A 60,948-nucleotide genomic window follows, 5' to 3' on the forward strand; every position below is an offset into this window, starting at 1 on the left:
CATCCCAGACATGAGATCAGGCGGCTTGAGCATGTAGAAACAGATAAAATCACTTGAACACAAAAAGAGAAAATAAATGGGTACAATCAGGAGGCAGTGACAAAGAAGTTAAAAAGTTGATTGTTATGATGGCACATAAACACTGTAGTATATGTAAAATATAATATAAAATAAATATAAATAAATAAATAAATAAATGCACATATAATGGAAGCTCATGGTTGGTGTGCAGAGAGAAAGTGTATTAAATATTGAATGCTGTTTTATATGTGTTTGTTTTCTTTTAACTTGTGTTTAATTTCAGAAGAAAGAAAAAAAAAAACGAAATATTTTTACCAAGCATGTTTTATTTTTGGCAAAAGGATGAAGTTAGTATTGTGCTATGTACTTAATCTGTTTATTTTCTATTTTGATTTAGACAATTAACATTATTTGGTCGGAGGTTCCGGGATCAGAGGCCACGGGAGACGATGGAGTCCTGGAGTCCCCTGGATGAAGACCAAAAGATGCCTGCCTCCAGGTGGAGGTGAAGACAAAATAACCGGAATGCCAAAAGAGATGACTACTGTGGATTCAAGATTGCCAAGATGAAAGAGTACTCGAATTAACCGAATAACATCGCTGGTCGGGACATACCAAAAGAGACAAAACAAAAGTTCCGGCATATGAAGTTCCACGTATTTATTATTTTAATTATTTATTTAAATTTGTTTTATTACTTATTTGTTTTAGTTAGTTGTTTTATTTCATTGTTTTTAATTGACTTGGAAAATTTAAACTTAAAGTAATGCCAATTCCACTGAGAAGGCAAATGTGGAACATTTTATGAACTGATGGACCCAGATGAAATGTTGATTGCAAATTTTCATTGATGCACATGAATATTCATTTGTTGGATTGCTATATTGTATAAAAAATAGAACAAGTTGTTTTTAGGAATTGGCTTGGATTATAGCCAAGTTCTAAAAACAAAAGGAGGGTATATGTAAGGATATTTGGCGTGTTACAGTACAGAGTACAGCAATACTGCACAAGTAGCACATTTTTTTTGCAGCACCACCACAAGGGTGCGGTGCATTGGTATATGGGTTGCCAGATTAACAAGGAAAGACAGGCTATTCAGTCAAAAACGATTTTAACATATAAGATGCAAATCTATTTTTACAGTTAAAAGCACACGTGCTCATTTAAAAATGCACACTATTTTTCACCTGAAATGCCTATATTGCTAGAGAAACATTTGAAAATTAACAGCTAACCTATTAACAATTAACCTGACTAATAAAACCTTATTTAACATAACCCAATAATAAAATGTGTTCTCCACTGCAGAATTAGGCATACTCTGAAAACCATTTAAATGCGTGTGCAGATTTTTTTTCTTCTCTTCTCTGCCTGATTCTCCGTGTTTTTGTGCACAGTAACTGCAGGAAGAAGGAAGTCAGATTTGCAACAATTGCAAATGTATAAGCGAAGCTATTGTTGAAGAGTAGGAGGATGAGAGATGATGGATTTCATTGGGACACATCATACAGAGGGCTGAGAGGAAAGTTTTAGTGGGCAGTATCAGGGAAAAAGACAGGCAGACATCTTTCTGCACTACTGGGGAGAAGACCTGGCTGTGGGGTCCTGACTGAATGCAGATTCCTGTGTCCTGCTGCAGTCGAGATTGGGGAGAGCTGAAAGAAAAACCTTTCCACTGGCTGAGGCATTCCTATCTGAAAAAGCTGAGAATTCCAGGCAATGACCCCGGCTTGAGAAGGCAAGCGTTCCTTTTTGCTGGAGTTAATCCAAGAGAGCCACATTCACAAAGAGAACAACTAAAAAGATAAGGTAATGAGAAGTGTGGGAGCTGAGTGTGTACGGTAATATGCAGTCAGTGTAGGATTCCTGTGCGTGTCTTAATCAAATACCAATGTTGCAATTTGAGTTCTGTTCTCCGCCACGCTCTTTGCAGTGTGTCATAGACAATGCTTTGACTGTACCATTTTATTTATTTCTGTAAAGAATGAGATCGTGTCTAAATGCAGCTTTTATAATACAGAAAATATTTGAAAACAGACGGGTGTTTTATTTTCTATTTACCATTACAATGCCGATGATGTGGGGAGATTTTTAAACAGTGCAATGGTCATTTTAAGACAGATGTGTGCATGTCAGAATCAGTATGAATAATTGTGAGTGACTGTAGCATAGCTTGTTGGAGGTACATGAGCCAACGGGAAGAGAGACTCTCTGAACATAGCTCCCTACCGTATATAAGGTAGTGGAAATTACCACAAGACTACCACATATAGCTCTCTGTCGTAAATAAGTCAGTGAGTTCGCCCATGGTGGCACACCAACACTATCACTGGAAATGTGGTATTCCTAGAATGCAGGTCTGAGGTCTCTCTAGTGATCACACGAAAAATCTAAGCAAAGATAAGGGATTCTGGACATTGGGGCCACAAATAAAACAAGGGAATTATGCTCACCAAAATACCACCAACCACGTATACCAAATATGCAGGTCTGGGTGCTGAAATAATGCATGTCCATTGTATTATTGTTGCACATGGCCAAATCTGAATACAAAGAGTGATTATTGCTAAGTTATTTTTCGGCGGTAATAAAATACCGTCAGGCCCCAAATCTCCACAAAATACCCTACAGGTTGCAGCACACAGCCGAAGGTGCAGAGGGTGTTCATAGCTCAAACTACAATATAGAGCTTACTTTCTGGAGGAAGACTGCAGGTTACCTTATTTTTGTATGTTCATTCCGAAGGTGATAATGTTTCTGTTTTTACTACTCATAAACTCTCATTGCAAAGTCAGTGCCCACACTGATAATAGACGATGAAGCTGTTGTAGAAATAACATGTCCCTTTTTCTTAAGAGTACAAGCCAATATTTTTAACACAATAAAAAGCAATTGACAAATCTGCATGAAGCCTGCAAAATGTGTTTATTGACAGAAAAAGCATCATCAATGCACAGGAGCTTGACTGTGTGCACTGTTGCTTGATCATGTGAAATGCATTGGAAGCTGCACTGAAGCAGACTCTGGCTTCTTTTCCCTTCTCGTGGTGCAGGTCCAGGAGTCCTCTTTTACTTCCGGCTCTAAAAGAAAGAAAAAAAATAGTAAGCAAAATGTATGCATGTGAAATTATATTCAGTTCACTTAATTCATTGTACTGCGTTGCATACACTAGTAGCATTCAAATGGGATCTAATCTAATCAGAAACCACATCTATAACTTGGTGTTTGATCTCTGTTGCACTAAATGTTGGCAACGCTCCCAATGGCAAATACTAAGGGCAGGTCGAGGGACCCTTTGCAGATCATGCTTCTGATGTGTCCTCGGGCTGCCCAATTACAATTGTTTCTGTCCTACCCAGATGGACAGTCATAGCCCACATGAGAAGGTGCAGCTGGAGGGTCTCTCTGCATCAGCCATCTTAGAGCACTCACAATTGCTCAGCTGTGTATCGCCTGCATCACCTTAAGAACGTAACTTTGAGCAAGCACCTGCTAGACACACTTCAGTTACGGTACCTTATACTGCATTATTACACTGGTTTTGCCTCATGGTTACCAATGAGGAAGGGAGTACATTGTGTACAAAAAGCAATAGTTTTTGTTCAGTAGACGGAGATTTCCAAATGCTGAAAGTACAAAAGAGCCCTCTGATGCTTCCTCCATATCAACACAAGCAGATATTGAAACAAGATTTTAATCTGCTGCTGAACTGGCATCAATATGTTCCAGATATTGCGATCCAGAACTTTGCAAATGTTATATTGGCGAATACTTGAGTGACGACAGCGCTTGGTAGCCATGAGCGGCTAGAACTTACAGGTCATCCCCTTAGGAACGCTGACACGTGTCCACGTTCATTCAATCTCTACAGTCCATGCGCCATGGCCTCCCTATGGAGGCAGCTGCGCTCGAGATGTACTGGAGGATTTGAGAGTCGAGGCTACATGTGAACACATCCATATGCGTTTTCAAAGGATTCATACAGAGGAAAATGCCACAGAAGATGCGCTGGTATTGTCAGACTGAAATTGTTTGTGCCTGTGTCTGTCTGTGCGTTGTGATAGAGTCCAACTGCCGAGATCACAAACTGGAGAGGGAGAGAAGCCCAAAGGGGCATCGGGAGAGCCATGGCTGGGTGCTTAGCTGCTAACCATGCTTGCCATGCAGAAGGCTCTTGGATTGACGAAGAGACATTTTTGCTATGTCTAAATGCTCTTGGATTGATGAAAATGTGTCTTTACACACAACAGGATGGCAACACCTGTGCAACCGAATTGCTATTATAATACTGTTTCCAAAGGATGACTAACAACATTTCTAGACTTACTGTAGACTTAGAGGAGGGCTTACCCATTTTATGGTCTCTGTCTGAAGTGTTGCTCAACACATTGGCATTGTCAAATGGCGTTCCTATATCATGTGACCATGTGGTATCTGGGGAAGCCAACACATGAAAGATAGACTTGGACTGCCCTGTATCTCAATCCTATGTTCCTGTCACATCCCGTTATGGTTGGAAATTGCCATGGCGTTTACATGAGCGCTCTTCAACATGCAGAACCCACTGAAAACTACATTTCCCAAATTTCCTGCTATATTAGTCACGTGACACGCACGTACCACGTTGCCGTGTCTTCTGAAGTCCGTATATTGTACTGCCTGTTTGATTGCTCGGCGCTCCTAAACTGTGTTAGTTTCGAGCTTTGTTCCTGACTCCTGTTTCCCCTGTGCTAATTCCGAGCCTTCGCCCCTGCCCTTCCCGTCCTGTTCTTCGACTGATCTCCCGGAATCCTTGAACTTGGTTTGCATCTCGACCTCCTCTTCTATAAGTCCTTTGGCTGTGACGCTTTTGGTATTCAAGTACGTTATTTAAGGGAACCAGCGTGAAGTAACGCTAACTTCTTTTTCCCTGTTTACTATTACCATCATTTATTTCTGGATGTTATCTGGGACGCTTTGTTGAATTTACTTTGGAACACTGTGGATATTTTCTTGGACGCTTTGCTGCAATTTACTTTGGAACACTGTGGATATTTTCTTGGACGCTTTGCTGCATTTACTTTGGAACACTGTGGATATTTTCTGGGACGCTTCGCTGCACTGAGATCCTATAGCACTAGTACCCCTCCATCACCCCTGATAATTGAGTTCCTCTCGGTGTCCACTACTAGTAGGCTACTGGTATATATTTGCTACGGACCAGGTAAGAGTGGGTACTTGGGGGGTGTCATTTGCTGTTAATACGGTAATACCTGGCTGTATACTGAACGTCTGCTCTGTCTTTTCCCTCCTTTAGCTCTGCCGAGTCTGCTCCTGCCTTTTCACTCAAGCCCTCAGCCTGACAGGTGGGATAGATTCATTGTAGGCTGAGCTCTTGGGGGGGAAGTCTTTGGCATATCACGTTAAAGACGTTCGTGTTTGAAGACAGAAAGTTACTTTTCCATAACCGGAAGAGTTATATCTGCGACAACTGGGATACCAATACCTAGGCTGTGACAGATTTAGGAGCCTAACCGTCTCTCGGTTATGGAGGCTGCAGCGGATCCGTTAGCAGCCCTCATGCAGGCTTTTTCTGCTCTTCGTACCGATATGGCATCAGCACATGCGACATTACATCAACGCATGGATGTTCTACAGAGCTTTGTGCAGCCTCTACCCCATGACGAGGAGTTTGGTGACGCTGCGGCTGCCGCGCCTCCTCCAGTACCACCTCCGGCTCCAGCTCCAGTAGTCCTCCCTGGGCCATTCCCTTTGGCCCCGCCTGAACGGTTTTTGGGTGATCCCAAAATGTATCGGACCTTTGTGAACCAGTGTCGCCTTCATTTTCTTTGTCGTCCCTTAGCATTTCCAGATGCTACTACAAAGGCGGCATTTGTTCTTTCCCATTTGGGCGGTACTGCTGCAGCATGGGCTAATCCATTGCTGGAAGCAGATGACCCGGCTCTGTATGACTTTGATAGACTAATCCAAGCCATGAATAGTGTTTTTGACATGAGATATAAAGCACAATCCTCGGATCTGGAATTTTTGGCTATTAGTCAAGGCAAGTCGGATCTCCTGACATATCTTGCCCGCTTTAATCAATTAGCAGCGGAAACCACATGGCCAGAACAGAAAAAATCGGCTGTGTTTTATAAAGGGTTGTCGGACGACCTGAAAGATGCCTTATCAGTGGTACCTGCTCTTCCATCTGGCTTTCCCGAATTACTAGACCTAGTCTTACAAGTCGATGCTCGACTTCGACAAAGACGTGGCGAACGTCGCTATCCCGATATTCGCAACACCCCTCGATCAGATGGAAATACATCTGTTTCACAGGGAGAAGTCGAACCTATGCAAATCGGGGCAATTAGGGGTCCTTTGTCCAAGACCGAACGAGAAAGACGGATGGTGAATAATCTCTGTTTCTATTGTGGACAGTCAGGCCATTACATCCGTTTGTGTCCTAAAAGACCTGTTAAGTCGTCGGGAAACGCCAGGACTCGCCCTTAAACCGGGCCTTCCGGACGAGTCAAATGATCCCAGGCCCGGGAGAGTATGAGTATTTTCCGTCTTCGCATGTGTACCTTGCTATGTCCTTTACGGCCCCCGGCGTCACTACCTTTTCGAATCCGGTAATGATCGACTCAGGGGCTAGTGGGAATTATATGGACCTTAATTTGGCTAAACGTTATGGGCTAACTATAGTTCCCAAAGCAAGACCCGAGGAGATACATGCGGTAGATGGTTCACATTTAGTGTCTGGACATGTAACGGATCAAACAGGTCCACTACAAATGTCCACATTACAAGGACATTCGGAATCCATCACTTTCGACCTTATCACGGCCCCTCAATTTGGCATAATTCTGGGGCTTTCTTGGTTGCAAAGACACAATCCTGTAGTTGACTGGGTTGAACAAACCGTACGGTTTTCCTCCTCTTTTTGTATGCAGAGGTGCTTTACTTCCCGTACTGTAGCGGTATTATCCCCTTGTTTGGCGATGGTAGACTGCCTTCCTTCTATCAACGCCACGTCAACTAACCCCGTTTCGGTACTCCCGTTGGAATACCGTGAATTTTCTGACGTGTTTAATAAAGGGCTATCAGAAAAACTGCCCCCACACAGATGCTATGATTGCCCCATCGATTTGATACCTGGGGCAGTCATCCCCCATGGTCGGATTTACTCCCTTACACAGAAGGAAGAAGAGTATCTACGGAACTATATTGACAACGCCTTACGTCTTGGACACATACGTCCGTCCCGTTCACCAGCGGCCTCCCCAATATTCTTTGTGCCAAAGAAAGAAGGGGATTTGCGCCCCTGCGTGGACTACCGCGCCCTTAACAAAATCACGGTGAAAAACCAGTATCCGTTGCCACTTATTACTGAGCTCCTCGACAAAATGACCTCCTCCACTATCTTCACCAAGTTGGACTTGCGGGGAGCGTACAATTTGGTAAGGATGAGAAAGGGAGATGAGTGGAAAACAGCCTTTAAGTCGAAATATGGGCTGTATGAATATTGTGTGATGCCCTTTGGGCTTTGTAATGCCCCGGCGACATTTCAACATTTTGTAAATGACATCTTCAGGGATATGCTGGATTGCTATGTTGTCATCTATTTAGATGACATTCTGATATATTCAGACGCTCTGCCCCAACATGTACAGCACGTGCGTTCTGTTCTACTTCGTCTCAGGGAATACTCTCTCTTTGCAAAATTAGAGAAGTGTGTATTCCATGTATCATCTGTAGAATTTTTGGGGTTTCAGATCTCCCAAAAAGGAGTTCTCATGTGTACTTCCAAGGTTCGGGCAGTTTTGGATTGGCCCGTTCCGAGCTCAGTGAAAGCACTTCAATCCTTCTTGGGTTTTGCCAATTTTTATAGGCGTTTCATCGCCTCATTCTCTGAAATAGTGGCCCCGTTAACCCGATTGACTAGTCCTAATGTTCCTTTTTTGTGGGATGACGAAGCGCAATTAGCTTTCCAGAACCTGAAGGATGCTTTTACCACCGCTCCTGTGTTGCAACACCCCAATCCTGCTCTCCCATTCATCGTGGAAGCAGATGCCTCTGCTATTGCAGTAGGGGCTATCCTTTCGCAGGTTTGCCTCGCTACTCAACGCCTACATCCAGTGGCTTTCCACTCTCGAAAACTTACTCCAGCAGAACGAAACTATACTATTATGGAAAGGGAACTCCTTGCAATCAAAGTGGCGTTCAAGGAATGGAGGCATCATCTTTTGGGCGCAAGACACCCGATAACTGTGTATACAGACCATCGAAACCTTCAGGCCTTGTCACACGTGAAATGCACCAACGCCAGGCAGATACGTTGGCATTTGTTTTTTACCATGTTTGATTTCACGGTGACGTATCGCCCTGGTCCTTTACATGGAAAAGCAGATGCCTTATCTCGCATTGGTACTGACACGGAAACTGTCAAACAATCCACACCAGTATTACCATCAGGGGCTGTTATATGTGTTTGTTCAGTCTCTCCGTCAATAGTAGTCAGTTTACGGAGATGGGCCAGGGATCATGTTTCTGTCCTGAAGAAAATGGATGCTGAGCAAATTACCGGACTTCCCTACGTTAAAGGTTTATTATACCTACCTGACAACCAAACCAGACGAAAGGCTCTTGAATGGTCCCATGACCTTCCGTTAGCAGCCCATCCTGGCCAGGCAAAAACTTACGATCTTTTACACCGTTGGTGCTGGTGGCCTGGAATGAAGAAAGATACCGAACAATACATCCGTAGGTGTGCTGTATGTACACAGTGTAAAAGACAACCGGGTAAACCCGTGGGTCTTCTAATGTGTAAGCCTTTACCTCCCCACCCCTGGCACACGGTGACCTTGGATTTCGTGGTAGAACTCCCCTGTATCGGGGGTATGTCCACAATTCTTGTGGTAGTGGATGTCTTTACCAAGATGGCTCGGTTTATACCATGTTCGGGGGTACCCAACGCTCCCACGTTAGCAAATTTGTTCTTTGACCATGTGGTACGCTTTTTTGGTCTACCTACAATACTGATTTCCGACCGGGGGTCTCAGTTTACCTCGCGGTTTTGGTGCACTCTCACTTCCTCATTGGGTATTGATGCCCGCTTGTCTTCGGCCTATCACCCCCAAACGGATGGCCAGACCGAACGTACCAATGGCACTATGGAACAATTTCTTCGATGTCTGTGCCTACAACATCAATCTAATTGGTTGTCAGTCTTAGGTGCCGCGGAATTCGCCTATAACAACTCATTACACTCATCGGTAGGCTGTTCCCCGTTCTATGCATTATATGGGTTGCATCCAAGGACCCTTCCACCTGTTTTGCCTTCCCTACGGCAGGTTCCTGCAGTCAATGCAGTTGGGGATTCATTGATTGCCATCCGTAAGTCCGTATTGGCACATCTAAAAGCTGCACAACATCGCACCAAGATACAGGCGGACAAACGGCGTACTCCGGCTCCTCCTTATTCCTGTGGGGACCGCGTATGGCTCTCAACAAAGCACCTGGCCATCCGGGGTAAACGAAAGCTTTTACCATGTTTTGTGGGTCCTTACACGATACTGAGGTGTCTCAACCCTGTTGCTGTCCGTTTGGACATACCAGCACATTGGAGAGTGCACCCGGTCTTTCATGTCTCCTTGCTTCGGCCTTTTGTACCCGGCACCCGATTGCCTCCCGTCCCAGCTCCACTTACCGTTCATGGCGAGGACGAATACGAGGTACGTGCCATTTTAGACACCCGCCTAAGCCGTGGAGTTCGGTCCTATTTGATCGATTGGGTAGGGTATGGCCCAGAGGACCGGTCCTGGGAACCAGCCTCTAATCTAAATGCACCCCGTTTGTTGCGTGCTTTCTGGTTGCATCGCTTGCGCGGGCACAGGAGAAATCGCTCTTTGTGGAGGGGTACTGTCACATCCCGTTATGGTTGGAAATTGCCATGGCGTTTACATGAGCGCTCTTCAACACGCAGAACCCACTGAAAACTACATTTCCCAAATTTCCTGCTATATTAGTCACGTGACACGCACGTACCACGTTGCCGTGTCTTCTGAAGTCCGTATATTGTACTGCCTGTTTGATTGCTCGGCGCTCCTAAACTGTGTTAGTTTCGAGCTTTGTTCCTGACTCCTGTTTCCCCTGTGCTAATTCCGAGCCTTCGCCCCTGCCCTTCCCGTCCTGTTCTTCGACTGATCTCCCGGAATCCTTGAACTTGGTTTGCATCTCGACCTCCTCTTCTATAAGTCCTTTGGCTGTGACGCTTTTGGTATTCAAGTACGTTATTTAAGGGAACCAGCGTGAAGTAACGCTAACTTCTTTTTCCCTGTTTACTATTACCATCATTTATTTCTGGATGTTATCTGGGACGCTTTGCTGAATTTACTTTGGAACACTGTGGATATTTTCTTGGACGCTTTGCTGCAATTTACTTTGGAACACTGTGGATATTTTCTTGGACGCTTTGCTGCATTTACTTTGGAACACTGTGGATATTTTCTGGGACGCTTCGCTGCACTGAGATCCTATAGCACTAGTACCCCTCCATCACCCCTGATAATTGAGTTCCTCTCGGTGTCCACTACTAGTAGGCTACTGGTATATATTTGCTACGGACCAGGTAAGAGTGGGTACTTGGGGGGTGTCATTTGCTGTTAATACGGTAATACCTGGCTGTATACTGAACGTCTGCTCTGTCTTTTCCCTCCTTTAGCTCTGCCGAGTCTGCTCCTGCCTTTTCACTCAAGCCCTCAGCCTGACAGGTGGGATAGATTCATTGTAGGCTGAGCTCTTGGGGGGGAAGTCTTTGGCATATCACGTTAAAGACGTTCGTGTTTGAAGACAGAAAGTTACTTTTCCATAACCGGAAGAGTTATATCTGCGACAACTGGGATACCAATACCTAGGCTGTGACAGTTCCATCTTTTAAGGACTTTTAGACAGTCAGCTAGTCAGAGGTACTCAGTGTGGTCACTTGAAGGGACAGGATAAGAAACATTTCTCTTAAGCATTTGGCATATTACACACATGATCTGGAGTGCATCACATACCTGCTTCCATTATTAGCCTTGAGCTGTGGAAGGTGTAGTGGGAGTAGTGGTGGTTGGAGTAGTGGTGATCGGAGTATTGGTGGTTGGCGTAGTTGTAGTTGGAGTTTTGGTGGTTGGCGTAGTAGTGGTTGGAGTAGTTGAACGGAAACGATGACGACGATCTTTACGATTATACTTTCGCTTTGCGTATCCCCTGCTTTCATTTGACTGCAAGAAAAAAAAAAGTCATCAACAAATGAATTGAAACATCCTGACAATGGATTACAATAAAGCTACAAACCACACAGGTCACATGGTTTTCTATCACTCTTCTATGTGTGTATGTAGACTCAAGGTATCCAAATCATAGAAATGCAAATGGCCGCTTATTTTGTACACTGATTATCTTTACTTTCCATATCTAGCATAGATGCCCTCAGGGGCATGAAAAGGTTTTGCAAAGACAGCTAGTGAACACACCGGAAGGAGTATTAATTGTTTTTGCTCATAGACTAGAGGCAGGCAAGTAGGTTATGTAAAAACCTACTTATGTTCTATTCATGTGTGCATGTGTGGTATTGCTGTAGTGCAACTCTAGCATGAAAGCAGCAGGGTGCTGTGCAAAGGGAAGTAAGATATTTATGAGGGAGACTCCTATGTCGAGGTGTAGGAAACACCGGTGTACGCACTCTAAGATCCATGACACTTAGCAATTTCAGAATTGTTTTTGCCATTTTAAAAGTTAAAAATAAGAAAAATAAATTTTCATTAAAACTCGTAAATTGACTACCGCTTCCAAGGGATGTCCGCAAACCTTGTAATTATTTGAAAAGTTAGAAAAAAAAGTATATTCATTTAAAATATGAATCTTGAATGAAGGCAGATTGCTTTGCACCATTGCCGTTTATTGGTTGACCTGGCGGATCTTAGGGTTGCAATGTGAGGAGGAGCAGGATTGGAAGAGATTCACATGAGTGGTGTAATGGAGGAGCGACATGGGTGTTTGGGTGAATGGGAAGGAAATGCAGAGAGAAGAGAGAAGGTTGAGGAAGGAAGACCACATGCAGCATTCCCTCTTTTGCTGATGCGGCGTGGGGGGGGCGGGGTGTTGCTAGGTCTGGAAGCGATCTGGGGCTGTTCAAATGTCAGGACTATTAGGACTCAGGGCTAGCTAGCCTTTTTGGTTGTTGCTCCTGGGCTTCTATCTGGGGCTACAACCAAATGACCCGGGCTATAGCCCCCTTAGCTCCCCCTCCGCCATCTAGCAACGCCTCCGGCCTGGGGCTGTGATGTAGTGTAATGGAGTAGAGAAATGTGTGTTTGGGTGCAGGGGAGGGAAATGCAGAGACAACAGAGAAGAGGGAGGATGGAAGACAAGATGGGGCTTTCCCTCATTTGCTGACGTTGCTCGGGCGGCTGTGATGTAGTGTAGTGGAGGAGAGACATGGGTGTTTGGGTGTAGGGGAAGGAAATGCTGAGAGAATAAAGAAGGATCGAGGCTGGAAGACAGTACAGGGTCTTTTCCTCATTTGGAGACCCTTTTCATGGCATGCGAGGTAGTGAGTTATATTGGGCAGAACAGGGCTAAGGGATAGTTTCCCCTGTGTTAACCAAAGGCCTCAGTGGTTGGTTGGGAAAGGCGGTGGGCATGGTGTGGAGCACAATCTAATGGTAACAGACAAAAGATGGTTCTAGCAAGACAACCGAAAGAAGAATAAACAGGGAGGCAGGGGCTTGCTGCAGATTCATTCTGTTGTGTACATGAGAGTTTTGGGGACTCTCTATCTTTAGTAATACTTTATTTTCCCCGATTGGCTTTTTACAAATACTTCGTAGGGACAGCCTCACAATTCTCCTACTCAGCTTATTATTTTATTTTTTTCTCACAGTACCTCATTTTCCTACATAATTCTCAAATACATTTCTTTTGAATGGTTCACTTGTTCTAAGTGTGTCAATATCTATCTCCCGTAGAAGGTAAACCCGGCATTGATTGTTGTCTGAGAAAACGTTAAACAAAGATTTTATTTGTGAGCAATTGATGTCAAATGAATAATGAAAGGCCATACACATTCCTGAGAAGAACAAGAAACAAGGAACACTTTCAAAAGGTGATTTTCCACTTACGTCGGAAGCACTTCGATCCTCCCGCATCTTCGCTACGGAAGCCTGCAAGTATCACAAGGAACAGAGGAAGAACAATCAAGAATGAAAAGGTAGAAGGCAAATCAAAGATCACAACTACATGCATTTCCTGATCCTGCTTCCTCTGTAGTCCAATCAAATGGGTTGAATCCTGATCCAGGACATTTGCCTCTTCTCTTAATATTATTGAACAGAAATGCTGTTTTATGGCTGTTTCTAAAAATGCTAATGTGTTTAGAATGGTTGCCAGTGATAGGGTCGAACACAAAAGGATCGAATGCCTTTTGATCGACAGTCAAAGGATCGAAAAAAAGGGTTGTTTTTTAATTTTATTTTTTGTATGGGGGGGTTCACCCCAGCCCCCGTTTTCTTTATTAAATACATTTTTTTACCAACCCAAACTAAAATATATATATAAATAAATAAAACAAAAATTCAACCCTTATTTTTTCAATCCTTTTGCATTCGAGCAAAAGGTCATTTGATCCTTTTTTTCAGTCGTTTGACTGGACACTGTTTAGAATTGCATACTTAGTATATCTTCTTAATTTATTTGCCACACAGATTAGTCACCATTTATGAAATGATCCCATAGATCGCTTTTTTTAATTTGCATTGAAAGTTGCATTATTAGGAAAAATAAATGTGTGAAGTGATTAACTGACTTAACATTAAAATAAAATGGATAAAACTAATATTGATGAATGCAAGAAAACGGAATTCATTGAGAAGGAGAGGGTCACTTACGCTGCCAGCACTTGCATCTTCCTGTTCATTCTCTGCAGAGGTCTGCAAATAATGCCGGGGACACAAGAAGAAGCCTTCAGCATTACATGAAAAGGACACATACAAACATTCACAATTCCTATTCCCATCCTATTCTGTATACATTGATGTAACTTTGCCATTAGCAGGATGTGTCACCTCTATCAATAGTTATATATGATTCTAAAAGTTGAATTGAGAATTGCAAAATACAATCCATATCACCAGACCCATTGAATGCAAAGGTCTGGCGTATTGCAAATGTCACAGCTTTCGGCAGCCTGCATGCTCGGACCCCCATGGAAGAGAAGCCCACTCGCCAGCTGGTTCACATACTTTTATTCTGCTTAAAATAACAGCCCTGTTTGATTGAGAATACAAGTATGTTATGAACTGCCCAATACATTCCTCTTCTGTGCTTGCAGATAGGTATTAGAAAACTATCTCCAAGAAAAATAAAACTTTAAAAGTCACGTTCACTTGCCTTTATTTCAAAAAATTGATAATTCCCCCTATTCGTGAGGCATTAACTGTCCATACAACTTCCTTCTACTATCACAAGAACTGTCAGTCAATTTCACTTGGAACTGCCCCCTATAACATACCATAAACTGCCCTGTAATAATCTGCGGTATGCAAGCATGCCTTTTTATGCTATGTCTTCAGGGGCTAAACCCTGAATTCCTGCGTTTGATGAGCGTCATTATTCGGTCACTAGAGCGGATTAATATGTGCAGCTTTGGAGTTCTTGGCTATCCCAAAAGATTGCTGAAACAGTGGAACACACTCCTACTAAAAAGGCAGCAATGTAAGCCCCTTGGAGGCTCTTCTCTGGCTCATCAATTGCTCTGGGTCTCCTCTGTAGTGATGGCCAGCACTAAGGGGACTTTTGGTGGGAAGTCTTTGCCTCAGAATGGACTTCACTGACTGATTGTCACTGACAGAGACTTTTGGGCTGATCAACTGACTGACTGACTCACTCACTCAGCTGCTAAGCACTCATAGAGCCTGATTCATGGAATTCTTTGCACAGTGCAAAGTGGCTTTTCACTAGTGCAAAGTGACTTGCACTGTCAACGAACACCCTAATTCATGCAGCAGTGCAAAGTGTTGTTTTGCTGTGCAAAATGACTTTGCACAAAAATCCAAGAATCAGGCCCATAGAGTGGTACATTTTGGCATAAATAAAGGGAACAGAATATGAAGAGGGAAACAAGAACAGAGGGCTTGGGGTGAGTGAGGAAAGGTCACGAGTGTTTCAGGGTGAGCAGGCAGCGGCATACCATGGAGCATCATGGTGAGGCCGCACTGAAAGGAAGATGGATGATAGAGGTATGAGAGTGCGGTAAAGATTGCCCACTAGTCTTAGATCCAACTGAGCGATCAGAATGATGGAAGACACATGCAGACTAAGGGCCGAAGAGGAGATACTGCAGTTCTCACTTTTCAGGAGAAACCACAGCACACACATATACAATGAATCTCCTAATTTTGGAGAACCCTTAGCGATGGAGGCAGAAACAATCATCAGAATATACACAGGAGACAGAGAAGGGGATAAGTGAAGGCAGGTTGGCCAGGAGAGGGATGAGGGGGGCCTTTGCCCTGATCCGGGGGACATGCTACACGCGTCTGTCTTCATCACTAGCATTGCAATTATTGTAAACAATTAATCTCTCTTCCCTTTGATTGTGTTGGAAACATTGGACTGAAACGTTGGTCACTTGCATTAGTACCATTTTTGTAAGGTTTATACATAAGAAAATACAATGGAATAAGCCACATTATGAAATGGGGGGATTCTGATGAGATCAGGATTAATTGTGAACTACTTAAGTTGTTTGCCCACTGGCAGCAAGTCTAACGCTGTCTAATTTTACCCCACTGATTCTGCCACTTACCACTATGCAAATAGCTACCGCCATAAAGCAGGCCACCACAAGTAGAGTCCTCATTGTGTATCAGCTGCCCCTGAAAGTAGATAAATAAATAAAAAATAAACACTTATGTGGGCTTTTTTATGCACTGCACATTTCTCTGACATTTAAAAAGGAATGGATTCACTGAACGTATTTTTTTTACTGATATAGAATTAGGGAAAGGTGCTGTGAAGCAATGGATTGATGAACAGAGCTCAGGGGCCACAATTTGTAAAATTCCTCACATGACGTCCGGTGGATAGCATGACGAACTGTCCCTTCCTACCATTTGCAAATACCAAAAATAGCCTTTTCAATCAAAATGTCACAAGAGGGTCAATCTTAAGATCATATGCACCTTATTTCTAAGAACAATACACATTCAAAATGTGAAAGACTACAATCATTCAGCTTTTAGCAACAGTAAAATGACTTGTATTCACTTTTTTTTCTAAAACATTGAACATTTATATGTGTTGCCAACATCTGAATAGCATTTGTTTCATATGTCACAAAAAAAACAATATATAAAAAAAGAGAAAAAAATATATATGCTAGAGTGCTGCTGATATCCTGTGGGGGAGTCCTGGGTGGTCTGGAAATGTTTCTGCTGAGGTTGGTGTTCAGAATCCTTAGCACGACCAGGGGAATTCCCAGTGCCAGTGAGAAGTGAAGTGCCTTTAAACAACCGAAGTGAACACAGCAAGGGATGTTATGGATCACACTCCTAGCTATGCTTTGGACTCCGATAAAACACATTAGGCTTAGTTCAGATGTTTAAACATGAAATAAGATGGTGTTCAACTAAGTCTCTCTATTATCTGCCAGTATTCTGATGGTTATTCCATTTCTCTTTCCTGGTGTCCAGTTAGACAAACTTACCTTGACTAGCACAAGGTGGTCCAGTCTGGTAATGGTGCAGCTCATTTCTCACCAACCTCATGAAATAATCTTTGTTATACAACCTGGACCCCAAAAAACAACCTCCCTCATACCGTAAGTCTCTTTCCTCTCCCCACTGATTCTCAACAGCTCTAGGGCCCAAATTGGAGAGGTAAGTCACGGCTAATGCCTCTCTGGTTTTCAAAGTGTAGACTACACCCAATCCTTCGAAGAATGTTCGAGGGATGCTCCACGATAAAGAAGTAAGTGAACTGCCTCACATAGTTCAAGACTGACAGTTGATGTTGTAGCTATGCTTACATGTCTCCAAAACATTGTAGCTACTGAAAGCTCCAACTACAGGAATTTACACAGGCCATCCATCCCCAATCCCATCTGCCAAAGATCATGCTTCCTAGACATGACCTCACGGATCACATCATTTCTTGTCCTTGTGGAGCCATGACTTCCCTTCAAACCTATTATCAACAAAGCTAGTGCATATTCGGGACTCAAAAAAACAACTCACCAATGTCAACCTCTCCTCTCCAAATAAACCTGAATACTGTTAGGAAGACCTTCATCATAGCCATATGAGAGACATGTAGTCATTCCTTTGTTTGAATTAAGATTCTTTAATATGTCCAAAGCCCAGGAGCTTATTGAGGTTTTCCACTCAAATGTACATTACCACCCTTTGAGTTATATTCTGCTACAAAATGTACATTCATACAAGATATGACCCTTACATGTTATTGTTTTGTGGGCAACGTCGACAAAATACTGTTTCCGTAAATCAAAATGCAAAATAGACTTGCTAAGAATGCACAGCCTATTCACCTCACACCCAGTTCCATAGCATGCACACCATTGTTTCCAGGGCTGGATCATTGGCAATTGAAGACCAGCAATGAATGGAGGACATGACACTGACAACAAACGTGCATCTGAACATCTCCCCACTAGTTAATTCACATTTGAAAGTGTGGGATTATGGGATCCATAGATCAAATAACATAATTAGTTTATCTGATGTTTCTTTCATACAATCTTCTAGCCTAAAATATGTTGGGGTTCTTGGTAAATGAATCGGTTCATTCTAGAGAGCAGCACCACCGTAGGATATACACATTGTAGAATTTAGGCAATAATCTATTCACCAAATGGCTGCTTCCACGTGTTGCCTTGTCCCATTGACTTCCTGAATATTTAGAATCAGGATGATCTTTATAATTACTAAGAAAATACAGTTGATCTATTTTATAAAGCATTTTGCAATGGGATTTTCCCTTCGAAAAACGCTTTGCAAATCAGTCCAAATGTGTCTTTCCTGAAATCAATAAAAAATAGGTTTTCATATTATTTTGTCCCACATTAAAATCAAACCAAATTTTATCATAGGGTCGGTGGACGAAAGCGCCCCAATTCAGGACATTATATTTAAAAATGTTATAGAACACACAGATAATTTTATGTAATGTGAATACAAAGGGGTTTGTGATTAATTGGAAACAAACAGGTTTGTGATCTAGAATCGTGCACATTTCCACGGCATGCGATGCGATGCACTAACGCAGCCACTTACCTTCCTCGAGTAGTGACGTGAATGATCCTGTTGCCCGTGTTGCAGAACTGATGTTTGAAAGCAGAGCATGCATTGCATTTATAGTGTTCTTTGAAATGGTGCCTTGTTTCAGGGATTAACACAAATTAGTGCACGTTGGGTCAGTGGGCGTAAGAAACCCTCCCCACTTAACTCTCGGATGTGTTCACCTGTCAACAGTCCATAAACACAAATAACTTCACAAGCAGCTGTGGCTTTTCTTTGAAATATTGAGCAAGTTGGGAGACTTTGTTCAAAGCATCACAGCATCAGACACTTGGTGAACATTAACTCTGATTTGTTCTGTAAAGAGATACGACCCCCATTCAGTATGGAAGAGGCAGGCTGCTCTTTGTTTTGTCAGTTACTACACCCCCACCAATCCTAGTCCAAAGTGAATCTTACATATGCACTGCCTTGACCATCACATGATTTGGAGAGTATTGCAGGGGGGAGAAGATGGGGGCACAGAAAATAAATGTAGTGCTTCTGCACTGGCTATTATAATAAAAGTTGTGCTCAATGGAGCCTGCATGGTGCAAAGTGACTTTTCACTGGTGCAACATGACTTTGCACTGCAAAAAACACCCTGATTCAAGGAGCAGTACAAAGTGTATTTGTGCAGTGCAAAGTCACTTTGCACCAGTGAAAAGTCACTTTGCACTGTGCTAAACATTCCATGAATCAGGCCCCTTGTGGGCTGAGCAAGGCTTTTGTTCTGCAGTACTATCATTCATGCAGTTTGATGATGGAGTGAGTTGGCAGAGGGACTCCTACTAGTCGAGGGAGTGAGCCACAATGGACTGGGTTAGTCTGGCTGCTATCCGATGTGTCTCCCAGAGGGTAGATAGAGCTGGAACCCACAGGTGTGCTAAATCATCCAAAACCTGGTATAACCCCACTTGTACCTTCTGTAATTCCTAATACCAACTGGGAAAATACCCTTCAAATCAATTCAGGCCATACAAAAATAGCATGTGGAACAAAGCAGGAAAATGCCAAAAAAGGTTTCCACGTCCATATGTGGTGCTGTCTAGGGCACGCACAACACTGCTAACATTTCCCAAACATACCCGCAGATGAGAGACAGAAAGCAACACAACAACAAACCATGTTGTTGCACAGAGACACCTCTGCAGTCCCCTCCATGAGCCTGGGAGGATTGGGACTGTCGCGGAATGGACATCTGCTACAAGAGGAAATCCAGGATGTTGTTGATGGTCCGCTGCACCTATAAAGCCCCGGAAATGCCAGGTGAGGATAATACTACAATTAACCAATTTAGAGAAGGGGGCTTGTGCAAGGTGTGTGGTACATTTATGAAAATCAAGGGAAAAGCACAATCCTAAAACCTGACATAACTCTCTAGGGATCCCAGCCAATAACAAGGGTGGAACTATTACACACACCAGTAAAACACTGTAGAAGAGCCCAGCACAGGTGGCCAACTGCAATATGAAAGAAGTGTGCCATACTGTTCTATGCTGATACAGGAAACATTCTACTTGGTGCAAGATGGCCACTTTGTTGAAGTCCTTGCTTGCTACATAGACCCTGATAAATCTGGGTGACACCTGCCAGGGGTCTATGGGAGGCGTGAACAGTGAAAGCCAAGAAACCACACATCTAGCTGAGACCTGATACTGATTACTGAGGAACGATAAGAGGTACCTAAACTGTAAATGCTTAGAAACCCAAAAGCTATGTTAGCCCTCCTAAGACTGAATGCTGAGAAACCAGAGAGCTATGAGAGACCTGCAACTTGGAGAATGGGAAGCAAGAGGTTCAGGAGAGATATATCCTGAAGGTTCAGCATTGAGACGTCTGGAAGGGACTTTACGAGATTTAGGCGGTGCACATTTTCAGATTCCATAGGCATCATCTTTTTTACTGTGCAGTGCAGTGAGACAGGGTTGTCTTTTTGGCTTCCCAACTCCGACTCCATTTTCTGGGACTGACTACTGTCTCCCAGAACATATAAAGTTGCCATTGACTTTATTAGTCTCTTTTAAAACTCACAGACTCAGTACAAACTATCTTAAATAGAGTTCTGGAAAGTGTTAATACTTATCCCTTTTTGTCTGTTTCTCTTGGAGCATTGTTTCGCTCCCTTTTCATTAAGACTTGGCTGGTGGCAGTGGTAAATACCCTATTTTTCCTACTGCAGTTATATTTAAAAGCCTTCTATTGTTATAGGCTATCTTGGTAGCCTCGAACTTAAACCCGCTAGACCATGTACGTTTTTATACGGTTCTGGCTGGGTTTAGTCGCCATTTCTTTTTGTAAAAGTATTTCTCATGTTTTTCTCTGCACGCCAAACCAGGTTTGGTTCCTTTGTTCACTCTCCTTTTGCGGGCTTCTACACAGAAGCCCTCCTTAGACGCCTGTATGTCTTGGGGGGACAGGATGTGAGGGAGGGGTTTAGGACTCCCTGCACAGGGTCTCCTTTAATTCAAGACACAAAGTAAGAAATTAAACAGTTTAAAACACATGGGATGGATTTGAAAACTCTCAGAAAAACCTGTTATTCCAGTTGCCAGTCATGAAACTTCTCCAAGGAAGGGAGATACACCGTAAATCAAGGACATAGAGGTGCGAATTGCAAGCTTGAAAAACGTTGTATGGGACAGGACCATGAAAGTTCACACGCTCATCAGACATTCGTCTGTGCTCCAGGCTGGGACAATAGCAGTCCTGGGACACTCACCTGTCAAGTGTGAAGGGGCAATAAAACCTTCAATTAAGACTGGAAACCCCCTTGCCTGCAAGGAAATGACAGCTGCTTGCAGTTGGAGGGAAAAAAACAGGCTCCAGTAACAAATGGACTGCTTTTTGGGTTACAAGACTATGTTATAAAGAAACTTTAAGACTTTTATCAGTAGCAAGAATAAGCAAAAATTTTAAAAGTTTGCAGTTTTAAATCTAATTTTGTGGGCTATCTTTTCAAACTTGGTAGAACTCATTGCCGCATTGGGAACACAAGTTACGGAATAAGAGAGATTCCAAGGAAAGTATTAATGTGGCAAACATACCATTTTGTACATACATCCCTGGGGACAATTTGCATCTGTGTATAAAATTGTGGATTTTTAGGCCAAATTTACCAAAATGTATCAGAAAGGTGAAACAAGGTTGCACAGAACTGAAGATTGGACTGATCTGGGCTGCACATAATATGTAACCTGTTTGTATAATTTGCCAAGAGATTGCAAGTGAAGAAATGTATGTTTTTGGCAAAATCGGATTTTAAGTAAAGTAAATGTGGGAGTGTTTGGACATTGTAAACCTCACCTCATAAATCTGACATCATTCGCTTAGAAGTCCCACCAACTGAGAGCGAGGCAGAGACTGGCTCCCCTGCCCAATCCAAGTAGTTTAGGGGCCGGCGTAGTTAACCTGCCCAGCCTCTACCTGGATGATGTAATTTTGCATTATAAATAAAGGTCCCTGACAGGACCCTAGACACACACTCTTCCTGATTTCCTGCGCTACAATCCTGTTCCTGTTTCATCTTTCAGACTCCAGACTCCAACTACAAGGCCAAGCATTGCTGATCCTATTCCAGAACCCATTGCAAAAACCAAGCATTGCTGATCCGGCTCGGGCAATGCCTACCCTACAATATTAAAACCTACTAATATCCCAGCAACCAGGAGAAACTGTGGTACTTTTGGCATCCTAATCCAGTTTGGCTTGCCGCCACTCACTGCATGCAGCTGCCATCCTGCTACCCTGCTGATCTATAGTATCCAGTAACCAGAATTGCCAGTCCAAAAGAACTATACTTTGGTATCGCGTCCCTGCCCAGCTTATCCTGTCCCGCTGATTTTGTCCAGCTGTGTTGTGTTAGACTAGATCTGTTTGGTGACCAGAACCATTGACTGTCCAAAAACCAAACTAAAAAGTGGACTGTGAGTTCCAATAAGAACCATAGAAAACCATAGTATACCTTGGATCGCCTTGTCCTTAGTTCCACTCTCTAAGTCATCCTATGCTTATCCTTCAAACCCTGCCTTTGATTTCTTGCACTGGCGCCAACTTCTTTAAAAATTTTGACTTTTGAAATCCTAAGCACTTATTCCTCTTTCGAGTGATTGGAGTGGTTCCGCCACGGCGGTCGAAGGAGGTGCTAGGGTTGAATTTGTGAGTCAACCCTGGAGCTAACTGTGTCTCAATCCGGTAGTCTAGCCTGAATGCTCTAGTGTAGAATTGTCAAAATTGATTTCTTTTCCTTTTTCGCACCTTCATTTTCTCAAAACGCACCTCACTAGATCTTGCATAACTCACTCAATTTACCAGCTAGAGACCTCATTTCACTTCCATATTGTACCTATGATCCATAGCTACACCCCTACTCAATATTTCACCCATTTTTAAAAAAAAACGTTTTTGGTAAATTCAGGAGGGAATTGTAAAAGTTTACTAAATTTCCAATGTGTCATTTTGATTATAAACTGTTTTAAATCTTCCATTCAATTTTGAATTGTATGCTTTTGCTCAATACATTGCATTTGATTGCTAGTATCTTTCCAGTGTTGCTCCAGTAAAGAATTGTTTTTGTTTCAAGCGTTTTATATACATTCATTGTTTCATTCATGCATTTCTGAGTTTCAGTTTTAGCATTGCCAGGATTTAAAATCTGTTTTTCTCTCTTGCTTGGAGAGGGAAGGTTGGATTTCAATTATGTTTCCCATTTGTTTCCCATTTGTCATTCCTGATTACCTGCTGCTTCTGTTTATCCACTTAAAAATGATTATTTGTGGGTTGAGGGAACATTGCAGGGGGACATTCTAACTCAAGTGCTATCTTACCTAAAATCAAAAGTGCTCCTATTCCCTGGTGTTTGTAGTTGTGTCAATAGAAGGTTAAACTAAGGGCATTGCTTACATTCCTATTGTTCTTATCACCCCATTGGTGATTGCTGCCCCATATTAAAAATGTTATGATTTCTTTTGAATTTTAAAATAAATAAATTAATATTACATTTTATCAACCAGCCTGGTTCATGGTCCATTGTGACCCTCGCTATTTGAAAAGGGGGTGTGATATAAGTGGTGTTCCATCTCAATATTGAATCTAACATAAAACATAAGCCTTTCAATCGCGCGCTGCATACTAGGCCGAGACTAAGGTGTGTGTCGTCTGATTGAAATCCTTAACAGGACTGCAGGCATAGGTCATTATAAGTATGGCAGTCTGGAAATAAGGGTGCCGGTAGCAACGTACCGGCACCCTTTGCAGACCACAATACTACAACAATGGCGGTAGGGGCCACGGATCCACAGGCAGGCCTGACCTGCGGCCTGACCTGCTGGGTTTTCAGGCGCCTGCCGGCATGGTTGTTGCTGAAGCACCAGCTACATTAACAACAGTGCCAGTGCTTCAGTGACCCAATTTCCATGGAGTCCCATGTGACTCTATGAAAATGGGGATTTGCCAGTACTGCCGCCGCTTGTGATATCCCAGTGGCACCGGGATATCAAGTGGCAGTAAGGGTGTTACAGAGTTGCCGGTAATCCGCCGCCTACCGGGGGATTTTACCAGCTACCGCATAATGAGCCCCATAGACTCTGAAATGCTGTTTAGAAAATAGATGCAGGAATTAAAACTGCTCTTGCAATGGGATACGTGAATATTAGAGAACTTGGAATGTGCAAAATCAGGCCTCACTGCAGAAATCCCACCACCACTTCGACACAGGACTCCACAGCGTCAAGAGGCAGATTTGAAAGTGCGACCCCATCTGCATCCCTCCAGCTACCTCAGATCCCGGTGGCACCTGCAACCCAGTCGCCTCGGATCCCAGTGGTACCTGCACCCCAGCTACCTCAGATCCCAGAGGCACCTGCACCCCAGCTCCCTCAGATCCCGGTGTCACCTACACACCAGCCGCCTCAGATGCCGGTGGCACCTGCACCCCAGTCACTTCAGATCCCGGTGGCACCTGCAACCCAGCTGCCTCCGAACCCGGTGGCACTTGCACCGCAGCCGCCTCAGATCCCGGTGGCACCTGCACCCCAGCCGCAAGGACGTGCAGAAGGGTGTCCTAACAAAAACACTTCTGACAGTTCCGATTTACAAAAAGGGCGATCCAGCAAAGCCTGAAAACTATAGGCCCGTTTCATTAACGGATGCAGCTGGAAAAGTATTTTCGATTCTAATTCTATATATGGAGGAGCACATAGAACTGCTGAATGCGTAGAGCATAGGGATGACAGGAATGCATGCCTGGGGCAGAAAAGAGTGCATGCGTGGGGCAGACAAGAGTGCATGCAGACTTTAGCGCGTGGGGCCGACTGGAATGTATGAGTGCGTGGAGCTGACCGGAGTGTGTGGAGCAGACTGGGGTGCATGGGTAGATAGGAGTGCATGGAACCAATTGGAGAGCATAGAACTGCGTGACGTATATAGTATCGTTTGGAATACAGAGAACGTTTAAAAAGCATATAACCCATCATATCACACCACCACGCTTACTCTCTCCTTTACACCACCACTCAACTAGAACACAGAGTTACTATGACACCATTCGGTATAACTGTTCTCATACCAAAATCCGCCGCACACTCCACATCATTCTAAGTAAACACTGCTGGTTACACACCCCACAGCCAGGCGTTATTCTCAGGCATAACGCAGCCACATTCGGTCTGGATAAATCCTGCCAGAGCGAACACATACTCCTGATCTCTAAACCACCACACCTACTGCTAAGAAGCAGCTATTACACAAATACTGCACCAGCTGCACACATACCTGGTGCTCACACGCACTTTTGACTCTCTCTACTCTCTCTACTGATCTGAACTTCGGTTCCCAAGGGCGTTCAACCTACCAGCGCCTTCAGACCATACCAATGGTATATAAGGCACTATATAAATGCAAAATAACATAACATAACATATATGACTTGGAAAAACATATCACACTACATAATACATACTCGAAATTTCAAATGTGTTTTAGAAGGTCTATGGGCATCTTACAAGAATTATAGAATGGGTTAACAGGTGCCGCTAATGGTGGCGGCACCCGTTAACCCATTCTGCAATATTACGAGGTCCCCTTGAGAGACCCGGTAAGGACGCCTTGTAAAACCGCAAGGGGAACAGGGAGCTAGCAACGGACCGGACGTAATCGGCCCGTTGTTAGCTCCCGCTCCCATTCCCATTTGAGCCGTATGGGGGCTCAAATGGGAAAGGGGAAGGTCCGGGCCCGTTTTCCCTGAGGGAGGAATTACCGGGCCCTCCGAACTCGGAATGGCCTGGTAATTCCCCATTCAGGGAACCCGGACACGGATTTGAGGCAGCCATGCCCTTATTCAGGGCATGGCTACCACCAAACCCGTAATGAGGCCCCATGAGTACAACGTTAAATGCTACAATACTGGCCCATTTTTGTTAGCAGGCACTACAACTAAAGAACTTAGTCCAATTTACGTGGCTTCCATTGACATGTCTGCAGCGTTTTACACTGTAGTTTGAAATCTGTTATGGACGAAGATGTTTAATTTAGGCATCCTGGAAAACCTGATTTATTGGATTGCCAAAATTCACACAAATACCTCAAACAAGATTAGAATCACCCAACGGGGGCAATGACGGATTCTGTAATGTCATACTTAGGCTTGTAGCAAGGATGCAACCTGGAAGCAACGTTGTTTAATCTATATTTGTGCGATCTAGATGAACTTTGGAAGACCAGTAATACGTTTGCTGCCAGGTTGTGTTCCTCGAGGCTACATTGGTTAGCTTTTGCGGATGATATTGTTTTGTTCGATCTTCCTCCGTCAGGCCTGCAGAGGAAGCTGCAGTTATTGAGGAATTTGCATTCCAACATAATCTCACACTAAATTCTCCAAGGACTAGCATTATTGTGTTTGATGCTGGCAAAACATTTACCATTTTACATGGAAGATAAATGGCCAAGCTATATCCAAATCTACTGAAATTACATACCATGGCTACCATTTAAGTAATTCATATTCCACCAAATTCTGGATTGATCGTCTCCATTCAAAGGCAATACCTTTACTAAGTAAAATGAAGATCATTTTCCACAAATACAGCAGATTCTCTCTGATACCGATGTTGGAATTTGTGTCATTAAAAGTGGAATCAGTTCTTCTCTACGCCCTTGATATGTGTTTCTTTAATTTAAATTCATATCTTAACACCTTACAGGGGCGCCTGTTAAAATCTGCTCTTCATCTTGCTGCTTCCATCCCGAATTGCATAATTCGTCATGAGTTGGGTATAATATCTCTCTCTCTTGCTGTTGGGAATGGAGAGCACTGTTAAACTACAATAGAATCCGAGTTCCATTAAGGAACTCCCTCTATCAAGATTTGTATCAAATATCAATGGGAAGTAGCTGTCGCTCTATTAGGGCGTACCATGCAAGGATGAAATCGTTATTGGACGAAATTGGGGTGGAACAAAATTACTTATACCTGCGACCTGTTTATGTAAAAAAAAAAAAAATTATTAGAACAAGACTGGGCTTGGACAATAGAGGAACGTACTAAGAACAGTACCCATAAAGAGTATGCCAAGCACCCTCGGAAAAGGGAAGGATGCTGTTCCTATTTAGCTATCTTTCCCTGTAATGTCACCCGTGTGTACTTTATGCGCTATAAAATGAATCAATTTCATACGCTTGAAAGGACAAGGAATTGGGGAAAACAAAAAGGCAACAAAAATACAATAGGCCTCATTACTATTATGGAGGTAGTCATGCCGCTTTTAGTGGCATGGCTACCCCCATACCGGGTCCGGGTTCCATGAATGAGGAATTACCGGGCCTTTCTGACCTTGGAGGTCCCGGTAATTCCCTTTCCTGGGACCCAGACCCGGTACATTCCCATTCCCATTTGAGCCCCCATAGGGCTCAATGGAAATGGGGATTATGCTAACAAGGATGCTCCGCCTGACACAGATGGAGCAATGCCAGGATACTCTCAAATCACTGTGCAACAGCACCTTAATGAGGCACAGCTGATGCGGGAGAGTGTGCAGGCCAGTTCAAGGCAGAATGCACGGGCACTGGGGTGATGCACATGTGCCATAGTACAAATGTCACACAGGGTGAGGGAGGGCAAAAGTGTCATACCCTCAATAGCAGAAACAATGGCCATGTTGTTACAGGCCTTCCTGCACTGATGGCCCTTGTCAACACCACTGGCTCCCTCCTCCATCACCACACCAGGGAGTTCAGTACAGAGTAGCCCAAGGCGGCGCTCGGCGCGGCTGTCTCGTACTGCACAAAGCCGCACCCACGAGCATAAAAGGAGCCGCAAATAGGCCATGGACCCATGGGTGCCCTATCCGAGAATTTTTCAAATGTACATAGTTGTACAGGACAGGGGTTGGCCATAGACAGTTTGGTGAGGGGGTGTGGGAAGGTACATTTGGGGAGGGGGTGTGGGAAGGGATAGTTGTGGAGGGGGTGTGGGGATTTATATTTTGGGAAGGGTTTTCAGGAGGGATAGATGGGGAGCGGGTGGGGATGGATAGTTGGGGAGGTGGTGTGGGGAGGGACAGTTGGGGAGGGGGCGTGGGGAGGGATCATTGGGATGCACAGTATTAGTAGTATAGTAACTTTACAATTGTACATAGTTTCAAATCACAAAATATAGTTGGTGTGGCAAACAGAAATAATGACTGGACTTTGATTATTCAGTGTGATTGTATTTATTTACGTGCAGTGCCCAGTGTGCAAGGTGGCCTGTGCAACGTGTGTGACAGGTGATTAGAAGGAGTGCTGTATAAGTGCATCACGTGAAACACATCCATCTAAGCCATCATGGCGCTGGCCAATTGCCTCATCATCATCACTGTCGTACTCAGCCTCTGGTGTGTGCATGTCCATGTCAGGGGGCAGCAGGACATTGCGTCTGATGCACAAGTTGTGCGACATGGCACAGACAAGCAGTATCTTTCCAACCTTTTCTGGGCTGTACATCAGTGCCCCTCCGATCTGCTCACGCAGCGGAACCTTGCCTCAACTGACCAAATGTCTGTTCAATTGTGCCCCAAGTACGTACATGGGCACGATTGTATTCCTGCTTGTGGATGTTGTGTGGTTGCTGTTAGGCAAAGTTTGAATGCAGTACCCTCTGGGAACACTACAAGCAACTATGACTACAGGTGTAGCCAACACCACCTTTTGCATAAGCTTGTACTACAGAGTTTTGGTAGCGTGTTGAGCAGCCAGGCTTATCTCAAGACAGGAAATGTGAGCAGTAGTGGAGTTACACAAAGATTCACAATTACAGCTATTCAAATAAACTCTTACACCCAAGGGGGCTGATACATGGAATTATTTGCGCCGAAAAATGGGGATCTGTGCGCCATTCTGCCTGCAAATCCCCATTTGTTAAACAAGGATTTGCGGGCAGAATGGCGCACAAATCCCTGTTTTTTGGTGCAAATAATTCCATGAATCAGCCTCAAGGTATCTTGCATAAATAATTAATAATTTATTTATTAGTCAGCTCTATAGCCTTCTTCAGAAGGGAGCAATAGAATAGTAACACATAAACATACTTCAATACTGTACAATATGAGTTTCTGAATCAGACAAGACCCTTTGGGGTGGCCCACAGACACAACCTACACCCAGAGGTGACTTCAGTAACAAGGGTGCTGGGGACATTAATATCTTACTGTTGGCATTCAGAACACTCTTAAAAAGATGGTAAAAGGCAAACGTTATTAGAACACAAGAAATTACAAATATTCATAAGCAGGGCAAATACTTTCAGATAGCACTTAGAATTCAAATAGGCCAAGTCAAAGTCAATGGGAAAAGTCTTTGTATAGGATGCAGCACCTCAGGTAAGCAAACGGAAAGTCTTTTCACAAGTTCTTAGGAGTCTTTGATAAAAAGAAGAATCAGATGTAGGGCCACAAGCTGGTTAGACTTGTGAGTTGTAGACGTTGCAAGCACTTCCACAGTAAGAGGTAAGTTGTCTGAGCCTGGTTTTACAGTACCTTGGTAAAGCAGACAAGATGCAGCTGAAGACTTCAGTTCCTGTGCTGTTCTGCAGATCTCACTGTTCCTGGACCTCAGTTGTGGTGACAAGAGGGAGGTACTCCTGCATTACACCAGTACTGTAAAAAACTGGCAACCGGCAAACTTTACTTTCCGTGGCTGTTTCGCGTTTCAGCTCCTTGTGGTACAACAAATAGCAATAAGCAATGTTCCTGGCTGTCAAGGTGGACTTTCCTCACATCTGAGGTCCAGCACTTGACTGAGGGGGGTCAGGCTTGGTCAGTACTGCTTTGTGGGAGGCTGTAGGATCTTCCAAAAGCTTTAGGCTAGCTTACAAGCAATGCACACAATCTAGTGTCCCTCTCCCTGGCTCTACAGTTTCCTGCAGTAACTCTGAGGAAATTCAACCAGCTCCGAGATTGGTGTCTAGGTGGCTTACTTGGGAGTTGATTGGTCCCACCAACTTAAAGGGAGAAGTCGTCCTTGCAGGGCTTCTCTGTCGATGCAAACTTGGCAAGTAGTCGCTGCAGCAGGGCTTCACAGGGCAAACAAACGGTGCAGGAGTTGCAGCAGACGTCCTCTTCAACCTCTTCTTCAGTTCCTTCATCCAGTCTTCCACTCTGCCTTCCAATCCAAAAGACTGGCCTTTTATTCAGTTCTCTCCCCTTCTTTCAAGCCTAGCTGTAGCTCACCTAGCAGGGTGGCTGCCATTGCCGGACAGTCAGCCAGCCAATCACCACGGGGTGCATTCAGGTCTCCTAGGAGACTAAGCGCAGGGAGTTTCGGGTACCTCCTACACTTCCTGCCTAGCCCAGACACTCTGGAGCCAGAGGCGCGTTTCTCTCAGAAATCCTGCCAAAGGCGAAATGAACAAAGAAGGGCCTTTCCACAAAGACCTGGCGAAAATAGACTGGGCACCAGTTTAGCAAAGATGACTGGACGCCATTTTGAAAAAGATGGCTCCCGCAGTTAACATTACCGGGTCTGTGAATAGTCGCGGTAAATGTAAACCTAGGTAGTTCAAAATGAAACCACTGCCACTAGCCATTCAATTGAGGAAAGGGTAACACAAAAAATGGTACATGAGCATTTAGACACATGGGATACTAAGTAACCCCTCCAGCACTATATTGTAAGACAGGGTGTGCTGGGTCTAGTAAGTAAAATGCTAAGTAAAGCCAATTTCACTTTACTGCCCAGGGAAACAATTGTTGATCCCAGAGAAGGTATTTAAACCCTGGGAAATCTGGAAGACTTCCCTGTGGCACAGCACTGAAAGTGCTTTGTGACACAATTGTAAAATATGATGCCTATGGAGTTGGTTAGACTCCACAACCAAAAAGAAACAGAGTGTTTAAAATCACATTAAAATACACGAGAGAGTGGGAAAAAAGGGTCACACTCTCTGGAAAAAAAAAAACCAAGTCCTCAAAAACCAGCAAAGTTGCTGAGGGTCTCTAAGGTGGAGGGAATTAACATATTTTTGAGAATTCTCCCTAACAGTTTCCTCATGGGTGTCATCAACCATGGCGACAGGGGGTAACCAGCATCACCTGCATGGGGGCAACAGAAAGTGTACAATGTCATTCTTCTGTCATTGTCATGTTGGCACAGGCTCTATAGTGTTCTTTTGAGTGGACAGATATGCACATGCAATATTTAGTTCCGCTAACATATGTCCTGTATCAGGTACCTGAAATGCACTGGCCCTCATTACGACCCTGGCGGAAATCAAAAAACGATGGCGGAAATGTAATACCGCCATCGAATACCGCTCGGTGCGATTATGACCCGTCACCGTAAAGTACGATGCCATTAGCGACACCGTAGTGAACGCCAACGCTAACTGCACCAAGTACGCGCACGTGCGCCATGCAAAACCGTAATTACCACCATGGCGCAACGGTACGCGAATTCTGACCCTAGCGGACATTTACTTAACGCCATCAAGCATGGCGGAAAGTACCATTCCGCCATGGTGAGAATTACGGCATCGTGAACCAACCGTAAATGGCCCTACTGAGTGCCTGTACACCACTCCCTGCCCACATTGCACAACTCCTCGTATGTGCAATGAAGTTACACAATGCAACCAGTGAAATGTACAAGTCACCCATGCATGCCAACGAACAAATGAATGTAGGGGCTCCAAGTGCCTTGTGAGTGGCCATCCATATTTGGCATGTCACCATTGCCGTACTGATGCAGCACAGGCATGTGAAGGTTCAAGTACAGCAATATGAACTGAAATATGAGACAAAACAACAACAGGCCCCCATCGCTTGACACCAGTGTAAGGCAACATTCAAAGCAGTATCCTGAGGGAGACTGCACCAGCCCTGTACTCTTGCCAGTAAACAAACCAACCATCAGCATAAGCATGTACCACACAAGTTGGCAGAGTGACTGTGCAGCCAGGCTCATCTCAAGAGGGGCCAATGGGAGCTGCAGGGCACAGATGGCACGAATACAGAAGCTATTCCAATGGACATGACCTCAGTCTCCCTCTAAGAAACGCACGCAAACACAGGCACCTGTGACCAGCCATTTTCTGATAATCACATCATTCCACCAATCCACCTGGCTGACCGGCATCTGTTACACAAAAGCTAATCCCCCGCCCCTGAGCATGACATCATTAAAACAGTCATAATGGCAGCCCCTATCCCTGACTTTACTGGGCTTCGTAGGCAAACGCGGCCAGTACAGTACCACGCAACTATACTCAGAAGCCGGAACCCAATGCAGATCTTCTCACAATACATCGCTCCACAAATAGGAATATGCTACATTACTTGCAAAGAATAACGCTACACGGTTAACATCAGAATAAAATTTTAATGCACATCAAATTCACCAAGCCCATACAGCTATTAGGTCATAAACTCCAAAATATTTTTCATTACTGTGGGCTGCATCCGCAATAAATTACCAGCTTCTTCTAGTGTGACGCCCTGTTCCTTCATGGTACACAGGGGCTACATTCACGTTCAAAAAGGCAACATGGAAGCGCCTAGAACCGCAGGGCCGTCCCATAAGGTAGGCACTAGTCCAGCTGAAAGGTTGATATGTTGCTCCTAGCCACTAGTACTGCGTAAGGGCATGTGGCCCATTGGCGATCGTCCCATAAGATCGTAATGGTGCTCCACTGATTAACTCGAAGCAGCAGGTGTCGGGAGTAAAAGCCATCTGCAGGAGTGGCATACAGATGCCAGCGGCAAAAGGGGAGGAGATACCTGTCACCCAAATGAAATGAAAAAGAATACTATGGGCATCAGAACTTCATTTGTATTACTCACTTCAATGATCACACTAAATCTACAGCCATATGCATGCTAGCCCACTCAAAAGGATTATTTCCACCCAAAAATCACTTGCGAATCATAACTATATAAATCGAGGTGAAAACACTATTACAAACGAGTGTTTGTGTGCATGCGTCTGTTAAAACAGAATCCATTAGATGGGATTAGTAACGTGCATAGACACAAGTGTTTGAAGGCGCGTCGAGACAGGGAGGGTTCAACAAGGGCAGATAGACGATGGTCCCACTATGGCAGCTCTGCATCACATAGCGCAGGGGAAGGGGATAGATTCCAAAAAGCCATGTACATGGCAAACTCTCAATAAAATCATCTGTCCATGCATCCATACATCATTCCCTCATCCCGGTATAAAAACGCCTGATTATTTACTCACATAACATTTGAAATTTCCATTGAGTCTGTGCGTAATGCAGTCTGCAAAATCCACTGTGCTCCAGGCCGGAATTCTAGTGTTGTGAAGTAACATGTATTTTTGAACGTCCTGCCTTATCGTCCACTACGCTATTGCGCATCCCATACTATTCATATCAATCATTGCATTCTCGCCATGGCCCCTGTCCCAAGGACATTAAACAATAGAACGTTATATTTGCAGTCAGACCTGTGGGCGTCTCCTCGCCGCTAGCTGAAAACCGAAAGCGCTGTCCTTCGAATTCCTCATTTGCAACATCACGTCGAAAAGGGATCTGTGACCGCTTGAAATCACAAATTCATCCATGTAGTGCGGCAGTGTGTGAAAATGGCAACTGGCTTCACTCACAAATGGGACGCCCCGCCCGTCGGTGAACCTCGGTACAGTGCTGCATGAGGGTCCACCGTTAATTGAGTACTACATTCCACTGACCCTTCACAAATTTGTTCGCGACTGCAAAGATAGTATGTGAAACAATGGGACCATAGCAGAATGAACATATAAACCAATATTTCACTGCCATCGGGATTAAATACATGATTGTAATAGCAAGATGCCATGCGTCAAATTGCAGCGTTGTGTGCGGGACGTGCTCGCCCAAAGGGGATTGCAGCTGGCACAGGTGGAATGAATCACCACAGGTGGAGGCTATACAGCCTGAAAACACATAAATTGCACACCCAACCCCCTCCCACAACCACACCCACTCCAAAATGCTACCGGCAGGACTAGCGATGTTGGCCCTGGGGGACCTGATAGCACTGCAAGTACTCCAACTTCAAGAAAAAGACGAACACCAACTACTACAACAACCGGCCTCACAGAGGAGACACAGGAGGAGGAGGAGGGCAAGGCAGGGCCAGCAAGGCCCACCAGCACAGCCACTACCACCACGCAGGCAGCCCGCAATTCCACGCCTCCGAGCTCATCCGTTCAACCTCACTGCTGAGCAGATCCACACCCTCTACCGTTTGGACCAGGACACCATAACCGCCATTGTGAACATGACACACGCTGACCTTGTCAGCATGATAGATAGCCCAACCGCCATCCCACCCCTACTGAAGGTGGTGTCTGTACTCCACTTCCTGGCCACAGGCACCTACCAGCACACAGTCGGACAGTTGCATGGCATTTCACAGCCACTGTTGTCACGGACACTATTGCAAGTGCTCGATGCCCTCCTGAAGCACGCAGACGACTACATCTCTTTACCACGCTCGGAGCAGGAGATTACAAACACAAAAGTGGGATTCCATGCACTTGCCGGCATACCGGGTTGCATTGGTGCCATCGACTGCACCCATGAGGAATTGGTTGTCCCACATGCCATGGAGATCCAGTACCGCAACCGGAAACAATATCATTCTCTTAATGTACAAATGGTGTGTGACTCCAACAGGATCTTTACACATTGTTGTGCCCGATTTCCTGGATCAACCCATGATTCTATGGTCTTGAGGAACTCTACAATACCACGCTACATGGAGCGACACGCAGGGAACAGATCCTGGCTACTCGGTGAGTCTCATTTCATGCATGATAATGTGGGGTATGTGATGCGGCAATGACCTGGCAGGAAGGGGGGGGGATGCGTACGTAGCAATGTCATTCCACAAACATCCTTTATTGTCCACATACAGGTGATGCCGGGTATCCACTGAAGAGATGGCTCCTTACACCACTCCGGAACCCACAGAACCAGCATGAGGAGGACTACAACCATGCCCACTCACGTACCCGTGTAGTCATAGAACAGGCATTCGGCCTACTGAAGGCTCGTTTCCGCTGCCTCAGCAGGTCTGGCGGGGCACTCCTGTACCGCCATGAGAAGGTTGCAAAGATGGTCATGGCATGTGTCATGCTACACAACATGTGCGTACGTAGAAATGTGCCCATGCCCCCTGACGCAGAACTGCAAGCACCTGAAGATGGTCATGATGAGGGTGGGGATGTGGCAGCACCTCAAGGAGTCCGCGAGGCACAGGAGGCCCGTGAAATTCGACAGAATATCATAGATTCATGCTTCTAGCACTCACGCCTGGTGGCTGATACATGGACACGGGACTTGTGGCACTGTGTGTGTCTGGAACATGCACAATGTGGAATGTACGCCTATAAAGGCCTCGTACACAAAGATCAATGTCCACACATCTCATTGGATGATTATGAAATGTTTATAGCATATGTGAAATTATATTACACACCCCATCGACCCGCCACCCAAGAAAGCCCAACACCCCCCCTCCACCCTCCTACCTCCCCCCCGAACACCAGTGTCCAAAGATGCTCATTGTCAGTGGGCAGACGCTATTGCAAGCCCCCTCTCCGGGTATCAGGGGCACCCCTGCCTGTGGAGCGCAGGTTCCTCCCAGAACTACGTTGGGGGCTGCCCTGGACGGAACTTGCAACGGATGATGTCTCTGCCTGCTCACGTCCATGCATGTCCCTAAGGGTTTGTGAGAGCTCAGTGAGCACACGGCGCACAGCGGCAAGTTCAGCACATACGTCTTTGGACGTCGCATGCAGTTCCCCCCTCAGGCTCTCAGTGCTTCTCTCCATTTGTACCCTTAGTGTCTCTGTACTTCTCTCCATTTGTACCCTTAGTGTCTCTGTACTTCTCTCCATTTGTACCCTTAGTGTCTCTGTACTTCGCTCCATTTGTGCCCTAAGTGTCTCAGTAGATGTTTCTATGGCTGCCTTAGAACCCCCACATTCATCAGCATGCTCCTTGAGGAGCGTGGCCAGTTGCTGCTGTTGCACGATCACCTGGTCGAGGGACTGTTGCCTCTGCTGGGCCATGCCCATTTGCGGTGGTGTCACAGAGGGGCTGATCACCTCATGTTGCCTTGCCACAGGGCTTGTGGGGGATGGCCAGTCGTCGTCTTGTGGGTGCCCCTGCGTGGTATCCTCATGGTGTACGGGATGAAACAAACAGGGGGATTGAGACAGGTCATGGATGGGTCCTACATCGACAGCACCGTTTTCTGTGTCGGAGCATGCTGGCATTAATGCAGTGTCACCTATGGTGCTGCTGCCACCAGAAGCAGTGCCTTCTGTGGCATCCATTGGGGGGACCTGTGGTGCTGCTGTTGTGGGCATGCTGGCTGCTGGGGTGCCTGTTGAAGTCCCCTCCTGTGTGCTGCCACTTGATTTGTGCTGCTGCCATGTCTTGATCCGTGCAGCTGAGGTGGAGGGTCTTTGGCCGTTGGTCTTGGCCCTCTTTGCAGGTGTGCTGGTAGGGGTGTCCTGAAGCTCGTCGTTTGAATCGGACCCTGTGGTGGAGTAAAGGAGGGCGAGCGTTATTTATGGGTCTGTGGAAATTGGAATGGCAATGTATCACATGCATTGGGGTGGTACCTGAGGGTGATTTGGGTCAGGGCCTTGGAGGTGGTTTCATTTTTGTGTGGATTGAGGATGCAGTTGTTTTGCAGCCTGCAGTTAGGGTGTGCATGCTGCACGTGTAGAGGGTGTTTTTAGGATTTTTGATTATTTATGTATTTAATGTGACTTTTAAAGTGCGCTATCAGGCCAATGTATGTGGACGTTCTCCTGGACATGTGTTTCTGTTGCACTATGTGGACACATGGTACTTCACATGATTGGACATTGTGGATTTAGCATTGTTTTATTTGGCCCACCTACCTGATTCTTCGGATGTCTGCACTCCTTTCTCCATCCCTCCGACTCCCTCTATACTCTCCATTCCAATGGTGGAGGCACAGATTTCTTCCCAGGGGGTCAACTTGATGGGTGATTCCGATCCTCCCCCGGTAGCTGTGGCAATGTTACGGTTGGCTGATAGTATGCTCCGTACGCGTATCCGCAAGTCGTCCCATCGCTTTCTGCATTGCTGTGGGTTGCGGGGTGCGGTCCCCACAGCACTTACCCGCTGTGCCACCAGGGCCCATATGGCCTTCTTCTTCGCAAGTGCCGTCCTGGTCATTTGCGTCGAGAAGACGACGGCAGCATTCTCCTGGAGGGTCTCTGTGAGCACGGTGAGTTCCTCATGGGAGAAGTGGACCTGCCGCTTGCGGTCTCACGCTTTTTTAGCAACTTTTCCCATTTTGATTGTTTTAACTAGGGTGGCTAACGGGTTGGGATGTGTCTCAGGGTCGGATTTTTAATGGTTGTGTTGGGATTCTGATTTTATAGGTGTAAGGCGTGCTGTTTCCCGTTCCGGGCCCATGTTTTTACTTCCGTTTCCGTATATTTACAGTCACCGTATTTTGCGATTACCGCTCATTACGGTGACCGCTATGATGGGTGGCGGAATTGCACCTAGGGCGCCGTACGACGGCGGTGAGGGGCGTTTTGGGGACATTTCCGCCATCGCGGACTTTGCACTTCCGCCATGGCGTAATGCTCGTGCCCGATGGGTCAGAATTAGCCGCACTTTACTCCATCGTGCAATGGCGGAAACGCTATTTACGCTATGGCGGTCAGGTCAGTTACTTTCCGCCAGGGTCGTAATGAGGGCCACTATGTCAAAATGAGTGTGGGGGTGTGGTCTGAAGTCGCTTTCACTCGGGCCATTCACTGGCAACATGACCTCCTACCCTTGTAGTACCAAATACAGAAATTGAAATGCTGGATCTATCATTCTTGTGTTATGTGGGAAAATGTAAGACAATGCCCATGTACTATGTTACTTTTAGATTAGGAATGAGAGACATGTGATTGTGTGGTTCAAACAGGCAGGGGAGATGGACAATGTGTGTGTTGACAAACACTATTATGCGGGTGGATGCAGTATTGCTCTCTGTCTGTCCTTCAATTGTTTTGTGTTTCCTTGACTGTGTTATTGCTTCTTGGTCTCCTTCTGTTGTGGTGCTGTGTACATGTTGTTTTCTTGTTTATAGTTGTACAAAATTGTTATTCTTATGCATGCACTGGATCGATTTCCTAAGTTGTGGAACGCTTGTCAAGACCTTGCTCTCGGGCATGCTATTACTATGTAGCACCTTCAGTCACATCTGTACACTTTCAGGTTTAATGCACACACTACACAAAGTAAATACTTCTCCCCTTTCATTTAGTACCTGTATGTGTAGTACTATTGCCTTGATTCATGAGAACTAGTCTTATTCATAGCAACCATTCCCCTTTACACCCGCTATCTTGCACATGTTCGATTTCATGGCTTTTTGGTAATTTAAGGAGCACAGATAAGTGGGATGTAAAATGGAATGAAGCATTAAATGTGCACAGCCACTGGTGATGTGTGTTAGACATGGCCCAAATTCAACTGTGCTCATGGCCTTGTAGTTAGACTCACCCAGCAGCCAGGTACACTGTCCAACGTAACATGCCATGTACCCAGGCAGCATGGAGTTGCGCAGCAGCATGGAGTCATGGGTGGAACCTGGAAATATGGCACAGAAATGGGTGATGATGAGGTGGGCATCACACACCATCTGCACGTTCAGTGAATGATAATGTTTTATGTTACACAGCCTCCACAGCCTGCCTGGCCACCAGCTCCATGTGTGCAGTCCGAGGCACCAATGGCCTTCGGCATGCATGCAAGGGCATGAAAGCCTTTTTTCTTGACATTGACCTGGTCTGCTGTTCTGGGTAGACTGATGTGGTCTCGAACATGACGTAAGAGCGCATCAATGACCTGGAACAGGACACTTGAAAAACAGGGTTGCGTTATCCCATGCAGCTCTGCAACTGTGTGCCGGTATGTGCCTGTAGCAAGAAAGTGTCATCGTGGATCAAGTCCACTACATTAATGATGGTCTCCCTGTCTAGCCGGTACAGGGTGTGGAGCTACCTTTCGCTCGGTTTAATTGTGTGGCCATTTACCGAGATTTGGTGGCTGTCTGCGTAGTGCAACAAGCTGGACAATGGGGTTTTGTTGGACCATGATGGCCCTCTTTCTCCTCAAGCGCATACGCTGCATCCTCTACCCCCCTGTCTCTTCAAGTAATAGTCCTGCAGGCATGGCCTCCAACTCCACTACTGCTTCTGCTACTGCTAGAATTCGGTCTTGTAAGGTTTGCAGAGTGTGGGTGTGGTTCTTTTGTGCTGTAGCACTGCTGATTTGTGGTACCTGTGCTGATTTTTTGCACATGTGGGATATTTTTACACACGTGATTCTACTTAACTCCAGGTCCGTGATCCCGGTGTTTCCGGCATCAATTTCATGTTGATACCGGCATGTCCATGCCAGTAATTGCGTGTCTGTGATGCTCATAATGTGCACTTAGTAACGCCATGACGGTATGGCAGGCACGGCTGCCATGGCACTCCGCAGATAACGGCCACAGTGTTTCAGGATGCAGTGGGTCACTTGCAGTGCCAGTGTTACCGGATTCGCTACTCAGACTATACCGGTCTGGAAAAAGGTGCTGGTACGGAACTACCAGCACCATTGTTTCCAGACCAGCATCCTTGTAATAAGGCCGATAGTGTGTTAATGGGAAGGAATAACCAATCTCCTAAAGGAATGCTACTCTGAAGAGGTGAGATTTTGAGATTTGTCTGCAATTGAGGCGGCTCGCCCAACATCTAATGAAATGAGGGAGGATGTTCCAGAGGCTGGGAGGATCCAGAGTCTTACGGAGAACCGTTATTGATCCAGATGACCTCAGGATCCTGTGGGGAATGTTCTACTTCATCTTGCATCTTGTTTTGGATTGGGTCAGTGTTACGATGGTTCTGTAGATGAGGCAGAGAGCCTTGAATTTGAAGTGCATATCTAGAGGCATCCAATAGAAAGCTATCAAGGGAGGTGTTATGTGATAACTGTTTTGGTCCAAGAACCGGTCTAGCTGCTTTATTTTCGTCATTTTAAAGATTTTAAACTAGGCCCAAGAGGGGTTTCCAGAACAGTTAAGGTGGGAGAAGGATATAGAAGTGTTAGCTTTAATTATTTGGGTCATATTGAATAAGGCTATGCTGCATCTGACATGTCCTCTGGCTTAATGCACTGAAGTATTTGTTGTTTACCTTTGCCTTCCTCATTAAGCACTCCCCCATCTGTCCCTACCTGACATGAACAACCTTGGAGTGAACTTTGACAGCCACCTCAATCTTTATTCTCCTATTGAAGACATCTCACTTCCAAGCCCATGTCCTCAGATGCAGCCTACCCCTCTTGAGTATTACCTACACAAATCCATGTCACCATTGCCATGGCCTTCTCCCACTTTGACTGTTTCAATATTTCCAATAACCTGCCAAACTTCACTTGTCATGGTGCAATAGTTTTCTAATATGACCCGTGGTTTTTAAAAATAGGGCAATCTTTGCCCTTGTGCTAATACCATGCACATTCGCTCTTCAACTCTGGTCCCCCACCTCCCATCAATCCGCCACCCAAACAGGAGGCAAAAGTCGGGAGAGATGGGGCCAAGTAAAGTTTGTGACTCCCCAAGAGACAGATGTCACCATGGCAATAGATCTATGGTGGACCCAACCACACAGGCTGATGTCACGGACTCATCACCCATGCCACTGCAGGCCCAGGTAAGGTGACTAAACCTTAACGGCTCTGTCTTGTTGTTCATACACATGTTTGCAGAGGGTGAGGATGATTTGGGACAATGCCTTCCCCACTGTGACATCCACCTGCGCTTCTTCAGAAGAGCCTCTCTTAGAATTGCTCATACAAGCTGTTTTTTTTTTGCTTCTTTTAATTTTTCTGTTCCTTTCATTCTGTAATAAAGTGAAGTTGCGTAGCGCACTGGAAGACTGAAAAAAGAAACAGTGCTATGACTGGAAATATGAGGGAGTGTTAATTTGGCAAGCGAAGGATCGGGAATGACCATTAAAAGAAGGGATTTCAGTGAAATTGAACTCGGTCCCGAGCTCCAGTGGTGTGAACAGTTGTTTTGCTTGTATGCACACTATAGACAATTCAATAAGCAGAATTGTCACTCAGATGACTCACCATTAATGGATGCTTTAAATCTGAGTATTTCTGAAGATATAGGTGTGCTCAACTAATTAAATTGTGCATTATATCAATAAGGCGGAACATGCAGCCAATGGCCCTTTCAAGATGCCATGATTGTAGTTTACAAAATACCAGGAGTATTGAATGGGATAGTAAAGAAATCAGGGTTTGAATCAATCTTCCCATTGGACCATGTTGAACAATAACAGGCAAATTAAAGTACTTTACCCGCCGGTGCCACGATTCCATTACATTTAAAAATAAAGCAGGAGAGGTTCTCAATGGTTTAAACACCAGCATATTGCCTACATTGCATGTTAAAAGTAGACATTAACATTAGGCTTTGGGTGTCCAGCTATAGTTATTTACTAATTCCCAGGAAATCCTGGGAGGCAGGTGGGATGTAAAGTGCAGGTTGCCCTAATCCCCTGTAAACCTGGAATGACCAGGGTGGACATGGTAGTGTGGTTCATTGAGTGCACACATGCATCAGAGGAGGCATCTGGGCAGTAGAAGTGACATGAACAGGTCTTTCCAAAAGGTTTGAAGTCGACCAGTTTCCAAACAGCACCCTTCATCACTCCGCGTTTGCATGAAAGAATTGCCCATATTGGAACCCTTTCAACTCTCTAACAACTTATCCCAATGGGAGTGTCTGGTCCCCCTTGCCCTTCTTGGAGTAATTACTTTGAGGCTTCATCATCAAAGAGAGCAAAACACAAAGTGTTCTACCATGTTCAATTCCGATGCAGTCATTCTCGCTTTGCTCAGTTATGGTTGAGATAGTTGAGAAATGGTCCTGTCCAGATGGATTTTGGTGCTGTCCTGTGCCCATGAGGTTGTTCTTCCTGTTTTCCTTCATCTTTGCACCTTCCTCCTTGGCAATTGTGCACTCTCCCGACCTTCATGCTATAATGGCCCCCGAGCCCCTTCTCTCTTGCAATTTTCCCTTTTTTGGCACCTCGTTAGGATCATAACAGTGAAGTCTTAAGTATATGTCTAATTCGGTCTGACGTTTACATTTATGAATAGTGTATATGAGTTTGTTGGCTGCTATTATGAGTGCTATTTATCCCAAAATATTCTGCGTGCGTAGCACATGTGAACAGCAATATCTCTGTTTTGTTCTATCTATATCTGAGGTGTGTGTTACCCACATCTCACTATCATTAAATCTATGCTCTAATTGCGCTCATTGCGGCACCAGAAATCCTACTGCTCCAGAGGATGATAAGGCATGCCGCGCGGCATGCACCACCATGCATGAGGATCCAGCATGGCAACAGGCCTTGTGGTTGCAGCACACAGCGAAAGGTGCAGAGGGTGTTCATAGCTCAAACAACAATATAGAGCTTACTTTCTGGAGGAAGACTGCAGGTTATCCTATTTTTGTATGTTCATTCCGAAGGTCATAATGTTTCTGTTTTTACTAATCATAAGCTCTCATTGCAAAGTCAGTGCCCACATTGATAATAGACGATGAAGCTGTTGTAGAAATAACATGTCCCTTTTTCTTAAGAGTACAAGCCAATATTTTTAACATAATAAAAGCAATTGACAAATCTGCATTAAGCCTGCAAAATGTGTTTATTGACAGAAAAAGCATCATTAATGCACAGGAGCTTGATTGTGTGCACTGTTGCTTCGTCATGTGCAATGCATTGGAAGCTGCACTGGAGCAGTCTCTGGCTTCTTTTCCCTTCTCGTGGTGCAGGTCCAGGGGTCCTCTTTTACTTCCGGCTCTAAAAGAAAGAAAGAAAATAGTAAGCAAAATGTATGCATGTGAAATTATATTCAGTTCACTTAATTCATTGTACTGCGTTGCATACACTAGTACCATTCAAATGGGCTCTAATCTAATCAGATACCTCATCTATAACTTGGTGTTTGATCTCTGTTGCAGTAAATGTTGGCAACGCTCCCAATGGCAAATACTAAGGGCAGGTCGAGGGACCCATTGCAGATCATGCTTCTGAGGTGTCCTCGAGCTGCCTAATTACAATTGTCTCAGTCCTACCGAGATGGACAGTCATAGTCCAAATGAGAAGGTGCAGCTGGAGGGTCTCTCTGCATCAGCCATCTTAGAGCACTCGCAATTGCTCAGCTGTGTATCGCCTGCATCACCCTAAGAACATAACTTTGAGCAAGCACCTGCTAGACAAACTTCAATTACGGAACCTTATGCTGCATTATTACACTGGTTTTGCCTCATGGTTACCAATGAAGAAGGGAGTACATTGTCTACAAAAAGCAATAGTTTTTGTTCAGTAGACGTAGATTTCCAAATGCTGAAAGTACAGAAGAGCCCTCTGATGCTTCCTCCATATCAACACAAGCAGACATTGAAACAAGATTTTAATCTGCTGCTGAACCGGCATCAATATGTTCCAGATATTGCGATCCAGAACTTTGCAAATGTTATATTGGCGAATACTTGAGTGACGACAGCGCTTGGTAGCCATGAGCAGCTAGAACTTACAGGTCATCCCCTTAGGAACGCTGACACGTGTCCACGTTCATTCAATCTCTACAGTCAATGCGCCATGGCCTCCATTGGGGGCAGCTGCGCTCGTGATGTACTCGAGGCTCTATGTGAACACATCCATATGCGTTTTCAAAGGATTCATATGGAAGAAAATGCCACAGAAGAGGTGCTGGTATTGTCAGACTGAAAGTGTGTGTGTCTGTGTCTGTCTGTGCATTGTGATAGAGTCCCACTGCCGAGATCACAAACTGGAGAGGCAGAGAAGCCCAAAGGGGCATCGGGAGAGCCGTGGCTGGGTGCTTAGCTGCAAACCATGCTTGCCATGCAGGAGGCTCTTGGATTGACGAAGAGACATTTTTGCTATGTCTAAATGCTCTTGGATTGATGAAAATGTGTTTTTACACACAACAGGATGGCAACACCTGTGCAACCGAATTGCTATTGTAATACTGTTTCCAAAGGATGACTAACAACATTTCTAGACTTAGAGGAGGGCTTACCCATTTTATGGTCTCTCTCTGAAGTGTTGCTCAACTCATTGGCATCGTCAAATGGCGTTCCTATATCATGTGACCATGTGGTATCTGGGGAAGCCAACACATGAAAGATAGACTTGGACTGCCCTGTATCTCAATCCTATGTTCCATCTTTTAAGGACTTCTAGTCAGTCAGCTAGTCAGAGGTACTCAGTGTGGTCACTTGAAGGGACAGGAGAAGAAACTTTTCTCGTAAGCATTTGGCATATTACACACATGATCTGGAGAGCATCACATACCTGATTCCATTATTAGCCTTGAGCTGTGGAAGGTGTAGTGGGAGTGGTGGTGGTTGGAGTAGTGGTGGTTGGAGTAGTGGTGGTTGGCGTAGTTGGAGTTGGAGTTTTGGTGGTTGGCGTAGTAGTAGTTGGAGTAGTTGAACGGAAACGATGATGACGATCTTTACGATTATACTTTCGCTTTGCGTATCCCCTGCTTTCATTTGACTGCAAGAAAAAAAAAAGTCATCAACCAATGAATTGAAACATCCTGACAATGGATTACAATAAAGCTACAAACCACACAGTTCACATGGTTTTCTATCACTCTTCTATGTTTGCATGTAGACTCAAGGTATCCAAATCATAGAAATGCAAATGGCCGCTTATTTTGTACACTGATTATCTTTAATTTCCATATCTAGCATAGATGCCTTCAGGGGCATGAAAAGGTTTTGCAAAGACAGCTAGTGAACACACCGGAAGGAGTTCATTGTTTTTGCTCATAGGCTAGAGGCAAGCAAGTAGGTTATGTAAAAACCTACTTATGTTCTATTCATGTGTGCATGTGTGGTATTGCTGTAATGCAACTCTAGCAAGAAAGCAGCAGGGTGCTGTGCAAAGGGAAATAAGATATTTATGAGGGGGACTCCTATGTCGAGGGGCAGGAAACACAGGTGTACGCGCTCTAAAATCCGTGACACTTAGCAATTTCAGAATTGTTTTTTCCATTTTAAAAGTTAAAAAAAAGAAAAATAAATTTTCATTAAAACTCGTAAATTGACTACCGCTTCCAAGGGATGTCCGCAAACCTTATAATTATTTGAAAATTTAGAAAAAAAAGTATATTCATTTAAAATATGAATCTTGAACGAAGGCAGATTGCTTTGCACCATTGCCGTTTATTGGTTGGCCTGGCAGATCTTAGTGTTGCAATGTGAGGAGGAGCAGGATTGGAAGAGATTCACATGAGTGGTGTAATGGAGGAGCGACATGGGTGTTTGGGTGAATGGGAAGGAAATGCAGAGAGAAGAGAGAAGGTTGAGGAAGGAAGACCACATGCAGCATTCCCTCTTTTGTTGATGCGGCTTGGGGGGGGGATGTGGCTAGGTCTGGAAAAGATCTGGGGCTGTTCAAATGTCAGGACTATTAGGACTCAGGGCTAGCTAGCCTTTTTGGTTGTTGCTCCTGGGCTACAACCAAAAGACCCGGGCTATAGCCCCCTTAGCTCCCCCTCCGCCATCTAGCAACGCCTCCGGCCTGGGGCTGTGATGTATTGTAATGGAGTAGAGAAATGTGTGTTTGGGTTCAGGGGAGGGAAATGCAGAGACAACAGAGAAGAGGGAGGATGGAAGACAAGATGGGGCTTTCCCTCATTTGCTGACGTTGCTCGAGCAGCTGTGATGTAATGTAGTGGAGGAGAGACATGGGTGTTTGGGTGCAGGGGAAGGAAATGCTGAGAGAATAAAGAAGGATCGAGGCTGGAAGACAGTACAGGGTATTTTCCTCGTTTGTAGACCCTTTTCATGGCACGCAAGGTAGTGAGTGGTATTGGGCAGAACAGGGCTAAGGGATAGTTTCCCCTGTGTTAACCAAAGGCCTCAGTGGTTGGTTGGGAAATGCGGTGGGCATGGTGTGGAGCACAATCTAATGGTAACAGACAAAAGATGGTTCTAGCAAGACAACCGAAAGAAGAATAAACAGGGAGGCAGGGGTTTGCTGCATATTCGTTCTGTTGTGTACATGAGAGTTTTGGGGACTCTCTATCTTTAGTAATACTTTATTTTCCCCGATTGGCTTTTTACAAATACTTTGTAGGGACAGCCTCACAATTCTCCTACTCAGTTTTTTTTTTTTCTCACAGTACCTTATTTTCCTACATAATTCTCAAATTCATTTCTTTTGAATGGTTCACTTGTTCTAAATGTGTCAATATCTATCTCCTGTAGAGGGTAAACCTGGCATTGATTGTTGTATGAGAAAAAATTAAACAAAGATTTTAATTTGTGAGCAATTGATGTCAAATGAATAATGAAAGGCCATACACATTCCTGAGAAGAACAAGAAACAAGGAACACTTTCAAAAGGTGATTTTTCACTTGCGTCGGAAGCACTTCGATCCTCCCGCATCTTTGCTACGGAAGCCTGTAAGTATCACAAGGAACAGAGGAAGAACAATCAAGAATGAAAAGGTAGAATGCAAATCAAAGATCACAACTACATACATTTCCTGATCCTGCTTCCTCTGTAGTCCAATCAAATGTGCTGAATCCTGATCCAGGACATTTGCCTCTTCTCTTAATATTATTGAACAGAAATGCTGTTTTATGGCTGTTTCTAAAAATGCTGATGTGTTTAGAATGGTTGCCAGTGATAGGGTCGAACACAAAAGGATCGAATGCCTTTTGATCGACAGTCAAAGGATCGAAAAAAAGGGTCGTTTTTTTAAAAAAAAAGACATGTATGGGAGGGTTCCGCCCCAGCCCCGCGTTTTCTTTATTAAATACATTTTTTTACCAACCCAAACTAAAAAATATATACAAATAAATAAAACAAAAATTCAAACCTTTTTTTTCGATCCTTTTGCATTCGAGCAAAAGGTCATTCGATCCTTTTTTTTCGATCGTTTGACTGGACACCGTTTAGAATTGCATAATTAGTATGTCTTCTTAATTAATTTGCCACACAGATTAGTCACCATTTATGAAATGATCCTATAGATCGCTTTTTTTAATTTGCATTGAAAGTTGCATTATTAGGAAAAATAAATGTGTGAAATGATTAACTGACTTAACTTTAAAATAAAATGGATAAAACTAATATTGATGAATGCAAGAAAAAGAAATTCATTGAGAAGGAGAGGGTCACTTACGCTGCCAGCACTTGCATCTTCCTGTTCATTCTCTGCAGAGGTCTGCAAATAATGCCGGGGACACAAGAAGAAGCCTTCAGAATTACATGCAAAGGACACATACAAACATTCACAATTCCAATTCCCATCCTATTCTGTATACATTGATGTAACTTTGCCATTAGCAGGATCTGTCATCTCTATCAATAGTTATATATGATCCTAAAAGTTGAATTGAGAATTGCAAAATACAATCCATATCGCCAGACCCATTGTATGCAAAGGTCTGGTGTATTGCAAATGTCACAGCTTTCTGCAGCCTGCACGCTGGGACCCCCATGGAAGAGAAGCCCACTCGCCAGCTGGTTTATATACTTTTATTCTGCATAAAATAACAGCCCTGTTTGAATACAAGTATTTTATGAACTGCCCAATACGTCCCTCTTCTGTGCTTGCAGATAGGTATTAGAAAACTATCTCCAATAAAAATAAAACTTTAAAAGTCACGTTCACTTGCCTTTATTTTAAAAAAATGATAATTCCCCCTATTCGTGAGGCATTAACTGTCTCCATACAACTTCCTTCTACTATCAAAAGAACTGTCAGTCAATTTCACTTGGAACTGCCCCCTATAACATACCATAAACTGCCCTGGAATAATATGCGGTATGCAAGCATGCCTTTTTATGCTCTGTCTTCAGGGGCTAAACCCTGAATTCCTGCGTTTGATGAGCGTCATTATTCGGTCACTAGAGCGGCTTAATATCTGCTGCTTTGGAGTTCTTGGCTATCCCAAAAGATTGCTGAAACAGTGGAACACACTCCTACTAAAAAGGCAGCAATGCAAGCCCCTTGGAGGCTCTTCTCTGGCTCGTCATTTGCTCTGGGTCTCCCCTGTAGTGATGGCCAGCACTAAGGGGACTTTTGGTGGGCAGACTTTGCCTCAGAATGGACTTCACTGACTGATTGTCACTGACAGAGACTTTTGGGCTGATCAACTTACTGACTGACTCACTCACTCACGCAGCTGCTAAGCACTCATAGAGCCTGATTCATGGAATTCTTTGCACAGTGCAAAGTGGCTTTTCACTAGTGCAAAGTGACTTGCACTGTCAACGAATACCCTTATTCATGCAGCAGTGCAAAGTGTCGTTTTGCTGTGCAAAGTGACTTTGCTCAAAAATCCAAGAATCAGGCCCATAGAGTGGTACTTTTTGGCATAAATAAAGGGAACAGAATATGAAGAGGGAAACAAGAACAGAGGGCTTGGGGTGAGTGAGGAAAGGTCGTGAGTGTTTCAGGGTGAGCAGGCAGTGGCGTACCATGGAGCACCATGGTATGACCGCGCTGAAAGGAAGATGGATGATAGAGGTATGAGAGCGTGGTAAAGATGTCCACTAGTCTGAGATCCAAATGAGCGATCAGAATGATGGAAGACACATGCAGAGTAAGGGCCGAAGAGGAGATACTGCAGTTCTCACTTTTCAGGAGAAACCAAAGCATATAAATATACTTAGAATCTCCTAACTTTGGAGAACCCTTAGCGATGGAGGCAGAAACGATCATCAGAATATACACAGGAGATAGAGAAGGGGATAAGTGAAGGCAGGGTGGCCAGGAGAGGGATGAGGGAGGCCTTTGCCCTGATCCGGGGGACATGCTACACACGTCCGCCTTCATCACTAGCATTGCAATTATTGTAAACAATGAATCTCTATTCACTTTTATTATGTTGGAACATTGGACTGAAACGTTGGTCCCTTGCATTAGTACCATTTTGTAAGGTTTATAGATAAGAAAACACAATGGAATAAGGCACATTATGAAATGGGGGGATTCTGATGAGATCAGGATTAAATGTGAACTTCTTAAGTTGTTTGCCCACTGGCAGCAAGTCTAACGCTGTCTAACTTTACCCCACTGATCCTGCCACTTACCACTATGCAAATAGCTACCGCCATAAAGCAGGCCACCACAAGTAGAGTCCTCATTGTGTATCAGCTGCCCCTGAAAGTAGATAAATAAATAAAAAAGAAACACTTATATGGGCTTTTTAATGCACTGCACATTTCTCTGACATTTTAAAACGTATGGGCTCACTGAACATGTTTTTTTTTACTGATGTAGAATTAGGGAAAGGTGCTGTGAAGCAATGGATTTATGAACAGGGCTCAGGGCCCACAGTTTGTAAAATTCTTCACATGACGTCCACATGGATAGCATGACAAACTGTCCCTTCTTACCATTTGCAAATAACAAAAATAGCCCTTTCAACCACAATGTCACAAGAGGGTCAATCTTAACATCATGTGCACCTTATTTCTAAGACCAATACACATTCAAAATGTGAAAGACTACAATCATTCAGCTTTTAGCAACAGTAAAATGACTTGTATTCACTTTTTTGATAAATGGTAAAGAATCAATATTCGAAAACCCACTGATATGCTTCAAGTGACCCATGTTATCACGATGAGTTCCTTGTTTCTAAAACATTGAACATTTATATGTGTTGCCAACATCTGAATGGCATTTGTTTCATATGTCACAAAAAAAAACAATATATAAAAAAAGAGAAAAAAAAAATATATGCTAGAGTGCTGCTGATATCCTGTGGGGGAGTCCTGGGTGGTCTGGAAATGCTTCTGCTGAGGTTGGTGTTCAGAATCCTTAGCACGCCCAGGAGAATTCCCAGTGCCAGTGAGAAGTGCAGTGCCTTTAAACAACAGAAATGAACACAGCAAGGGATGTTATGGATCACACTCCTAGCTATGCTTTGGACTCCGATAAGACACATTAGGCTTAGTTCAGATGTTTAAACATGAAATAAGATGGTGTTCAACTAAGTCTCTCTATTATCTGCCAGTATTCTGATGGTTATTCCATTTCTCTTTCCTGGTGTCCAGTTATGCAAACTTAGTTTGACTAGCACAAGGTAGTCCAGTCTGGTAATGGTGCAGCTCATTTCTCACCAACCTCATGAAATAATCATTGTTATACAACCAGGACCTCAAAAAACAACCTCCCTCATACCCTAAGTCTCTTTCTCCTCCCCACTGCTTCTCAACAGCTCTAGGGCACCAATTGGAGAGGTAAGTCATGGCTAATGCCTCTCTGGTTTTCAAAGTGTAGACTACACCCAATCCTTCAAAATGTTTGAGGGATGATCCTTGATAAAGAAGTAAGTGAACTGCCTCACATAGTTCAAGACTGACAGTTGATGTTGTAGCTATGCTTACATGTCTCCAAACCATTGTAGCTACTGAAAGCTTCAACTACAGGAATGAACACAGGCCAGCCATCCCCAATCCCATCTGCCAAAGATCATGCTTCCTAGACATGAGCTCACGGATCACATCATTTCTTGTCCTTGTGGAGCCATGACTTTCCTTCAAACCCATTATCTACAAAGCCAGTCCATATTCAGGACTCAAAAAAACAACTCACCAATGTCAACCTCTCCTCTCCGAATAAACCTGAATGCTGTGAGGAAGACCTTCATCATAGCCATATGAGAGACATGTAGTCATTCCTTTGTTTGAATTAAGATTCTTTAATATGTGCAAAGCCTAGGAGCTTATCGAGGTTTTCCACTCAATTGTACATTAACACCCATTGAGTTATATTCTGCTACAAAATGTACATTCATACAACCTGTGACCCTTACATGTTATTGTTTTGTGGGCAACGTTGCCAAAATAATGTTTCTGTAACTCAAAATGCTGAATAGATTTGTTAAGAAAGCACAGCCTATTCACCTCAGACCCAGGTCCATAGCATTCACATCATTGTGTCCAGTGCTGGATCATTGGCAATTGAAGACCAGCAATGACTGGAGGACATGACACTGACAACAAACGTGCATCCGAACATCTCCCCACTAGTTAAATTGCTATGTTCACATTTGAAAGTGTGGGATTGTGGGATCCATAGATCAAATAACGTAATTAGTTCATCTGATGTTTCTTTCATACAATCTTCTAGCCTAAGATATGTTGGGGTTCTTAGTAAATGAATCCGTTCATTCTAGAGAGCAGCACAGGCATAGGATGTACACATTGTAGAATTTAGGCAATAATCTATTCACCAACAGGCTGCTTCCACGTGTCGCCTTGCCCCATTGACTGCCTGAATATTTAGAATCAGGATGATCTTTATAATTACTAAGAAAATACAGTTGATCTATTTTATAAAGCATTTTGCAATGGGATTTTCCCTTCGAAAAACGCTTTGCAAATCAGTCCAAATGTGTCTTTCCTGAAATCAATAAAAAATAGGTTTTCATATTATTTTGTCCCACATTAATATCAAACCAAATTTTATCATACGGTCGGTGGACGAAAGCACCCCAATTCATGCCATTATATTTAAAAATGTTATAGAACACACAAATAATTTTATGTAATGTCAATACAAAGTGGGTTGTGATTAATTGGAAACAAAAAATCGTGCACATTTCCACAGCATGAGATGCGTTGCACTAACGCAGCCACTTACCTTCCTCGAGTAGTGACGTGAATGATCCTGTTGCCTGTGTTGCAGAACTGATGTTTGAAAGCGGAGCATGCATTGCATTTATAGTGTTCTTTGAAATGGTGCCTTGTTTCAGGGATTAACACAAATTAGTGCACGATGGGACCGTGGGCGTAAAAAACCCTCCCCACTTAACTCTCGGATGTGTTCCCCTGTCAACAGTCCCCAAACACAAATAACTTCACAAGAAGGTGTGGCTTTTCTTTGAAATATTGAGCAAGTTGGGAGAGCTTGTTCAAAGCATCACAGCATCAGACACTTGGTGTACATTAACTCTGATTTGTTCTGTAATTGTATAATTGTTCCAGAGATAGGTACCACCCCCGTTTAGCATGGAAGAGGCAGGCTGCTCTTTGTTTTGTCAGTTGCTACAGCCCCACCTTTCCTGATCCACAGTGAATCTTACAAATGCACTGCCTTGACCATCACATGATTTGGAGACTATTGCAGGGGTGAAATGAAGGAGGCAGAGAAAATAAATGTAGTCTTTCTGCGCTGGCTATTATAATAAAAGTCGTGCTCAATGGAGCCTGCATCGTGGAAAGTGACTTTTCACTGGTGCAACGTGACTTTGCACTGCCAACAAACACCCTGATTCAAGGAGCAGTACAAAATGTATTTTTGCAGTGCAAAGTCACTTTACACTAGTGAAAAGTCACTTTGCACTGTTCTAAACATTCCATGAATCAGGCCCCTTGTGGGCTGAGCAAAGCTTTTGTTCTACAGTACTATTATTCATGCAGTTTGATGAGGGAGTGAGTTGGCAGAGGGACTCCTACTAGTCGCGGGAGTGAGCCACAATGTACGGGGTTAGTCTGGCTGCTACGCGATGTGTCTCCCAGAGGGTAGATAGAGCGGGAACCCACAGGTGTGCTAAATCCTCCAAAACCTGGTATAACCCCACTTGTACCTTCTGTAATTCCTAATACCAACTGGGAAAATACCCTTCAAACCACTTCAGGCCATACAAAAATGGCCTGTGGGACAAAGCAGGAAAATGCCAAAAAAGGTTTCCACGTCCATTTGTGGTGATGTCTAGGGCACAGACAACACTGCTAACATTTCCCAAATGTACCCGCAGATGAGAGACAGAAAGCAACAGAACAAGAAACCATGTTGTTGCACAGAGACACCTCTGCAGTCCCCTCCCTGAGGGATTGGGGCTGTCGCGGAATGGACATCTGCTACAAGAGGAAATCCAGGATGTTGTTGATGGTCCACTGCACCTATAAAGCCCCGGAACTGCCAGGTGAGGATAATACTACAATTAACCAATGCAGAGAAGGGGGTTTGTGCCAGGTGTGTGGTACATTTATGAGAATCAAGGGAAAAGCACAATCCTAAAACCTGACATAAATCTCTAGGGATCCCAGCCAATAACAAGGGTGGAACTGTTACACACACCAGTAAGACACTGTAGAAGAGCCCAGCACAGGTGGCCAACTGCGATATGAAAGAAGTGTGCCTTACCATTCCATCCTGCTACAGGAAACCTTCTACTTGGTACAAGATGGCCAATTTGTTGAAGGCCATACTAGCTACACAGACCCTGATAAATGTGGGTGACACCTGCCAGTGGTCTATGGGAGGCATGAACAGTGAAAGACAAGAAACCAAACATCTAGGTGAGACCTGAAACTAAATACTGAGGAACCATAAGACATTCCTAAACTGTAAATGCTTAGAAACCCAAAGATATGTTAGCCCTCCTAAAACGGAATGCTGAGAAACCAGATGTCTATGGGGGAACTCAACAAGTGAATGATGATAAACCAGAGGGATATGAGAGACCTGAATCTTGGAGAATGGGAAGCAACAGGTTCAGGAGAGATCTATCCTGAAGGTTAAGCATTGAGAGGTCTGGAAGCGACTGTAGGAGATTTAGGCGGTGCACATTTTCAGATTGGTACAAATTTCAACTACACCAACATCATAACTTAGAAGACCCCGGCAGAAGTGATATGGTAGGGTGGGTTAGGGAGAATTATCCAGAATGGCTAATTTCCCTTACCTACTGAGTGCCTCAGCAGCTTTGCTAGATTTCTAGGATTTATTTGTTTCACCTGTTAAGAGTGTGAGCCTTTTTTCCACTTTTAAATGTGTTTTGCTGCGTGTATTTAACATGTTCTTGTATTCATAGACAGTGGAGCCTCACCTACTCCATATGCATCATCTTTTTACTGTGTGTTACACAGCACCTTCAGTGCAATGACGCAGGGTTGTCTTCTTGGCTTACCAACCCCCACTCCATTTTCTGGGACTGACTACTGTCTCCCAGAACATGTAAAGTTGCCATTGACTTGATTAAACTCTTTTAAAACTCACAGACCCTGTACAAACTATCCTAAACAGAGTTCTGGAAAGGGTTCATACTTATCCCTTTTTGTCTGTTTCTTCTGGAGCATTGTTTTGCTCCCTTTTCATTAAGACTTGGCTTGTGGCAGTGGTAAATACCCTATTTTTCATACAACGGTTATCTTAAATAGCCCTGGTATTGTTTTAGGCTATCTTGGTAGCCTGGAACTTAAACCTGCTAGTCCATATACGTTTTTATACGGTTCCAGCTGGGTTTAGTCATAATTTCCTTTTTGTAAAAGCCTTTCTCCTGTTTTTCTCTGCGTGCCAAACCAGGTTTGGTTCCTTGGTTGACTGTCCTTTTGCGGGCTTCTACACATAAACCCTCCTTAGGCGCCTGTATGTCTGGGGGGGACAGGATATGAGGGAGTGGTTTAGGAATCCCTGCACAGGGTCTCCTTGGAGACCCATGTCACAGTCTGATCTGATTGGTTGTGGTGACTGTCCCGGCAAGACAGCCACCCTGCTGTGTGATTGACAGCCAGACTGTGTGAATGGGGGAACACTGCATAAAATCAGGTCTCTGGGGCTGGAAAGGCAGAGTTGCCACTGGAACAAAAGAACCGAAGAAGAGCTGACAGAAGAGGACCCCTACAATGACTGAACCACCCGGTGAAGCCCTGCTGCAGGTCCGAATCTTCATACTCCAATGACAGGGAAGGTCTTCTTCTCCCCTTGAGCTGGTGGGAACAACTAGTTTACCAAACTAATCACCAGGTCTCCCTTCTCTGTTCGAATTTGCTGTACAGAGCTACAGTGAAACGGATAGCCAAGTGCAACGGATACTGCTTGCGTTTTAAGGAGCGCACCTTTTATTTGTTGCTTTGCTCTGCTGCTGGTTTCTTCCCTGGGCAGTGTAGGACCCTCCATGCTTCCTACTTTGTGTCAGTCCGACAGTCGCTTCAGGCATCTTGAGGCTGCAGGACCTGCCAGGAACATCCACCTCATCTGCAGCCTTCTTCTCCATTTAAGGTACTGTTCAAATCCAGTTGTCCGTTTCGTTCAGCCGCGGTGAAAGTGTGTGAAACCTTTTGCCAATCCGAGGGCTTGTCCTTCTCCATTCTTTAAACTAACTTTTCTGGCGAGCAACTTTGTCCTGAACTCTTGGCAAAGACTTAACCGCAAACTACCCTGAACTTTGTGATCTTGAGCAACAGACTGTGACCCATTAACATTTGCCCAGGCCTATTGAATTGATTTCCTCACTGTAGTTCCTTTTTCTAGATTGCCCTGCCTATTACTTGTTGGTGCTGCTACTGTTTTTTGATATTTGATAACTTTGTCTTTCCCTCCCTTTTAAATTGCCGGAGTGCCATTTTGCTCACACTTCATTTTGAGCCTAACTTGTCCAGTATCTATTGGGTGTGGTATAGTGTATTAGGAGTGTGATTTTTCAACTGCTTTACTTTAGTGAAATGTTTTACAACTGATGTGTAAATAAATGTATATTCTTTTACTCAGAAACCTTGCGTCAGTGTTTATTTGAATCCTAGTAATTGCTGTCCTTTGTGTAACTATTGATACTGCTCACTTACTCTTGAGATAAGTCTGGCTGCTCAGCCATCCGTACCACTTTACTGTATAGTACAGGCTTGTACCAAGAGTGAATTTGTACTGTCACTTGTAGTCTTAATTGTGGTGTTCCCAAAGGTTACTGCATATAATTCTGCCTAACACAGTGTATATGAGGCGCTCAGGTGAGACAGCACTGATAATTCATACAAACCAGAGCGTAGGGGTAAATTGGGATTTACCCTGCCAGGGCGGTGCAAATTTTCAGGCAGGGTAGTGACTCATTTCTAATTTCTAACATGATTAACTACTAACTCCTAACATGTAACAAACTAATGCAATTAGTGTTTAGAATTGAACAGCTGAGCCCTAGCACTTTGGGCAAATCGTGGTGCAAATTTAGGGATGCATCTGGGGATGTAATTGGGACTGTGGGATATGTTGACCCATTCAATGGCATTGCACCACATCACAATGCTTCAGTTGCGTAAGAAACAGCAAGCTTGCTGTGCTGGCTCCTATGCGCACCAGGACTTCAAAACTGTGTTTTGGCAGCAACAAAAGATGGCTACACCATTCTGCCTAGTACACTTTACTCAAGATAGATGGAACAAGGGGACACACTGAAAAGGTATGCCAGTGTGTTCTGAGAAATATATATGAAATCAATTGAACGGGCAGCACTGCATTGCTGCAAAAGCCAAGAATGTACCCTTCAAAATTAAACCTTTAATTCACCCTTACAAAATTCTGTGTTATACTATTTCAATCTGTGCATTCTGAAATCACTGTGATGAAACAGCCCTTCCAGGCCCAGGATAAGTCATTGTGCCTCAAAAAACCGGGCACAATTCCTGAATGACAGGTCTTGTCAAAGTAGATTTGGAAGAAATCAACAAGCAACTTTCTTTTCACTCGCACGGGAATACACATTTATTTCTTGCCAAAATGTATCCAGGCGCTGCAGTTCAGACAGACTTTTTACTCTCTGAGCCAGGTCAAGGATAAATGTCAAAATGCTTTAGATAAAACTCTGGTATGCAAGGAAATGACTACATCTGCAAAGACAGTGGCAATCTGAGGAGCTGCAAACCAAATTAAAGAAAGAAATACTAGCAGTTTTAAACACATGTGGAAAAATGGGCTGCGCTGACTGAAGAAAAAAATGGCCTGTTATAAAATAAAATTTTGACGAAAGCCTGCTTACTTAGCAATATAAAGGGAGTATGTTAGTGGTGATAACACATACATAGGCTATATTCTGTCACAGGTTTGTTTAATTCAAGACCCAAAGTAAGAAATTAAACAGTTTAAAACACATAGGATGGATTTGCAAGCTCTCAGAAAAACCTGTTATTCCAGTTGCACACCATGAAACTTCTCCAAGGAAGGGAGATACACCATAAATCCAGGACACGTAGGTGCAAATTGCCAGCTTGAAAAACGTGTTATGGGACAGGACATTGAAAGTTCACACGCTCATCAGACTTTCGTCTGTATTCCAGGCTGGGACAATAGCAGTCCTGGGAAACTCACTTGTCAAGTGTGAAGGGGCAATAAAACCTTCAATTAAGACTGGAAACCCCCTTGCCTTCAAGGAAATGACAGCTGCTAGCAGTTGGAGGAAAAAAAGAACAGGATCTAGCAATAAAGAGATTGCCTTTTGGGTTACAAAGACTATGGGCCTCATTACGACACTGTCGCTAATGGGTTAATGGCGCCATAAAAGGCTGCGGCGCCGTTAACCCATTAGCGCCTTACTACGAGGTCCCTTTGCGGGACCCGACCTGAACAGCTGGTCTAGACCAGCCATTAAAGTAGGGACCCGCAAAGGGACCTTGGTGCTAAGTACAGGACCGCAATTTGCGGTACCGTACTTAGCGCCTTCCCCAGTCCCATTGAGCCCTATGGGGCAAAAATGAGAATGGGGAAGGGCCAATGTTCAATGGGGAATTACCGCCCCGCCAACCTTGGAATGGGGTGGTAATTCCCCATTGAACATTGGCGGACTCGTTACGATACCGGCACCAACCATGGTGCTAATAGATCCATGATTTAGCGCCAGTATCATAATGAGGGCCTATGTGCCTCATTACGGGTTTGGAGGTAGCCATGGTGCTATTAGCGCCATGGCTGCCTCCAAACTCGGGTCCGGGTTCCTTGAATGAGGAATTACCGGGCCTTTCCAACTTTGGAGGACCCGGTAATTCCTCATTCAGAATACCCATCCCCATTCCCATTTGAGCCCCCACAGGGCTCAATGGGAATGGGGAGGGAGCTAATAAAGGGCCCATTAATAACAGGCCCTTTATTAGATCGCTGGTCCTTTAGCGGCTCTCGCTAAGGGACCTTTTAATGCAGCGGTAAGGGGTTAACGGCACCGGCATCCTTACCGGCGCCGTTAACCCCTTACCACCGACCTCGTAATGAGGCCCTATGTTATAAAGAAACTTTAAAGACTGTTATTTCTGTAGCAAGAATTAGCAAAAATTTTAAATGTTTGTAGTTTTAAATCTAATTTTGTGGGCTATCTTTTAAAACTTGGTAGAACTCATTGCTGCATGGGGAACAGAAGTTGCGAAATAGGACAGATTCCAAGGAAAGTATTAATGTGGCAAACATAACATTTTATTCATACATCCCTGGGGACAATTCGCATCTGTGTATAAAATTGTGGAATTTTAAGCCAAATCTTTAATGTGTAAAATTACAACATGTATCAGAAAGGTGAAACAAGGTCGCACAGAATTGAGGATTGAACTAATCTGGGCTGCACATAATATGTAACCTGTGTGTATAATTTGCCAAGAGATTGCAAGTGAAGAAATGTATGATTTTGGCAAAATCAGATTTTGAGTAAAGTAAATGTGCAACATTGTTTGGACATTGTAAACCTCACCTCATAAATCTGACATCATTCCCTTAGAAGTACAACCAACTTAGAGCGAGTTGGAGACTAGCTCCCCTGTCCAATCCAAGTAGTTTAGGGGTGGGCGTAGTTAACCTTGCCCAGCCTCTAACTTGATGATGTAATTTTGCATTATAAATAAGGGTCCCTGACAAGACCCTAGACACACACTCTTCCTGATTTCCAGCGCTGCGTTCCTGTTCCTGTTTCATCTTTCAGACTCCAGACTCCAACTACAAGGCCAAGCATTGCTGATCCAATTCCATGGCCCATTGCAAAACCCAAGCATTGCTGATCCGGCTCCAGCAAGGCCTACCCTACCATATTAAAACCCACTACCCTCCAAGTAACCAGGAGAAACTGTGGTACTTTTGGCATCCTAATCCAGCTTGGCTTGCCGCCACTCATTGCAGCTGCTGCCATTCTGCTACCCTGCTGACCTATAATATCCACTAACCAGAATTGCCAGTCCACAAGAACTATCCTTTGGTATCCAGTCCCTGCCCAGCTGATCCTTTCCCGCTGATTTTGTCCGGCCGTCTTGTGTTAGAACAGATCCGTTTGGTGACCAGGACCGCTGACTGTCCAAAAACCAAACTAAAAAGTGGACTGTGAGTATCAATAGGAACCAAAGAAAACCATAGCATATCTTCTCTTGCCTTGTCCTTAGTTCCACTCTCTAAGTCATCTATCCTTATCCTGATAACTTGTAATATTGTCAAAAATCATTCTTGAAACCCTGCCTTTGATTTCTTGCACTAGCGCCAACTTCTTTAATAATTTTATCTTGTGAAATCCTAAACCCTTAGTCCTCTTTCGAGTGATCGGACTGGTTCCGCCAGGGCGGGCGAAGGAGCTGATAGGGTTGAATTTGCGAGTCAACCCTGGAGCTTACTGTGTCTCAATCTGGTAGTCTATCCTGAATTCTCTAGTGTAGAGAAAAACTGTCCTTGTAAAAATTGATTTCTTTTCCTTTTTCGAACCTTCATTTTCTCAAAATGCACCTCACTAGATCTTGCATAACTCACTCAGTTTACGAGCTAGAGATCTCATTTCACTTCCATATTGTACCTATGATCCATAGCTACACTCTTGTACAATATTTCACCCATTTTCTCAATTTAAAACCGTTTTCGTAAATTCAGGCGGGAATTGCAAAAGTTTGCTAAATTTCCAATGTGTCATAACTGTTTAAATCTTCCATTCAATTACGAATTGTATGCTTTTGCTCAATACATTGCTTTTGATTGCTAGTATCTTTCCAGTGTTGCTCCAGTAAAGAATTGTTTTTGTTTCAAGAGTTTTATGCACATTCATTGTTTTATTCATCCATTTCCGAGTTTCATTTTTAGCATTGCAAGGGTTTAAAATCTCTTGTTTGGAAAGGGAGGGTTGGATTTTAATTCTGTTTTCCATTTGTCATTCCTGATTACCTGCTGCTTCTGTTTATCCACTTAGAATTGATTATTTATGGGTTGAGGGAACATTGCAGGGGGACATTCTAACTTAAGTGCTATCTTACCTAAAATCAAAAGTGCTCCTATTCCCTGGTGTTTTGTAGTTGTGTCAATAGAAGCTTATACTAAGTGCATTGCTTACATTCCTATTGTTCTTATCACCCCATTGCTGATTGCTTCCCCATATTAAAAATGTTATGATTTCTTTTGAATTTTAAAATAAATAAATTAATATTACATTTTATCAACCAGCCTGGTTCATGGTCCATTGTGACTCGGGCTATTTGAAAAGGGGGTGTGATAGGAGTAGTGGACCATCTCAATATTGAATCTAACATAAAACATAAGCCTTTCAATCGCACACTGCATACTAGGCTGAGACTAAGGTGTGTGTCGCCTGATTGAAATCTTTAACAGGACTGCAGGCATAGGTTATTATAAGTATGGCAGTCTGGAAATAAGGGTGCTGGTAGCAACGTACTGGCACCCTTTCCGGACCACAATACTACAACAATGGCAGTAGGGGCCATGGATCCACCGGCAGGCCTGACCTGCGGCCTGACCTGCTGGGTTCTCAGGCCCCTGCCGGCATGGTTGTTGCTGAAGCACCAGCTATGTTAACAACAGTGCCAGTGCTTCAGTGACCCCATTTCCATGGAGTCCCATAGGACTCTATGAAAATGGGGCTTTACCATTACTGCCGCCGCTTGTGATATCCCAGAAGCACCGGGATATCAGGTGGCAGTAAGAGTGTTACAGGGTTGCCGGTAATCTGCCGCCTAACGGCGTGTTTTACCGGCTACCCCATAATGAGCCCCATAGACTCTGAAATGCTGTTTAGAAAATAAATGCAGGAATTACAACTGCTCTTTCAATGGGATACGTGAGGATAAGAGAACTTCGAATGTGCAAAATCAGGCCTCACTGCAGAAAGACCACCACCACCTCGACCAAAGACTCCACAGCCTCAACAGGCAGATGTGAAAGTGCAACCCCATCCGCATCCCTCCAGCCACCTCAGATCCCGGTGGCACCTGCACCCCAGTCGCCTCGGTTTCCAGTGGCACCTGCACCCCAGCCAACTCAGATCCCGGT

The 60,948-nt window shown here is 44.2% G+C and overlaps 1 protein-coding gene and 1 long non-coding RNA gene across 3 annotated transcripts; both read right to left on the reverse strand.

Moving 5' to 3' along the window:
• Positions 1-13,936: 13,936 nt before the first annotated feature.
• Positions 13,937-18,384, reverse strand: LOC138515471 (uncharacterized). Its single transcript, XR_011282017.1, has 3 exons — positions 18,342-18,384; positions 15,857-15,926; positions 13,937-13,979 (listed from the first exon to the last, which is right to left on the reverse strand). It is a non-coding gene; the product is annotated as an uncharacterized lncRNA (long non-coding RNA).
• A 24,182-nt stretch (positions 18,385-42,566) lies between these two features.
• Positions 42,567-51,627, reverse strand: LOC138515472 (broad-complex core protein isoforms 1/2/3/4/5-like). Of its 2 annotated transcripts, XR_011282018.1 has the most exons (6): positions 51,586-51,627; positions 49,026-49,095; positions 47,110-47,151; positions 46,283-46,382; positions 44,259-44,465; positions 42,567-42,740 (listed from the first exon to the last, which is right to left on the reverse strand). XR_011282018.1 is itself a non-coding variant. In XM_069630297.1 (5 exons), the coding sequence occupies exons 2-4, from the start codon at positions 49,077-49,079 to the stop codon at positions 44,271-44,273; spliced, it is 291 nt and encodes a 96-aa protein (XP_069486398.1). In that variant the 5' UTR covers positions 49,080-49,095; positions 51,586-51,627; the 3' UTR covers positions 42,567-42,740; positions 44,259-44,270. The 2 variants fall into 2 exon arrangements, 1 of the variants encoding a protein (XP_069486398.1); XM_069630297.1 differs by lacking the exon at positions 46,283-46,382.
• Between the last annotated feature and the right edge of the window lie 9,321 nt (positions 51,628-60,948).

Source organism: Ambystoma mexicanum, chromosome 6q (genome assembly GCF_040938575.1).
Source record: "Ambystoma mexicanum isolate Mex_15411 chromosome 6q, UKY_AmexF1_1, whole genome shotgun sequence".
Taxonomy (NCBI): Eukaryota; Metazoa; Chordata; class Amphibia; order Caudata; family Ambystomatidae; genus Ambystoma; species Ambystoma mexicanum.

Bases quoted from the DNA above. Each gene is read 5' to 3' on its own strand.
- LOC138515472 (XM_069630297.1), bottom strand. From the start codon at position 49,079: ATGAGGACTCTACTTGTGGTGGCCTGCTTTATGGCGGTAGCTATTTGC. The intron at 47,152-49,025 runs GTAAGTGGCAGG...CATTATTTGCAG, and splicing joins CGGTAGCTATTTGCATAGTG to ACCTCTGCAGAGAATGAACA. The intron at 44,466-47,109 runs GTAAGTGACCCT...TTTTTCTTGCAG, and splicing joins AAGATGCAAGTGCTGGCAGC to TCAAATGAAAGCAGGGGATA.